The sequence below is a fragment of the Chanodichthys erythropterus genome, chromosome 3 (genome assembly GCF_024489055.1).
Source record: "Chanodichthys erythropterus isolate Z2021 chromosome 3, ASM2448905v1, whole genome shotgun sequence".
NCBI classification, from domain to species: domain Eukaryota; kingdom Metazoa; phylum Chordata; class Actinopteri; order Cypriniformes; family Xenocyprididae; genus Chanodichthys; species Chanodichthys erythropterus.
Window position 1 is genome coordinate 72,439,361 of NC_090223.1, and position 71,287 is coordinate 72,510,647.

At 38.0% G+C, this 71,287-nt stretch overlaps 2 protein-coding genes across 2 annotated transcripts; one reads left to right on the forward strand and one right to left on the reverse strand.

Annotated features, from left to right (window-relative positions):
- Positions 1-30,616: 30,616 nt before the first annotated feature.
- On the reverse strand, positions 30,617-36,457 carry LOC137005552 (zinc finger protein 271-like). The gene is made up of 3 exons (XM_067366453.1): positions 36,349-36,457; positions 33,047-33,166; positions 30,617-31,515 (listed from the first exon to the last, which is right to left on the reverse strand). The coding sequence occupies exons 1-3, from the start codon at positions 36,455-36,457 to the stop codon at positions 30,617-30,619; spliced, it is 1,128 nt and encodes a 375-aa protein (XP_067222554.1).
- Positions 36,456-38,702, forward strand: LOC137005568 (zinc finger protein 492-like). Its single transcript, XM_067366454.1, has 2 exons — positions 36,456-36,513; positions 37,855-38,702. Exons 1-2 carry the CDS (start codon positions 36,456-36,458, stop codon positions 38,700-38,702), a joined length of 906 nt encoding a protein of 301 aa, XP_067222555.1.
- Positions 38,703-71,287: the final 32,585 nt, after the last annotated feature.

The following is a 71,287-nucleotide window of genomic DNA, read 5'->3' on the forward strand; positions in this document are numbered from 1 at the left end:
AGTTGATGAAACTCTGTTAAGGTACCTGACGCTAATAGAATAGAAATAGTATTCAGTGCGTGATGAGTGCACATGCAACAGAAAGTGCTCCTCGTTGAACCTGTATTTTTCATGTTTTAACAGAAATAAATGTGTTGCCCCAAGAACAGACATCACATCTTTCTTAAAAGTGTAACACAAGGTTGCAATAAACGTCTTGAGTGCCTACAGTTTGAAAGAGAAAAAGGCAAACTAGCCTTTAAAGACTTAATTATCTGTGATATAATTATAGGCAAGTTTTTTTCCACAACTGGCTATTGTTTTGTGTTTTGCATTCTGCACCAAAATACACATTGTTACGGTTGCAAAATACAGTATTTTAAAGCTACAGTCCGCGATTTTTGCTCTTTGTTGCCATCTCTGTTTGAAACATGCGATTGCAGTCATATGCGGAACAGTTATCTGTACGTGCGTTGTGCCTCGGTACAGCTCGTCAGCGCGGATGAATCTAATGTTTGCTGTCAGTCACCGCACCGGTGTGGATACTGAACTTCAGAATCACAGATTCTACATCTTGAAAGTATGACCAATATAAGAATTTTCACTGGAAAATATCATCTGATCAAGTAAGTAACATGTCTGCCACTTTTGTTTTGACCAACTGAGGAAAAAAGCATTAGGCCTACAATAAATCACGCTGCTAAAGATGATTAAATCTAACGATCGCTTAGCTCGGATCACACCAAACCATGCACATTATTATTACTGTTATATTGTTCTTAAATTGTTAATGTTAACAACATCAGCATTGCGTGACTGTGTATTTAGTGTATATTAGCGTTACCTGTAGATTTCAATTTCTGTAGCCACTCCACAGTCTGAAGTCTTTTGCTTTTTGACTACGAGTGAATCTCCAGTTGTCACTGATGATTGTCATTTGGATCTTTCTGGATTACAATCCGCCATCAAAATGATAAGTTTAATTATTTCAGCTGCTGTGAGAACAGGCTATAAATGATCCGCTACAAGCATTGTCCTCGTGTGATAAAACCGACTAGCCTGGACTCCTTCCTTCTGTTTACGGGCGTGACGTAATGACGCACAGAGGAACTGCTGCATGCTTGAATTTCCCGCGGAAATCCTCCATGTCGCTCTTATTATAAAACATTATTACAAGCTTACTGTTGTGAATCGGGACAAGATAATTAGATAGTTTTGAACACTGGCTGGTTATATACTTGTTCAAAAGTTGATTTTGGATCATTTTTAACCAAAAAAGTTGCGGACTGCAGATTTAAATAATACCATACCTCAAATTTAACACCAATTTTCACATAATCAACCTTCTATAATATTCTTTCTTCTAGGAGCAACGCGAAAGATTTTTAGGTCAGTAAAGGCAACTGATGTGGAAGACCTTATTTCAATGATGCTGAAATTTGCCCCACACAGGCATTTAAAATGCTAAGCTATAATACTGATTTTGTTTTGAGATTATCAATGTTATGTCAATACTAAGAGTTAGTGGTACGCAGTTTTTTTTTTTTTTTTTTTCATTTGTAGGCTCTTTTTATTACTCAGTAGACCTACTCTGAATGTGCCATTTAATTTATATCTTGATACTAAAATTTTAAATATCGTATACAGGGGGGCATTTCTGCTTTTCCTGTAGAACATAACTCGCTGCTTAACTATCATAGTACGATGCATCGTTGAAGAAATCAACTAGCTAGTCACGACTGTTTCCCGAAACTGTATTGTTGCAAACCTGTTGTTCAACCACGTTGGTGAATGACGTCACGCAGGTGGTGAGAAATAACTTCTTTAAATGAATCCATTTGAATTCAAATGAATGCTAAAATTTCTGCTATAAATTATGGACATTTCATCAGAGGACTAATTCTCATTTTTCTGAGTTTACTTTATTTCCAGATTCAATCATAGGCTTGCTCTTATGTACCAGAGCACTACGCGCAAGCGCGCTCTTCAAAATCTAAAATATATAAATGACATTTGTGTATATTCGAAATAAAAGATATACATTGTACTTAATGTCAGCTTGCTTATTTTGCTCAAGATAATGATTATTAAGACAACATGTCATATAAACAAGCTTTTAACCACTCAAGTTTGAGATGCAGTTTGCAAATGTTTGATTGAACAGTGGTTTCAGGAAACACCAAGTCACTGAACTATGTTATGACAGAACATGCAATGTTAGTTGGCTAATGATGCTTTTGGGAAACGCACCCCTGTTCCGCATTATCACTTTCCCAACATTTGTGTCATTATTCTTAAAAGCTAATGTGAATTATGTTTGCAACAATAGTTGTATGTTTATTGGCCTCTGAGTCTGAGACTCCCGGCCTGAGATTGTGTCCCAGACAGCATTAAATAATTTGTGAATGTAAATATTCATGAAAAAATGACTACTGCAGTTCTGTGGATGTTTTGCCCAGGCAGGGTTATTATAGTTAACTAACTCTCAGCAGTCAATTAGAACTTGATTACCCATAAACTTTATCATTGTGAAAATACCCTGAGGTGACTTGAAAAACACATATAAATCAAATATTGTCGCAATCATGTGCATTAATCGAAACCAGACCCGTTGGGGAAAAAAACAGATCACAAGTACAAAATAGCCTTTGATCAATCATTCGAATAATTTTTAACAGCTTTTACTCTTTTTATTACAGATATGGTTTTTGAAAATATTATGTAACCACGATGCTAAAGTGTTGCAAGATTAGCAAACGTACACTTCACAAGTTTTAGTACATGCCGTGTAATCGCTTACTGTATACATGCCTACATGGTAAACAGTTTTGGCTTGCGAACTTACGTTTAACGTCATTAGCTACTGTTAAGTTGTAGATGTATGTTATTCTTACCTTTTCCTTGACCGGGAGCTCCAGTTGCCAAAGTGTTTCTGAGTCTGATATCGCAAAGATTGCCGCAGTCCTTCAGTTTGGCCTCGAGTAGCAGCTTGACCAGCCGAAGCATTGACTTGTGAGCTGCCAGGCCTGAAAAGTGCCCTCATCTCACTTTCAACCGTGCTGTATGTAGTACTACGTGCGGATGAGCCTGTACTTGGTCGCTCAAGGGACAAGGCCAAAGATGTAACCATTTCAGGAGATGATAAAATATTTATTTAAACCCCAATAGCTTGCTGAAGTGCTCCAGCGGCCACCTCATCTACCTCAGCCATGGCGATCAGAACCTGTCCCGGTAACCCTGATCGCGCCTAACCTGCCTTCCGTTTCCACTATACTCTCTCACACACATACATACATTCTTCTCTTACATACACATATTTTCTTCATACATACATACATTCTATATGTAACGGGATAAATATCATAGTTCAAGGGTTCTTTAAGTAAATCCTGCTCGCGATTTTAAGTAAATCGTGTTCGCGCTTCCTATTGGTTGCACTGGTGGCGCTATGGCCCACCGAGTTCGAACAATCTGCAGCAGAGCTAGAGAGAACTGCTGTGGGTGAGTCGTTTCTGCTGCAGCTCCGTATTAAAAGTTAAAAATATAAGTTTCATGTTTATTGTAAGACAATGTACGAAGGGGATTGCACATATTGAACGCTAGTTGACTTGTAGAGTGTGTTTTCTATTCATATTTTTGTATATTTGATAGTTTTATTTCCGTTTTTAATGAACTCAGTCTTTCCATGTGCATCATTCCATGTGCTCCCTAACTATTGAAATGTCTCATATAGATGGAGCTGAAGTTACTTAACTCACTTGTTTCTCTTTCTTCTACTGCTCTGTGCAGGTAATTGTTTTTGTATTTAAGAATTTACTATTTTGTAGAACATGTTTTATGGAAAAAATGTTATTTCTAGTCATTTTATTCTGATTAATATAAAGTGGATGATTATTATATCTTATATTTAATATATTATAATATTTCTGTCTATGCATATTACTATCTGATATTGAAAACTACTATACGATCACAAAGCATTAAATCTAAGAAGCCAAATTGTTTACTGTTATATTGGTAGCAGCAGAGCTAGAGAGAACTGCTGTGGATGGAGCTGAAGTTACTTAACTCACTTGTTTCTCTTTCTTCTACTGCTCTGTGCAGGACAAATAAATACTGTGATCATCCGCATTCTGAGTTGCGTGTTAATGAAGGGTGAGACAAGACGGGCCAGAGAAAAACCAAAGATGGTCATATATATATATATATATATATATATATATATATATATATATATATATATGTGAAAGAAGAATGTATGTGTGTGAGAGCACCAGAATGAATTTTGGCTTGTTTGGCTCTTCATACTTCAGGGAACGTAGAACTGTCCAAGTGAGAACTACTCCAATTCAACAGGTACTGGCAGTCGATCCTAAAGAAACAGCAAAACAACAAAAGATTTTAACCTTTAAATAAGAGTTAAGTGGCATTTCTTTTAAAAACATAAGAGAAACAAAGGCATATGATGTGAATCTACATGGCCTGCTCTACGAAGATCCTCAACATTGTCAGAACTTCCCAATTACTAACAGAATTGTTGCAAAGTTACACTGTAGCAGCGTATCCAGGAATTTTCTGGTTGTGGTAAACTTAGCTATGGTTAACTTATTCACGTTGCAACGAAGCAATTACCTTTCTACACTTAAAGTTTAGTATTCATATAGTGTTGTCTTAAATCATTTTATTACTAATGTTGCAAACTACCGGCAAATCTTAAACAGGCATAGCGGTCCAAACAGTGCAATGATGCTTTTAAGGGCACATGGCAGGGTGAAAAAGCTTTTTACACTCTCCTACTGCAAGCTCTTATTATGGAGAGTATAACCCTCGATAGGGCATAGGGATAATAGCGTATGAATGGATTAATGGCTCCGGGTGTGTGTTCACGGTGTGTGTGTGTGTGTGTGTGTGTGTTCACTGCTGTGTGTGTGCACTTGGATGGGTTAAATGCAGAGCACATATTCCGAGTATGGGTCACCGTACTTGGCCACACGTCACTTCACTTCAATAAATCTAGAATAACAGAAGTACAGAGACCGTTTTCACCATACCATAAAACAGTCCTTAAGAAACCTAGTGTGTTGCCAGTACCAATGTGAAAGTGACAAGTGTCCACCAGTGTATACAATGTATCCAAAGAAGTGCCATTCCACCTGGATTAAACAGTCAAATGATTATCATTGAAGAACACCATATGTAAGCTTGTAACACATAAGTTCATTATGAAACAAAAACATTTGAATAAATACCTTAAGGCTTGGAAAGATGTCCCCAAAGATTGTGGACATGAATGACCAAATGAATTTGTTTTTAAAGTTAGATGCTGCTCCATCACTGAAGATGTGCAATTTTTCCATGCTTGTTTTTTTTTTTCTTCAGGTCATCCACCACCTTGGACAGAAATGTTACAGCTGCTTTCTTTTCATGCTGCAGTGAATCACTGACAGTAGCACAGGATTGCACCTCTGCTTTGCTCCATGCAAAAGCAGTAAAAAGTGTGACTTGTCTGCTGGTCCAGTGGGCTGCCTGGATTTCATCTTGGTATGCAGTAGTGTCATTTTCTGCTAAATCAATCTGTAACACCGCTGAAGTCTCACTTGTGTCTTTTGTCTTCTGTTTGAGAACTGCACTTTGATTTCTTTTTATGAAGCAGTGTTTAAGAAATGTAGTGGCTGATGCCAGCAGCAATGCAAACACATCCCTCAATTCTCCTCTCTTCATCATCTTTACCTGAAACCCTCCTTCAGATTCCCATGAATGCCACATTGTTTGGATGTTCTTTTCTTCATCTGGGATGATGCTAATGATGTTCTGAAGGAGAATTGCATTACAGCAAGTTTTACATCCATTCAACGTACACTCCGGAGAGTCAGGACTGCAGACCAGAGCTCTGATAAATGCTGATACACTTTCAAAGGCATGTCGTGGTGTTTATAAACGTTCTCAAGCAGCATTTGTGTGTCCCCTTGGTATTTACAGAGGCAAACATTATAAGGTGTTTCTGCTTTTGTGAAGACCTCTCCTGGCTGCAGTGCTGCAAATTTTGATTTTCTTATTTTAATCTCTGGGTACTCTTCCTGAAAGACTCTATATGCCTCTAAAACAGACATAGATAAGTGCCTCTTTGATAGGTCTTCTTAACTCCATTAAGAAGATGGAGTTAAGAATACATATCAAAAGAGGCCTGCGGCCTCATGCCTACGGATGAATCACAGCCATGCTGATATTGTGATCACTGAGTGTGATATTGCTCCTATATTATATTATATTATATTATATATATATATATATATATAAAAATCTATCCATTTTTTATAGCTCAACATGGGTTTCATATGAATTTCTGCTTTGACAATTAACATTTTTCACATTTCAACAGAGTTCTTTGCACCAGGGGACTCTTAACGCAGCATTGCCTTCAGCTACAGGGTTGGGCACAGCACTGTAGCTGGTATTGTGGGAGAAGTGGCAAAGGCCATTTGGGACTCCCTGGTGGAGGACTTCTTGCCTGTTCCAACCACAGAAGATTGGCGGGAAATTGCAGCAGAGTTCTACCATCGCTGGAATTTTCCCATCTGCGTAGGATCTAATGATGGGAAGCATGTAGTTATCCAGACACCCAACAACTCTGGGTCTCTATTCTGTAACTACAAAGGGACATACTCTATTGTACTTTTAGCTGTTGTAGATGGCAACTACTGCTCCTGCATCATAGATGGTGGCAGTTATGGGAAGACCAGTGATGGTGGGACTTTGGCTAACAGTGCATTTGGCAATGCTCTTCGTCATGTCTCCCTTGGATTACCTGAGGACACACTGCTGCCAGGAGCAGAGCTTCTGGGGCCCAAGCCTCATGTCTTCATGGCAGATGAAGCTTTCCCTCTCCGTAGAGATTTGATGAGACCCTTCCCAGGTACCACCATTCCCAGTAGACACAGGGTGTTTAACTACAGACTTTTGTGGGCAAGACTGACAGTTGAGAACGCGTTTGGTATACTTGCAGCACAGTGGAGAATGTATCGGCGTGTAATTGGCGTCAGTCCTTCAAACGCGGAAACCTGTGTTAAGGCCACCTGTGTTCTACACAACTTCCTGCAGAGGACAATGAAGAGTGTTTGTGACCCGGTAACGCATGTTGGTTTTTGAAACGCTCTCCCTTTTGCCTCCACATTTTATCTGCTTGGCTTGTTGTGTGTGCCTGGCTAAATGCTGGGTCTGCCTGGCTGATTTGTTTCACCTTCCAGTTTGGTCTGCGCTTCTCATCAGTTGCCATCATGGGCTCCCCAACCCTTTCAGGCATGTTCCCACTGCTGGCTTTTGCCTCCATGAAAGGGTTAAGAAAGCCCATGATGGCACTGTTCTTCCACTGCTTGCCACCTGCTGCTGACCCACTTCTCTTTTGGTCTTTTAGTTTATTGCCCTCCCACCTGTACGTGTCACTGAGGTTTTTCCACTTTTTTTTACATTCCTCAGCTAAAAATACAAAACACAAACAGAAATACACAGCACACATTATCATTATGTATAATCATTGCTGTGGGTGTGCAGCATATCTATCGTATCATAGCTGTGAAATATAATTTTTACACACGTTAGTCTGTGTATACATACTCATTTGAAATAGAAATATTTAAATTAAATCATACTATACTAAATCATACTAATCAAACTATAAAATTGTTAAATAGCACCGTTTTTAGTGTTTTGCAAAACACTGTAAATTATAAGAATATATACACACTGTAATCTATTAGATAGGCCATTTTTCATGCAGTTTAGTGAATCAATGAAACTTACTCGATAAGCCCACAATCTCTGACACATTTTTCCATGCATAGTTTGTTTTAATGTGTCTCTTTATGCACACAGAGACATCATATAGTACAGGGAAATTACTGACCACTAAAATTAACTTCTCCATCTTGCCACAACACCACACTACAACAGACAAATTACATGCACTCCACACTTCACTCCTATTGATTGTCGCTCACGAAATTCGCTCCTGATTTGCATAAAGTTGAAATATCTGAACTTTTGTCGCGTGTCTCCCGTCGCTTGACACGCCTACATTCTTTCGCCAGCGGTCATGAATGGGATCCTGTTGCTTTGTCGCTGGCGGTGTGAACGGGGCTTAACATAGGTTGTTTGCACATGACGTCACGGAGTGGCACAGAATACGGTTGGAGGGCAGGATGTGATATTTCTATATAGGAATTGCTATCAGAAACTAAACATGCCTTTGTTTTGCGTTGTTTATGGATGCTCAAATCGGTCAAACTGTGAAATCACGAAGAGTTTTTATTGTGTAGCAAAGTTGTTGCTCATAGGGGGAAATTTTCAATAAATTGACTGAAAAACGTAGGAAAAGGTGGCTTGAAAACAGTGTGTGTGCAGTGATACCGTGCAGTTAATATAACTTACATAGGCTATGTTTATGTTTATATTTATATAAAGTTAGCTTTTCCTTACTTTGTAAAGTTAAAGTGTTTGTTTTTTGTTTTGTTTTGTTTTTTCTTTTTTTGAGTTCTTACCCCTGTAACTGAACAAAAATATTTTACATTAGTTGAGCTAAATACAAAGTCTTTGCAGGGTGGCAGGCTTATTGCTACGGTGTTGTTGTTCCCTTTGTTCTTCTGAACACAAAGAAAGATATTTGGAAGAATGTCAGTAACCAAACAGATCTCACCCCCTATTGACTCCCATAGCGAGATCTGTTTGGGTACTGACATTCTTCCAAATGTCTTTCTTTTCTTTTTTTTTTGTCTTCAAAATTTGGGCTGCCATTCACAACCATTATAAACCTTGGAGAACTAAGGATATTTTTAAATATATGTCTGATTGTGTTCGTCAGAAAGAAGATGGTCATATACACCTAGGATGGCTTGACAGTGAGTAAATCATGGAATAATTTTCATTTTTGGGTGAACTATCCCTTTAAGGGTTTTTGAAAAATAACTTGCCATATGTGTGTGCAGCATTCACACACTCTGGTCTCTGCACACACCTTTTCATTTTATGGATGTGTGCGTGAATTTGTGACTCCAAATGGCCAAGCAATGAATTGAACAAAACTGAACAACTTTTCCTTTACCAGCTTTTTTACTTAGTTTTACTAAAGAATGAATAGTGCTTCTTAAATATATATATTTATTTTGCAACTTATTTTGCAATCAGTATATACTCCAGGATACCTCAACATGCTAAAATATAGGCAACAAAAATGTTTTGATGACATAGTTTTAATGCATCTCTTCCATGCTTTTACAAACATCATCAGTGAGCCGATGCTGTCCGAATGTTGCCGGAGCATCATCGGCTGTAGAGCATGCATTGAAGAATGGGCATTAACATCAGACCAATGCTTAAAGTGCAGGTCTGAGTTCTCTTTGCTAAACATCATCAGGGTCTGTCAACTGTTCTAGATGTTGTGAAAGGGTTAGTTTGAAATGTTGTACAATGCCTCTCTGAAGAAGCATTTTTTACTTATAGACATGGTGTTCAAGGTTGTGAAATTGCACACAAATGTAAAATCCTTACCTACTTTTTTTTCTTCTTCTTCTGCTGATATGGAGCATGTAAAATTGTTCCTGTAAAAGTGTTCCCGAGTGTGAAATTGCACACAAATGTAAAATCTTTAACTACACAAATTTGTTTTTGTTCTGCAGTGGAGTTTGTAAAATTTCCCGTAAAAAAAAAAAAAAAAAAGTATCATCCTAACTTATAGATACTGTTGTTGTACTAGAATTGGTAAGGTGTTTGTTTTCTAGGGAAGAAGTTCCAGGTTGTGAAATCCCACACATTCACAGAGCTGTGCATACATTCCAGGGAAAAGAATTAATGAGCGTTAATATTTTAAGATGTTTTATTTGTCTTCCTTCATTGGTAAGAAAAAAAATTGTATTTAACATTGTTCAATGAATGCGTTTTAATAAATGTTGTTCAAACAAGTATATGCTTGATAAACTTTAATGTGCTCAAATTACAGCTACTGGTTGTACAAATCTTAACAAAAAATAGAAATGTTCATTAAGAAGACTTAATTCACTAAATTTGGTTCACAAAATGAGACCCACAATCATATTTAAAAATATAATCAGTTTAAATTCCACTATCTTCACGAAGAGTGAATGGAGATACACTGGCGTGCTTTAAGGATTTGAATATCTGTGAGTAATGTTAATAAGGCACATAACTGCTTCCTGAAAATGTCTGTAATTGTTGTTAATTACACTGTTGTAGAGGACAGACAGGTCAGGAAACTGATCAATAAAGGATTGCTCTGCATATGCACAGTCCTCTTGTGTTAAGAAAGGGTAGATGCCAAATGTTGTTGGTGTGGTCAGAGAGGATCCCATCTCTTGTAAGTACAAGGATGACAGTCGTTTACCTGGTGATGCAGTGTGCTTTGTGGCTTTCCATGACATGTAGTGCCACTTACTGTCTGCAGTTAACACATGTTTGCTGTCACAGTGTCATCCTTTAATGCAAATCACACAGACAATATATGAGGTACAACAGACATAATACACACAATGATGTAACTGATATAGCTTACCTTTGATTGTCCCCATTTAGGGGGAGGTCGCATTGCAGGGGGACAATGTACGCAACCGCTTTATTAAAGGGATAATTCACCCAAAAATGAAAATTTTATGTTTATCTGCTTACCCCCAGTGCATCCAAGATGTAGGTGACTTTTTTTCTTCAGTCGAACGCAAATTATGATTTTTAACTGCAACTGCTGCCGTCTGTCAGTCAAATAATAGGAGTGGATGGGAACTTCTACTATAACAGTAAATAAAACTTGCTTAGACAAATCCAAATTAAACCCTGCGGCTCGTGACCACACATTGATGTCTTAAGACACGAAACGATCGTTTTGTGCGAGAAACCGAACAGTATTTATATAATTTTTACCTCTAATACACCACTATGTCCAACTTCGTTCAGCATCCTGTTAGTGAGGTCAAAAAACGCGTTCTGATGACGGAAGTGATGTCTCGCCCATATACTTCAATGAGCATGAGACATCACTTCCATTGTCAGAGCGCGATCAGACCTCACTAACCGAGTGCTGAACGCAGTTGGACATAGTGGTGTATTAGAGGTAAAAATTATATAAATACTGTTCGGTTTCTCACACAAAACGATCGTTTCGTGTCTTAAGACATCAATGTGTCGTCACGAGCCGCAGGGTTTAATTTGGATTTGTCTGTGGAAGTTTTTTCAACTCTTATTGTTCCCAATCACTCCTATTATTTGACTGACAGACGCCAGCGGTTGCAGTTAAAAATCATAATTTGCATTCGACTGAAGAAAAAAAGTCACCTACATCTTGGATGCCCTGGGGGTAAGCAGATAAACATAAAATTTTCATTTTTGGGTGAACTATCCCTTTAAGGCTGCTTCTTTCCCTTAGATATTTAATAGTATATCCTTCTGTCAGCATAGATATGTCAATGAGCTGTCTGCTCCTGCCGCAGCACATAAGTTTGAAAACTTATGCATGTTTTATTAGAGGAAAAGCCTCCTCAATTACCATAATAAATTGTTGTGATGTGCACTGTACATCACCAAATTTTACCCTTTTTTTTTCCAAGTCCGTTTGTCTGGAAACACATAGTTTCTTCAACATTGGGAATAACCTGTGTGTTAACAAGAGCACAGCAAAAAAAAAAGTGCTCCCATGGCTGGGCGGCTTCAATTTTTGTTTTTGAACATTTATTGTATGGCTGAAACAGGCTGCTCGAAGAGGCTGTGACCTTGTTAGGTCGGTTAGCTGATAACTGACATAGGGAGGGAAATGGGAGTTGAACAGTTGGAGGCACAGCTGTTGGTGCAGTCAGACCAGTAGTCAGTCCAGTAGTCAGACCAGTAGTCGGTCCAGTCATTCCCATCTGTTCAGTAGTTGCTTGTGTATTTGGTAGGTTAGGTATGCTTGAGGGTCAATCTTGCACTACTGTGTGGTCTCTTAGGAGTCGACCCAGCTCCATCATAAGTGCTGATGCCCTGTAACAGTGGAAAAACATAATTATTGACCTACACAGTCTAGATAAATGTAAAGTCTGGCCTATTGAGGTGATACTCTGTCAACCTCTCCCCAAAGTGAGACTTAATTCTGTACATTCAATTTTGGTTAAATCTGTAGATCACCAAAAAGCTTGGCAGCTCTACTTTGCAGACAGTATAGCTTACATATTAAGGCAGATAATATTAAATCACCATATGTTAATGGTTTTATTATATTTTGTCATAATCTATCATTAACCAAAAGTTAAAATAACTTTTTCTCCTAAAATTACATTAAGTTACGTTAAGTTACATTAACCAGTCTAGTCATAAGTAGCTCAAATTTAATGTAATAAAGTTGATTGCTATGGATAATACCATCAGATATTTAAGTCAATATCGCAATTGTACAATTTGTCATGTTTCAAATACTTTTAAATCACACATACACACACTGAAATATATATATATATATATTATCAGTGATGGGAATAACGGCGTTACTTTTTTCAGTAACGAGTAATCAAACAAATTACTTTTTCTCCCGTTACAACGCCGTTACCGTTACTGGCAAAAAAAATGCCGCGTTACTATAATTAAGATCACTGAAGCGGTTTTCATCCGAGTAAGCTCTCTCTCATAGGACCTGCAAAGTTTTTTTCTCTGGTATGTGCTGCGGTTAGTCATACACAAATAAAATTTTAAACTAATTAACGATGCTCTCTCTGTGTGTGTGTGTGTGTGTGGGTGTGGGTGTGTGTGTGTGTGTGTGTGTGTGTGTGTGTCTGTCTGTGAGCAAGCGAGCTGAGCGCGAGCTCAAACCAGAATACCCTTTGTGACATGCTGGATCGAAAATATGGGAAATAAGTTGTTCTAGTCGACTAGTAGTTATTCATTTAAGCCATTAGTTGACTAATCACATTTATATTAATTTAATTTCTTAAATAGGCTACTGGAGAGAATAAACTAATTCTTTTCGTTTTTAGATATTTCAAGCTTTCTGTAGATATATTTCTCATGTCTGCGAGGCAAGCAGCCTATACGCTGAGTTTCGGTTCATTTAGCCTATAAGTCGCGCTCCAGTTCACGTGCCAGTGATCGTGCCTGCGCATCCATGATTATAGTGCCTGCTATATTTGCTTCTTATTTATAAAATCCAGGCAATTGATGAAACATTGATTAAAATTAAGATACAATTTTTACAAAACGAAATTCACTTTAAAGAAAGGCTTTCTACAAAACATAACTTAATGAAGTGGTCAAAATCGTGTCTGACCCACTCCATGACTCTCGATATATTGCACATCTTATGATGCATCTTACTCATGCTGTTCACTTTTCATAATCAAGTAAATGAATTTAAAACATATCATAGGACTATTTAAACATAAATATGAAACTACATTTTCTTTAATGGCTACAAATTTAATGGCTATTGTACAGTACAGAGAAATTTCATAAGCAAGAGCGGATCATGAGTCACGAGTCGGATCAAGAATAATTTATTCTTATACTTATATTTAATATTGGGGGCATTCAAGTTATTTGACATATTTAATTTTTTTTTTTAAAGTAATGCAATAGTTACTTTCCCTGGTAATTAGTTACTTTTATAATGATGTAAGTCAGTAACTAACTCCGTTACTATTTGTGAGAAGTAACTAGTAACTATAACTAATTACTTTTTTAAAGTAACGTGCCCAACACTTATATATTTATATATATATATATATATATATATATATATATATATATATATATATATATATATATATATATATAAATATATATGTATACACAGGTGCTGGTCATATAATTAGAATATCGTGAAAAAGTTCATTTTTTCATTGTAAATTATTTAAAAAAATGAAACTTCCATTTATACTAGATTCCCTACATGTAAAGTAAAACATTTCAAAAGTTTTTTTTTTTTTTTTTTTTTTAATTTGTTGATTAGAGCGTACAGCTCATGAAAGTCCAAAATCCAGTATCTCAAAATATTAGAATATTTACATTTGAGTTTCATTAAATGACCATCCCTAAAGTATAAATTCCAGGTATCTCTTGTTCTTTGAAACCACACTAATGGGGAAGACTGCTGACTTGGCAATGGTCCAGGAGACAATCATTGACACCCTCCACAAAGAGAGTAAGTCACAGATGGTCATTACTGAATGTGGTGGCTGTTTACAGAGTGATGTATCAAAGCATATTACATGCAAAGTTGACTGGAAGGAAGAAATTGGGTAGGCAAAGGTGCACAAGCAACAGGGATGACCACAAGCTTGAGAATACTGTCAAGTAAAGCCGATTCAAACACTTGGGAGAGCTTCACAATGAGTAGAATGAAGCCGGAGTCAGCGCATCAAGAGTCACCACACTCAGGCATCTTCAGGAAAAGGACTACCAAGCCACTTCTGAAACAGAAACAACGTCAGAAGCATCTTACCTGGGCTAAGGAGAAAAAGAACTGGACGGTGAACAGTGGTCGAAAGTCCTCTTTTCAGATAAAAGTAAATTTTGCATTTCATATTGAAATCATGGTCCCAGAGTCTGAAGGAAGACTGGAGAGGCACAGAATCCAAGCTGCTTGAAGTCTAGTGGGAAGTTTCTGAAGTTAGTAATGATTTGGGGGGCCGTGATGTCTGCTGGTGTTGGTCCATTGTGTTTTATCAAGTGCAAAGTCAATGCAGCCATCTTCCAGGAGATTTTGGAGCACTTTATGCTTCCATCTGCTGACAAGCTTTATGGAGATGTTGATTTCCTTTTCCAGCAGGACTTTAGCACCTGCCCACAGTGCAAAAACCACTTCCAAGTGGTTTGCTGACCATGATATTACTGTGTTTTATTGGCCAGCCAACATGCCTGACTCCTGAATCTATGGGATATTTTCAAGAGAAAGATGAGAAACAGTCGATCCAACAATATACAGATGATCTGAAGGCTCAATAGTGCCTCAGCAGTGCCACAGGCTGATCACTTCCATGCCACACTTCACTGATGCTGTAATTTGTGCTAGGAGCAAGTCATTTGCTGTAATATGTGCTGCCGACCAAGTATTGAGTGCACAAATGAACATACTTTAAAGAACTTGAACTTTTCTGTTTTGAAAATCCATTTTTTGATTGATCTTAGGAAATATTCTAATATTTTGAGATACTGGATTTTGGACTTTCATGAGCTGTACGCTCTAATCATCAAAATTAAAAAAAAAATTTGCACTTTTGAAATGTTTTACTGTACATGTAGGGAATCTAGAATATATGAAAGTTTCATTTTTAAAAATAATTTACAATAAAAAAAATGAACTTTTTCACGATATTCTAATTATATGACCAGCACCTGTATATATATGATTCTTTCGATAATGAAACAATATATAAAGGAGTCATTGAAAAATCTTTATTTTCTTCTGAAGCATTATCCATAACATTACAGCATTCTCTGGAAAGATTCAAGATTCAACGAAAAATGCGTTTTCAGACATTTGCCACAACCTAGTGGCTAAATAATATAAAATTATATTTATAAACAAATACAAATACATAATAGCGAAAATAGCAGAAGTAATAATATTTAATAAAGTCGTTATTTTAAGCGTCACTTTCAAAAGGTGATTACTATCTGGTTTGCTACCGTAAACATCAGTTTTTATATTGAATAATCTTTTATCCAGTAATTATCTCTGATTTTTTATTTTATTTTACATAGCCTACCATATATAACATTTTTCAATTATTTATAGACCATACAGTTTATTTATTATTGAAAATAAATTTACAATGACTTAAGAATGGAATAGCACCTTTTAAGTTGCCTAGTAGAGTGTCAGAGACCTCCAATATTTTAGCTATGGGATGAATAAAAAAACACGAATATCCATTTTGTTTTGTTTTTTGGCGTATCTCTGCAGACTAAAGCGGGAACAGAACCGTTGAATGCTTGAATGTGATTGGCTGACGAACGTTATAAGGTGTGCAATTATTTTCAGGCAAACGGACGGAGAATGTAGTTATATTTGTTTAGCTCTAGCAGAACCATGGCCCCTCCAACCAAAATTCCTGCCAAACGTATGCCTAAACGTAGGCATATCTTGAAAGAGATATTACCAAAGAAATATGTTGCATAAAAGTCATATAAAACAAATTTTTTGCCCTGTTTGAGCAAAGTGGGTAATATCTGTCCTGTAACGACTACAAAGCTATTTTATTTGAATTAAAGTTTTTTTTTGCCCCAGCAATCTGTAAATGAAACTGAAAAAAATATTAGCCTATTTTTATCCAGAATCGTGAGCATCACGTAACTTACACACAGAAAGCTGCCTTGGTAAAAGTATTAAATCAATTTAACATCTTTTAAGAACGATAGAAAACACTCAATCACAAATAATAGAAACAGAGATTATTAAAGGATTTTATATAGCCTACAATAAAGTTAAGATTATGTACTTAAAATTTTATAACGAGGAAATGTAAACTTGATTATGATACCACTGTAATAAAATAGTTTGCATACATTTCAATATAGACTGCAATAAAGCAGGACAAAAAATGTAAGGCTGTTATTCACCTGTATGTGCTTGAAGACTTCGAAAAAGACAGCGTTTCTGTCAGGACCACTATCGTCAAATATGATAGATAATGCATAGAGTTTGTATTGGCGGTATGGTTCTGTTCTGGGCAAGAACTCCCTGCGCCTCCATGCAGCCTAGCATGAATAAGAGCAGGGAGAGCAGCAATAAACCCCCTAGGGTAAACAGAACAGGACCAACATATGCAGATATCATTGAATGTCATAATTTAACAAACACATATTTCGAGAATTAGTCTGATTAGGGAAATAATAAGACCATCCTGACTGAAGAGAGGAGGAGCTGGGGATGGAGGAGGGTAATTTGCTCCTGAGAATGCAATAGCTGCTGATAATACTGAGGAGCTTATATATAGATGCTGTGATAGGCATCGTATTCCTATAGATAGACGCAAGTCACCTGGGAGTCAGCTGATGCAAGCTTGACTGACGTGACCTGCCAGAACTGACGCTAACGCTAGATTTTAATCATCAGACGATCTCTTCTCGATGAACTGTAAAGCCGCAAGATGTGTGATATAACAATAGATGGCGGTAATGCACGATTTTAGTTCATGATCTAGACCAGTGGTTCTCAACCTTTTTTGGGCCAACGCCCCCCAAACACCATTAGCCTACATCATGAATCCATTTTCCAAACCGTGTTTTTGTCTTATCCTGAATCACTATGACACACCTATAATAAGAGTTTGTATTGTATATTTATATTGGGACTATTAGACTGTTTCAAGTCAGCACCGCTGCGGAGTACAGAACAAGACGCCTGCAATTTTGATTATTTACCGCTAGAGCTCCAAAAGTTACGGACCGCAGCTTTCATAATTAAAAAGCATGTCACTGAAAGCCAAATAGGCTAACAGATTTGATTTGACTGAACAGTGGCAGGCAGCCGGGACAAGCTGGAACCAGAACCTCCGAAATCTGATCCGGCACCTCATTTGGGGGATCCCCCTCTCATATAACACCAAAAGTGGTCCATGCCGGGTTTTGTGTTTTCCAACACATAAGCAACATATAAAGCAGTGGCTGTCAAACCTTTTAAAGAACGACCTAAAGAACGAAAACAATCATCCTCTTAAAATGAGCAAAAATGTATTTGGCAGGACCAGTTTCAGCGATGGTCACGAACGGCACAGATAGGATATTACTGAGTATGTAAAATGAGCAGTGTAATTTTTTATATGTTTGGCTGACGGTATTTTATTTTGATAATGAACAGGCTGTGATGTCAAGTTTGCAATGAATATGTTGAGTGCGCACGCGAGGCGCCGGCGCGATCACTTCAACTGTTTCCTTATACCAGCAGAAACAAAAATACTCCGTAATTTACAGATATGAATAAGACATTATTCGATACTGAGAAGTTTACTTTTATGCACTCACACTAAAAACAGAACATTATGCTGTTGCAAAATAAAGAAAAATGATGCGCTTTTTGCCATCTCAGTTTCCTTTCCTTGAACTTGTTTGTGGAGCGCCGTGCCTCACAAAAATGAATCAAACTCAGCAGTATATAGGCTATTGGCCACAGTTTTTTCTTTCGCTTTGTTAATCAATTAAGTCAAATATATTTTGTTTGTTTATTCATTTTAGACTATGCTTTTATGAAAATGCCAACCCATTTTTAAGTCTCGTGACACAGGGTTTGAAAACCTGTGATATAAAGAATAGCCTACATATAAATTATATAATTACATTTAAACTTCGATGATGATGTTTTCTGAAACTTAAGCGTGCAAGTTGCATGTTTTGCATTATGAAGGGAACTTGTGACTACAGATATTTGTGTTGTTGGATATCGTTTTATTGAAATGCTGTGAGGAGACGCAGAAGAACTGATGAAATTCAAGCCACCACCGGATTCTTGTCAGCGCGAAACACATTTTTGTGCACGTGAATTCATGTCAGCGCTTGAGCGCTGGTCTATGACTGGAAAAATAATCGTTGCAAAAGAAACGATACATAGCCTAGCTTACATGTTGCGTTAAACTGGCAGATTTTAGAATGTTGTAGGCAATTATTTTGCAAGTAATTACACGTTTAATCTTGTCTTGCCTGGATCTTTGGTGTAAACTCGTGAACGCCCCCCAAGAACACCTGAACGCCCCCCTTTTAAAAATCTTTCTTCCAACGCCCCCCGTTGTTCTCTGAACGCCCCCGTTGAGAAACACTAATCTAGACGCTGTGCTGCTTCAATGCATCGCAGAACGCAAAACGGAATGTAGCTTGTAGCTTTTGGTCACGCTACACCGCTACTTGCTGGTAAAAGTAGTTAACTACTGGAAAAGCTACATTGTTTTAAAAGTAGCTGAACAACTGACAAGCTACTGAAAAATGTAGTTAAAATAGTAGCGTCGCTACATGTAGTTAACTACTCCCCAACACTGGTAAAATATGGATCAGTGCCCAGTTTATTTGGATCAGCTTGCTCCTCTGTAAGTATGATTAATAATTGATGTTTATATTTTCTAGCGATCGTTCAAAATTTGTATGTTATATTGTGTAAGTACTCTGTCTCCTGCTAACCAGCTAACTCACGTTTCTGTAGTTCTGCTTTTCAGATGTGGGTCCAATATTGTCTAAAAATGTGTCGATTAGCTTCTCTCTGTAAAGTCTGTACACATCTGGCCTAGAGGTTTTCAGCTTCGCTTGGCATTCTAATACAGTTCCCACTGGTGCACCTACATAAAGTATAACAGTGATGCTGCTATTACATTCTGTAAATAACTCTTACCATATAGAGACGTCATACTCCAGTCGTGATTGCGAATCTGAGGTGAAATTAAATGTATATTATGAGAAAACGGAAGTGTTTTTTGACCTAGCATGCATGTAAACATGTTGTAGGAGACTCCCAAAATAATAGGAACATTTAAATGCCATAATATGGGCACTTTAATATTCACAAATTTGTGACATCACACACCACTACCTGAACCTCGTTGTAATCTCTGGTGGTCAAAAAGGGCCATAGGACAATAAGCTGTATTTTTATATTTCAGATGATTCTTGCACACCACCGTATGTAAGGGCCATTTTCATGAAGCTTGACATGATTAAACTGTCTCTCAATAGCATTCAATCAATTCTAACACAAAACATAAGAACCGCTAAGCAGGCCACTACAGACGCCTCAAGAATTGGAAGAAGCTTCGGAAAAAATGAAGGAGGCATCACACAGAAGGAAAGGTGTATGTGAAAATAGGTCATTGCTGTGTATTCCCAGCTAACTTTTTGTTTTTCTAAGAATGTTTTCCAAACATTCTGTTTCTGTTATGGAAATGTAAAAAATTTTCTTTACGTTAGAGGAATGTTTTTGAAAGGTTGGTATGAAGTTCCTGACATTTTCTTCAAAACATTTGAACACCTACTGTTAAGAAGCTAAATCAGTGAAGAAAAAAGACAAAAATAACAGCAACTACAATTGACTTCCAGCCACAGCCTTAGATAAAATCAACTGAAGATGAAGGACATGAAATCTCTCGAGATTTCAGCAGACAATTAAACAACTCCACAAACAATTATCAATAAGTCTGACTTTATTTCTGTCATTCATGTATAGAAGATCTCATGAAAATGAACAGGGGTTTAGATGTTTATGCTTGGTTGAAAATGTTCATTTGAGGTCACCCTCATGGTGGTCATTGTTTGCTTTTGTTGTGCTCTTGTTTATTGGCTTTTGTTTATGTATTTTTTAGCAATTGCAGGTGTTTTCTGACAACATTTCTGCTTTGATAAAGCAGATCAACATGTTCGCTTTAATAACAACTGTGTAGTTGTATTTCTGTTGGTAAATTACTTATGGAATTTAAGCCTTAATGAAGTTTTATTCAACAAAATTCGGGAGACGCACGTTCAGATAATCAACCAATCAGTGCAAGAGGAAGCCGGTATATAAAGCCGTCTCTCACTTCTATCCCACGACAGGTTTCACATAAGGCTGTAACGATTCATTCATTTTCTCGATGCATCGATTACAAATCCTGCCGATGCATATGCATCGATCTTGAAACATGGATTTTGAATCGTGAATCGTTTGTTTATGTCGATTTTCGATTATAAATAAAAAAAATCGAATGAATCGCGATTTTATAAAGATGCATAATGTTAAAAAAATAAATATAAAATAAATTAGTGGCGACTGCGTAGTCAAGTGCGCCCTCACTACAGTGGCACGGAGGATTACGTCACTACTCTCAAATTCAAATTGTTGTCATTCGCATAAATGCAACACCATGGAGAGCAACGAAGACGAAATTTGCAGACAGTGTAAATGTGATTTGAAGTATTTTGGAAATACAACTAACTAGTGATGGCGAAATGAAGCTTTGTGAAGCACCAAGGCTTTCCTCTTAAGTGTATCATAAAAAGGTTCATTACTTGAAGCTTTTCAACACAGTGCACACTAACGACATCTTGTGGTCAAAAGGTGGAAAAAACTGCCTTTGCGTCCCAAACGACGCAGCTATTTTTGGAGTTTCATGTAATAAATCAGTTTGTGCTATGAAAAGCGTATAAAACAATGTAAATTATTATTATACATTAAAAAAAAGTCTTCACGTGTCATTTCACTTACACAATTTGAATAAATGAGTCTGAATAAAATTTGGGGGGACAAATAGGCAAGCTTTGGCATATATTATAAAAATAAATGATTGTCATAGAATGAAGTATGAACTGGGAATAAATACAAACTGAACACATGTAAATATTTATTCGTATTATGGCATATTTTTTGCTAAAAAGCAAATGACACTTCACATCTGCGCAAGGGTTCATGTTATGTGAATCAGAATACGAAGCAGTCATGTGGTTGTGTGCGAAAATGAAGCTCCGGACGTCACCGATCACGTGGTTATAGCAAAACGAATCAAGCTCCGATACAGTGCTTCAATGTGAGATGTTTCATTTTATTGATACAAGCTTCGAAGCCTCGGTGTCAAACGTCACATCCAGTGCCCAAGGAAGTCGACCGGAAGTTGAAGTCGGCCGCGTGCCGCCATCTTGTAGCAGAACTTCACTTGCGTTAGCATCCCATTGACTCCCATTCATTTTGGCGTCACTTTGACAGCGAATAACTTTACATCTGAGGCGTTTAAAGACTCCATTTGTCCATTATTTATTTCTAAAGATACACAACAATGTATAAAGGACTCCATTACCTTCTATGTTATATTATGGCCCCGTAGAAACAGTTTTTGTAAAAATAGGCTAACGATTGCGTCATAACCACTCGACTCTCTGTCGCACAGTAGAGAAATTACCGTACAGACAGGAGGAGAAGCTCGCAGGCAATAGTATGCATTAACTTAATATGGCGTACTGGCATTGCATTTTAAAATACTATACAAACTAATTAATCAGAATACTTACTCCTGCTCACTCACGCCAAAGAACTCCCCGCTCAAGCTCGCCGTCTCTGCAAGATTAACGACGGCAGTTTGCACGCACAGCTATTAGAAGATTTACATCTGTCAGACAGGTTGCTGACGTCATCAAGCTTAGTTTGAGTCTGCGCGTCAGAAACGGAAGTGCTAAAAATCGCTAAAAATGGGCTTCACTTGTCTCAATTGAGTTCCAATGGGGTCGCTGTGTCCATTTCTTTTACTGTCTATGGTCACATCACTACAACTAACCTCAGTAACCATCTGCGCAGACGCCATGCCATTAATACAGAAATACCTGCAGCTGCATCTACGGTAGGGTCAGACTTGAGAAATACTAACGTTAACCTATTTGGTGCAATGAGTCTTTTAGAAAACTCCCATCGTGCAAAAGCAATAACGGCATCGATCGCAAGATTCATTTGTAAAGATATGCGGCCTTATTGTGTGGTGGAGAACACTGGTTTCCGAGAAATGATAAACACTTTAGAACCAAGATACAAAATACCCAGCCATCAGTTTTTCAGTGAAAAATATATCCCGGAATTGTATCAGTCTACGAAAGAGGAGCTGCAGCTCGAGCTTTCTCAGGCTACCCGTGTTGCCCTCACCACTGATTCTTGGACGTCCTGTTCAACAGAGTCATATGTGACAATTACCGCACATCTAATTTCCACGAACTGGCAAATGCAGAGCTTCGTTCTTCAAACAAGGATTCTAAATGAAGCCCACACAGGCAAAAACATCGGAGAACTACTGCTGCGCGAGGCCTGCTCCAAGTGGACAATTGCAGACAAAAATCCTGCTCTAGTAACTGATAACGCCCGCAATATGATTGTTGCGGGTAAAGCTGCTGGATTTACCCCCCACATCACTTGCTTTGCACACACCCTTAACCTGGTGTTTTAGAAGGCCATGAAAGTCAACAGTGCAGAGCAATTGTTGGGCAAAGTAAGACGTATTGTCTCTTTTTTCCACCGAAGTTCCACTGCTACATGCACTTTAAAAGAGAAACAGCAAATTCACGGCTTGCCATTACACAAACTTAAACAGGACGTTTGCACTAGGTGGAACAGTTCCGTGGAAATGCTTGAGCGTTTCTTGGAAAAACAAACCGCGATCTTGGCAACACTTATGTCAAAGAATTTGCGGAGTGGAACAGAAATACACACTCTCTCAGAAGTGGACATCAGTTAATGCAGAGGACATTGTGAAAGTGATGGCACCCATTAAGATTGCTACTACTATGATGTGTGAAGAACAACAAACAACCGTATCAGTGATTGCGCCTCTCCAGGCTAAACTACTGAAACATCTCGAGCCTTGCGAGGATGACACAGACATGACTCGAGAAATGAAATCAGTGATGACGGAGGAATTTTCATGTCGGTATACAAACTGCTTAAAGGTAAGATGTCTCTCTAATTGTCAATAGCAATAGTATTACAGATGCACTACAAAATTTGATGATTTATTATTTATCCTCATCGTTGCTTATATTAAAACTTTTAATAAAACAACATTGTTCATAGTTTTAATTTTCACTTGGTAACAACTAATAGTATTTTATTTAATTTATTTGCTAGCATCTATGTTGGACCCCCGCTTCAAAGGGCTACCCTTTCTAGGAAATGAAGAAAGAGAATTGGTCTTCATTAAACTTGTTGCTGAGGCCTCAGACAGTGTATGTTTGCAGCTTCCCTTATTTTCATTACCCAAATGCTGGCTAATTAATACAATCACTTGTTAAGGATTAAAGTATTGTAGTATGATGATCCTATAGTACTTGGCTTGTTTTTAGTCATAATTATAAATACAGCAGGCCTATAATTTAAGACTTGATTGGTGCTAGTATTTTTATTTCATTTTGTTACAGATCCAAGTGGAACAGCAGAAGGATGCAGTTGAAGAGAAACCTCCAGACACAGCTGAAGGTAATTATTTTAATAACTAAAAATTATTAACAAGTTTTAAACTAAAAATCTGTTTAAATTTAAATTCTAGGCAATACTGTTGCATAAAGGTTTGGGATGCATTTGTAATTCAATATATATTTAAGGACAAGAAATGAAATGTAAACAAACAAACTTTAACATCATGCATTTCCTTCAATCTAATTAATTTTCTTTTTCAGATGAGATGCGTCCTGCTAAAAAACTGAAAGCCATGGATTTGCTCTTTGGCAACACCTTTCAGCAGATGCCAGAGACCTCTCCACTATCAAGGTCCGCTACTGAGGTCAGCAGAAATTAGGTACTCAAATACAGATCAATGGCTCCTCTGCCACTGGCTGAAAGTGCACTGGACTGGTGGAAGTCCCATGAGACAGAACTACCAATCCTAGCAAATCTGGCAAGAAGTTATCTTTGCATTCCTGCCACCAGTGTGGCCTCAGAAAGATTTTTCAGCACTGCAGGAGACATAGTGTCATCTCAGAAAAGTAGTTTACGGCCAGATTGTGTTGATCAGTTAATATTTTTGAAAAAAAAAACTCAAGTAAGGTTGAAAAACACATGTCATAGCCATTTGTTTGTTCAAATCTCTCTTACTATACTCACTACCATGATTTAATTTAACTCTGTGTGGTATTACTGCCAGTTGCACTTTGTTGTTTTTCTGCACTTTGCTGTATTTCCTAAATGTTCAGGAAATGTATGCAATGTTTATAATAAAACACTTATGGTTGATTTAAATATGTGGAAGTATTATTTTTCTTGCTTAAAATACATTAAGGCCAGCAGAGTCCTAAGAAGTCAAGCTATTGAACTGAAGTTATAAATCAAGTTGCTGCAAATGTTTTGAATTGAATGGTCATGGATTTCCCAAAAATTGATTTATTTGCTTAGATGCCTGAAATATACAGAATCGAATCGGGAATCGAATCGAATCGAATTTCACTGTTAATCGAATCGAATCGAATTTCACTGTTAATCGAATCGAATCGAATTTCACTGTTAATTGAATCGAATCTTTCTGAATTTGCAAAAATTGTTCTTGAATCGAATCGAAACCTGTGAATCGTGAATCAAATTGATTCGCTGTCTACCCAAAGATTCACAGCCCTAGTGCAGTCTGAACTCGGCATTATACTGAACACATGCGTTCTTTCTCGAGTGTATAAGTTCACTTAAGACATAACCGACTATGCTTGCTAAGATACTCGCCAAAATGGCCATGTTGACATAATAGTGTCCATTCAAACGGTTCAAACACAAGTCTTGAAAGAGACCTCAATATTTGCGCGCTGTACATGCGCTTCGGACGAGTGTACAAATCTTCTCACAGCGTGCACTTAAGTTATCTTTTTATTTAGTTGTCATTAGTGGTTTATAGATCATCTAGAAAGTGTAAGTAAATGATTAATGAACTGTCTAAATGTCCATTTATACATAAAGTTTATTAATCACTGAGTTACACTTTCTAAATGATCTTATGAACTACTGACAACTCCTAAATAAGTGGTCTGTTAATAATATAATACTTATATAATAATATAATACTACTTTAAATTGACCAGTTTCTAATGCTTAAAGGGATAGTTCACCAAAAAATGAAAATGTAATGTTTATCTGCTTACCCCAGGCGCAACCAAGATGTAGGTGACTGTTTCAAATGATGATTTTTAACTGCAACCGCTCCCGTCTGTCAGTCAAATAATGCGAGTGAATGAAAACTCGAACAATAAGAGTCGAAAACACTTCCATAGACAAATCCAAATTAAACCCTGTGGCTCATGACGACACATTTATTTTTTTACAATGGCGTTAATAATAATTGCATTTAGAAAAAAAAAAACAATGCACATTTTAATGATAAATAAAAGGAAACAATCACCTTTACATACCTGGAATTCTTCCACTTGCCTCTGCTCTGCCATGCTTGATCTGTTCTGTTGCAATCTGCGTCTCCTGCCGATGATGTGTTTCGCAGGGGCGTGCCCCCGTTTCTTGACTCCACCCCCACGTCAAACCAGTGCCATAAAGAGAACCGCGCAGAAAAGTGCAGCGCAGAGGAAAACCGGTCCAGCACGTTGAGAATGGTTGTGTATCCGTTCGAGATGGGCAGGTCCGTAACGAAGTCCACGGCGGTGTGGGACCAGGGACGTTGTGGAACTGGTAGAGCTTGCAGCAAGCCAGCGGGGAGTTGGTTTGAGGATTTATTTCGTTGGCAGACTTGACAAACTGAGTTGTATCCTTGGGAAGAGATGGCCACCAGAACTGATTCTGAATGAGTTGCGTGGTAGCTGTGATGCCCAGATGACCAGACGAAGGGGAATTGCGCACCATCTCCAGGATGCGGTTGCGGAAGTCTATGGGCACAAAGGTTCTCTCTGGGGGACAGTCAGGAGGTGCCTGCTCCAGTTCCGTCATAATATCCCACTGTATGGGTGCAACAACAAGAGAGGCAGGTATGATGGTATCAAGGCTCTGAATTTGGTTCTCACCTTCAAATTGCCGTGACAGGGCATCTGCTTTGTTGTTTTTGGATCCAGGATGATACGTGACAGTGAACTGAAATCGAGAGAAGAACAGGGACCAGCGAGCTTGACATGGGTGGAGTCTCTTGGCAGTTCGTAAGTATTCTAAGTTTTTGTGGTCAGTTAAGACAACGAAAGGATGTGTAGCCCCCTCCAGCCAATGGCGCCACTCCTTGAAGGCAGTTTGGTGGAGAATGGGAGCCGAGGTGATGCGTTCTTTAAGGTCCTGGAAGGCATTAATGGCAGGTGAAGAACACTTGAGTCGATTTTGCCCCTTCTTCACCATGCTAGTAAGTGGACAGGCTATGGTACTGAAATTTCAGATGAAGCGGCAGTAGAAGTTGGAGAACCCCAGAAACCTTTGTAGTTCCTTGAGTGTATTGGGATGGGGCCAGTTCAAGATGGTGGTTACCTTCTTCTCGTCCATGGCGACGTGGATGTTTTATGGAACTCACATTTTTCTGCTTTGGCGTAGAGTTGGTACTGGATTAACCTCTGGAGAACCTGTCTGACCTGGGTTATACATTCCTCCATGTTATCTGAATAGATCAAGATATCATCAATACGATCACAAATTTGTTCAGCATGTCTCTGAATATGTCATTAATAAAGGCTTGAAATACAGATGGGCTATTGACCAGGCCGAAGGGCATAACCAGATATTCATAGTGCCCAGTAGCCGTAGAGAACGCAGTTTTCCACTCATCACCCTCTCTGATGCGGATCAAGTTGTATGCACTGCGAAGTTCGAGCTTTATAAAGTACTTGGCTGTGCAAAGTTGTTCCAGTGCAGCAGGGACCAGTTGCAGTGGGTAACGAAACTTGACTGTGATCTCATTTAGTCCCTGATAGTCGATGCAAGGGCGGAGACCCCCATCCTTCTTCCCCACAAAGAAGAAACCAGCAGACGCCTGTGAGGTAGATGGTCGTATAAAGCCTTTAGCTAGTTCATCCTCAATGTACTTCTTCATGGATTCAGACTCAAGTTGAGATAACGGAAATATGCGACCCTTGGGTGGTGATGTTCCTGGAATAAGATCAATAGCACAGTCGTGCGGACGATGAGGAGGTAACTGGAACGCACGTACCTTGCAAATTGGTCCAGACTCTTCCCCTCATCTCGGCAGGCTAATTCAGTCTGTAACTCAAGAGACAGTCCCCTTCTGATCTTACCGGCATCAGTACTTAACAAGGCAGGTTGTTGATTAATGAAGAGGAAACACTGGAGGATGAATCCCTTACATCTTGCTGGATCGCCGTCAAACTTTTCAGGCAGAGAGAGGCGGGGATTAGTCGGCGGCTACCTCCCTGCCATTTGTGCAATGGAGGCGGGCGGTGGAGACGCTGCGGGAGTGGTGAGCTGCAAGCCCTGGAGCGCTTTCACCAGTTCCTCCATGAGATTAGTGAAACGGTTGAGCTGGTTCTGGTGAGTGGCCAGCTGACTGCCCTGGGCAGACATGGTGGCACACAGGTGACAGAAAGCAGCTGGATCTGGGTTTGGCGAAGTCTTCTGTAATGAATCATCACTCAGGCTGAGATCCATTTGCATGCTTTTATTATAAACAGAGTGGTCGTACAGGCTGGGTCAAACAGGGGTGACTGAGGCAGACAGAATCGTAGTCAAATAACAGGCAGAAGGTCAGGACAGGCAGATATCACTCACAGAACAGTAACCAGGCAGGGATCAAAGGGCTGGCAGCAAGGATCAAGAAACAGGGTCAGAGGTAGTCAGCAACAGGCAATCAAACAGGAAAATAATGCTCAGAAATATTCACCTAGGCAAAACAAGACTTTGCGATGTACAGAGGTGTAAGGCAGTCTTTTATAGTCCGGGTTACAGCTGCCGGTGCAATCAGTCCAAGGTATGGGCTTGTGGGAAATGTAGTGCAAGTGTGAAGTGTGTGTGTGTTAGTATTCGGGTGATGGCTCCCTCCGATGGTCAGAGGAGGGAACCACGGAGTTCGTCTCTGTGACAATAACACATTATCAATTTATATTTCCAATCCATTAAAGGATTATTAGGCTGCATAGATTAGGTCAGCCAGAACTGGGAACACTTCCTCTAACACCAGATGTACTCCTTACATCAGAAGAAGAATGGCATTTACGCTAATATATAATAAGTCTCTCTGTTTATCCCGAGGTTTAACAAAGTCAACCAGATCCGGGCCGTTTTCAGGTGAGATCGAGGACCTGCACCTGGACACAACCACAATGCAGCCCTGAACTATCAGCAGAGATTGAGTTAACTAGATCATCCTTTGTGAAGGCCTCATCGACACGACAGCCAGTGGCACAGTTCCTCAACAAACCGTCCATACCGGTGTGATGAATACGATCCTCAACTGGGTGGAACTGGATTAAATACTTTAAATGTTGCGATTAAATGTATCGGACTTATGATAGTTACCTGAATCGTAACAAAGCACTTTTTGCCAGAGAAGAACTGGCCCCCCGACTAAGCCTGGTTTCTCCCAAGGTTTTTTTCTCAATTTTATCACCTGTTTGTCACCTGTTGGGAGTTTGGATTCTTTGCCGCTGACGCCTTTGGCTTGCTTAGTTGGGGACACTTGACATTTGATATTCTGGCCACTCCAGTTATCTCTGTATGTATATTTTAGACAACAATAAAATTAAAATATTAATACATGCATGTGGTTCAGGCAACACAGTCAATGATTATCTTCATTACATGTATATTTACAACCAAACAAACTATAAAACACCAGAATGGTATAAACCAGAACTATAAAACTTCTTTTTATTTACATTTTAAAAATATGAACATATGTGGTTCCGTCAATATGTGCATATAGTTTGCAATCATAAAACACAAATCTGTCTCATTTTGTTAAATGTCAGTTTTAATGATCAATAACAGCCATTATAAAAATATAAGCAAAAAATACATTTACAGGTATAAGAAGCTACTATAAAAATTAAAGCAAACAGTTCAGTCAAACGTTCAAAGTCAATGGTCTAATAGACTACAACGGTAAAGTTAAATCGTCTAAATATATAAATATATAAAACTTTACCCTCAGCCAAAACGATTTTCCAGGGAACAAATTATAGATTAATGAGACCAAAGATTGCCTGTTACATGTACAAAAGATGAATTATATCTCATGTTTAACCACTATAGAGTCATCACGTGCAGTCGTGCCCATGCATCTTTCAAAGTATACTAAACCACGGATGCACGTGGATCACCGATTTTGACGTGCAATAATAAAAAAAAAATCTATACCATTACCAGACATCATGTCATCAATGGGAAATTCTCTGGGCAGGATTGGAAAAGAAAAATATTGCATCCACCATTGCAACATAGTTCAGAATATACACCAAGAGAACAGGAATTAAAAAACGATGGGGAAAGCATGCCTCTGAGTTTATTTGTCTTGTTTTTGAATTGCTTTTTACTCTCTTCTTTGACAACTGCACATTGTGCTCAGTACTGTGCGTATTGCCACCTAGTGGGCTCTTCAGTCTTGCTTGCGCATGCGCTGTTGCATGTGCACAATCTGCGCGGTCTCAAAATTTGGGCTGCATGCAGACAAGGTGTGCGGCTGGCCACGAGCCTGCCGCATGACGAAAATTATGAACATCAAATTCACAAACGCGGAGGGCCGAAGTATACCTGGGGCTTCAGTGATCACAAAAATTCAGCTGCAGGTTGCCACTGTTCAAAGAGCAAAGCTAGTCCACAGTCTAGTAAACGTTTCTTTGTTGTGCCAACTGAAAACACATGATAAACATCATGTGACTGGAGAGTACTGAATATTGAACAGTTCACGCATGTGGATTTGGATTAAACAGGTAATCGCTTTGATGCCATGCCTGAACACCTTTTATCCCTTCACAGTGGCATATAGCGGATGGGCACGCAGGGCTGTTAAATTATTGTTATTAATTTAATAATAAAAGTAGCATAATAATATTACAATTCATTTAACCGACGCACTGTGAGAATAATAAAAGAGTAGTTAGATGGTATACTCCTCATTTAAAAAAATAACTTGTTTAACCTTATAACACTCTTATCAGTCCCGCCAGCGGACCACTGGGTTGTTAAAGGGTAAACTTGTTTGCTTAAAATTTTTGTGAATAATTTGCTGATGCAGGTACAAAAAGACGTTTTGTAACTGCAAAAAAACTCTTTCCACACTGATCACATGTGCGGCTTCTCTCTGCTGTGGATCCTCTCATGTGATTTCAGATATGATGAATCACTGAATCTCTTGTCACAGTGTGAACACTTGTAAGGTTTTTCTCCAGTGTGAATCCTCTCATGTGTTTTCAGTGTTCCTGACCGATTGAATCTCTTGTCACAGTGTGAACACTTATAAGGTTTTTCTCCAGTGTGAATCCTCTCATGTGTTTTCAGTGTTCCTGACCGATTGAATCTCTTGTCACAGTGTGAACACTTATAAGGTTTTTCTCCAGTGTGAATTCTGTGGTGCTTTTTTAAATCGCTCCATGTAGTAAAAGTCTTCTCACACTCAAAGCACATGTACTCTCTCACACCAGTATGAATTTTCTCATGTTCTTGTAAACTATACAGCTGTGAAAAACTCTTTCCACACACAGAACATGAATGTGGTTTCTCCTTTGTATGAACTCTCAGGTGTCTCTTCAGGGCTGATGACCCTAGAAATGTTTTGTCACATTGATCACATGTGAACGGTCTCTCTCCAGTGTGGATCCTCATGTGTGCTTTAAGGTTTGCTGATTGACTGAAACTCTCCCCACATTGATCACATGTGAACGGCTTCTCTCCTGTATGAACTTTCATATGACTCTTAAGATGTCCTTTTTGTGAGAAAATTGTCCCGCACTGATCACATGTGAACGGCTTCTCTCCAGTGTGAACTCTCATGTGAACATCAAGACTTTGTTTGGTTGTGAAACTCTTTCCACACTGAGTGCAGGTTGTAGATTTCTTGGCTCTTTTCTTTAGAAGTGTCTTTTTAGTCTTTGAGCGACTCAAAGGTTTTTCTCCAGGTTTGTCATGATGTTTCTGCTCCACTTCACTCAGTTCTTCACTCTCCTCCTTCACTTCCATCAGGTCTGAAATGAAAGAAAAAAAAGTCATTTCATTTTCAGTAAATCAAAATAATTTAAAGAGAGAAATATGAAGTCAAAGGTCATAAAATTGAGACTTCATGTGATAGACAACTGCTACAAAACATTACGATCATTTTGATGCATTTGCATAAATTAGTTGCATATGTCCCTGAAACTTTAACGTTAATCTTCCGATCGTAAAGGACCAGCTGTCGTTCCAGCGACAGAATCCAGTGGTCTGGTGAAGGTATAATGTGTGTACGTCTTTTCAGCGCTCCTGTGAAGTTCACTGAATTTTAGAATTTAGTCTCAATTTTACTTTAGCTGCTCGTTTAATCTGACTCCAATTTCAAATGTTTTTACATCAAGATTTACTGAATTAAGACAATCAGCACTGAATGGACGTCTTCTGGATACAGAATTTCCCAAATAGCTGCTCTGCCACCTTCCCTTAAATAATTCTTAATCATTTATAGATAATATTAAGAAAATAAATAAAACATTGCTCTGAAATATTTTGAGTAATATATTTGATCAATGACAAAATGATATTAACAGCCATATTTTGACATCAACTTTTAGGTTGATATTTAATTTATTTTCCTAAAAACAGTGTAATTATTAAGGGCCGTTCACAGCAGACTTCTCCTTCCACTGACTTCCTTTCATACACATGTGAATGTGGGACACCAGAAACACAAGATCAAGTGAATTTTGCAGTAAAGTGGAATAGATTGTATATTTTCAAATTTTGGAGTGATTATTATTCGTTATTTATGTTTTTAAAAAAATATCACGTCATATCTCGACCGTTGCCGTGTCTGTAGAAAGTTCACATGCTCAAAGTCTAGACTGACTGATCTTTAAATGTGTTATTATCAGTGTCCTACATGATTCACTCAACCCTGTTACTTCTGACATGATTTTCCTCCTTTTAAAACCAGAGGATTTCTTAAAACTGACACCAGGAAGTGACATCATCTGGGCTCTTTTCTACAGCATGATGGGAGGACAAGACAATAATCTCAATCCATTGTCTCAGTTTTTACACAAATGAATGACTGCATTCATCAACCCTGTTACCAAAGTTACTGTAAGAAGAGATTTTGCTCAAGTTTCACTCACAACCCTGTCAGCCATTCTGGAAAGTTCATTTACTTCATACATTTTGGTTTTACTGTTTATTACTAAAAATAACAGTGTTGAAAACTGTATTGAAAATGCCTAAATTCTGGTAACACTCCTGGAAATTGTGAAGCAGATACTGAAATAAATGTAAAATACGTAAATATTTAGTTTGATCTGATGTTGACAATCAATATGAAAGTTTCTCAAACTTCCCTTTACTGATCTAGAAAAGAACATTATGTATAATTTCATAGTTTAACTGCATGTCTAAATATACAGAAGTGTCTGAATCTTTCTAACGTGAATGTTGTCGTTAAAAGTTCAGTATGTATTTGATAGTTTATCTAAATGTGCAAGAACATGAATGTTGTTCAGCATCATGAATGAATGAAGAATAAACACCAACCTCTTTGTTCTTCAGTATCTTCAGTGTGTTTCATTCTGCAGGGTTCTGGATCACTCGTGTTCTCACTGTCCTCTTTAATAAACTCAGTCTTTACTGGTTTCAGCTCTTCCTGATGCTCATCTGATGGGAATATATTTATTGATGAACTGCAGTGGGAGGAGCTTCACTGATGATGTGCGTGCTGTGGGAGGAGCTTCACTGATGATGTGACTGCTGTGGGAGGAGCTTCACTGGTAGTGACCTGTAGTGGGCGGAGCTTCACTGACTGAATTACTGATTGGTTGGAGGAGCTGATCTGCCCAAATCAAAAATAAATCAGTTACTGTGTTTGTTTTTACAGGGTTAAAGAACAGAAATCAAATTTTACTGTCTGCATCAAATTAAATGTACAAAAGCGAATTTAAATAGAAAACCCATTAAATGCAAGTGTCTATTTTAATGTTTCAAAATACTTTTGTGAAAACCAAATGTTGTAATGTCCCATTATCATTTAGTGTAACAGATATTTTTATGTAAAAATGAAACAACATTAATTTTGACCTGTTCTTAATAAAGAATATAAAAGAGTAAGATATCATACTAAATTTCATTATATTTTAAATTATTAAAAAACTTCTTGGTGACAAATGAGTGAAAGCTAGTGGTTTGAAGGAAAGTGACAAAGAATAAAGATTTAAAATGAAAATTAAGGAGTATTTTGGGCTTCAATGTGATCCTTCAATACAGTGTTTGAATGTTGTCAAATGATTCTTGTTCTAAATACTGACAAGTTTCTTTCTTTCTTTCTATCTTTTTGCTATATTAACCCCTTTTGTATTTCACTCTTAAACTAATTGCATTAATCATTTATATCCGTCTATCGTAAAGCAACTGATGCTAATTCAGAACTTTTTGTTTCTAATTCTAACTTTATTCTGTTTCTTCATTAAAATAATGACATATGTCAAGAAAAGTAGTAAAGAACTGTAAGAAAAACATTTATGGCATGAAGACAGAAATAAACATATCTGTAACCAAGAAATCCCCTCAGTCTCTGTCAACAGTGAACAATGAAATGAGCTTTAAGTGTCAATTTACAGCAGATCTGAAGACATCAGCATAATAAATGAGGTGAAAACAGGAACTATTGACATGAAATAAAGAGTGTTTTCAGCAGTTTCTCTGTTAATATTGATGATCCTCAGACTATCAACACTCATTCAACAAGACATTCAGATCATCTCACTTTATTCTGAGTGTTTGCTGATAGAAACACATTATTGGAGTCAGGATATATGAGAAAATCCTATAATCTGCTTTAATGAAAGACAATACTGTTATTTCTCACAATATGACACCAATAATACAAAAACAAACACTAATGACACTCATCTTCATCAACTACTACTAAATAACTATGAAACATTGTATGATTTTATGATAACATTCATTATAATAATTAGAATTTGAAGTAATTCTGAACAAAGCTCATATTAATCTGCAGATTATACAACTTAAATATTACAAAACACACACAAATGTCATATATATTGTCAGTCGCTGTGTCTTTTAATCATTCAGCTTTAACCCTGTGATTATTCAGGTAGGGTCAGGATAGTCAGATCTGCCTCAATCATAAAGTTCTCACCCGCCGCAGCTGAAGATCTTCAGGAATGATGGAGAAGACTCTCTTGAGCTTCTGCCTTGAGGCTCAGTTTAAGTAAAGCTCTCTGTCATTGGTTGTTGATACATCACATGATCATCCAGACTGGATGCTGACAGTGGCGGGAAGTTTAACTTTACAGAGAGTAGCTCATGATGGCAGCTGTTGTTAGTCCAGCTTGTGAAAGAAAAAGATAAAAGTTTTCAGAAATATAAACCAGGGGTGCGTTTCCCAAAAGCATTGTTGGTGAACTATGGTCGTAAATCCCATTCAACTCTAATGGTAACGACGGAACTTGCGTCCATAGTTCGCTTTGGGAAATGCACCCCAGAATGGGAGTCTGTGGAGTAAAAGTCTTCCACAGATGCTGAACTGCATTAAGTGTAGAAGATAAATGATCGAGGGACCCGTAACAACATCTCCAATATTGCTGGATAAAGCTAATTTCACTCCTGCAATCAATGTACTTATTATTAGAAAACCAAACTTTCAGTTCATATATGTTATATTGATGTTGTATTTAGCAGCAGTGGTTGATGAAGATGAGTGTCATTAGTGTTTGTTTTTGTATTATTGGTGTTTTATCCGTGTCATGTTGTGAGAAATAACAGTATTGTCTTTCAATAGAGCAGTGTATAGGACTTCAATAATGTGTTTCTATCAGCAAACAATAAAGTGAGATGATCTGAATGTCTTGTTGAATGAGTGTTGATAGTCTGAGGATCATCAATATTAACAGAGAAACTGCTGAAAACACTCTTTATTTCATGTCAATAGTTCCTGTTTTCACCTCATTTATTATGCTGATGTCTTCAGATCTGCTGTAAATTGACACTTAAAGCTCATTTCATTGCTGTCAACAGACTGAGGGGATTTGTTGACTACAGATATGTACAATTATTTTTGTCTTTGTGCTTTTAACTGTTTTTCTTACAGTTCTTTACTACTTTTCTAGATATCTGTCAATATTTTAATGGAGAAACAGAATAAAGTTCTGAATTAGCATCAGTTGCTTTACGATAGACCGATATAAATTCTGAATGCATTTAGTTTAGGTGTGAAATACAAAAAGGGGTTAATATAGCAAAAAAAAAAAAAAAACTTGTCAGGCATATTTAGAACAAGAATCATTTTCTGACATTCAAACACTTTATTGAAGGATCACAGTGAAGTCTAAAATACTCTTTAATTGTCATATTAAAAATGTATACTTTATAAATCTTTATACAACTTTCCTTCAAACCACTAGCTTTCACCCATTTGTCAACAAGAAGATTTTAATCATTCAAAATATAATGAAATTTAGTATGATCTCTTATTCTTTTATATATCTTATTAAATACAAAAATAACTGATTCCTTTTTGCATTAAATACATAAGTTGCACTAAATGATGTACATTAAAACATTGTTTTTTCACTAAAGTAATCTTAATCATTAAACAGACACATTTCATTTAGTGGGTTTTCTATGTAAAATCACTTTTGTCCATTTCATTTGATGCAGACACTACAGTTTGATTTCTGGACTTTAACCCTATAAAAACAAACACAGTAACTGTTTTATTTTTTATTTAGGCAGATCATCTCCTCCAACCAATCTGTAGTTCAGTCAGTGAAGCTCCGCCCACTACAGGTCACTATCAGCAAAGCTTCTCCCACAGCAGTTCTCCAATAAATGCTGGAATATTCCCATCAGAAGGGCATTGGAGCACCAGGAAGAGATGAAACCAGTAAAGACTGAGTTTATTAAAGAGGACAGCGAGAACATGAGTGATCCAGAACCCTGCAGAATGAAACACACTGAAGATACTGAAGAACAAAGAGGTTGGTGTTTATTCTTCATTCATTCATGATGCTGAACAACATTCATGTTAGAAAGATTCAAGCACTTCTGCACATTTAGAGAAACAGTTAAAGTTAATTTTTAATACTCAGTTTGAGAAACTTCATATTGATTTTCAACATCAGATCAAACTAAATATTTTACATTTGTTTCATATCTGGTTCACAATTTGCTGGACTGTTTCCAGAATTTAGGCATTTTCAATCCAGTTTACAACATTGCTAATTTTAGGAATAAACTGTAAACACCAAAATGTTTGAAGTAAATGAACTTTCCAGAATGGCTGACAGGGTTGTGAGTGAAACTTGAGTAAAATCACTTCTTACAGTAACTTTGGTAACAGGGTTGATGAATGCAGTCGTTCATTTGTGTAAAAACTGAGACAATGGATTGAGATCATTTTCTAGAAAGAGCCCAGATGATGTCACTTCCTGGGTGTCACAGTTTTAAGAAATCCTCTGGTTTTGAAAGGAGGAAAATCATGTCAGAAGTAACAGGGTTGAGTGAATCATGTAGGACACTGATAATAACACATTTAAAGATGCAGTCAGTCTAGATTTTGAGCATGAGAACTTTCTACAGAAACGGTAACCATCAATATATGACATGAAACATACATAAGAATACAAAGAAGGTATGCACTCTAAAAGAGACTTTAATAGAAGCTCACAGGAGATAAATCAACAAACGTTTCGGCTCTTCGCCCTCGTCAGTGTCAAAAACATACATAACAAATAATAATCACTCCAAAATCTGAAAATATACAATCTACTCCAATTTACAAATCTAGTGTAAACGGCCCTTCATAATTAAACACTTTTAGGAAAATAAATTAAATACTATAGGAATATGCTCTAATGCTTTTAATATAAAAATTATGTAAGACTTGATTTTCCTGCTAAAACAAAAGCTGAGATCAAACACTGCAATAAAACAATAAAACACCCCCTGGAGAGAATGGGGTCAATTTTGATCTCATGTGTACTTTAAGTGAAGATGGCAGATCAGCCATTGCAGCATGTCCCACAGTCAGTTATACATTTATTATGCTTAAATTGCTCAAAGCATAAAACTATGTTATGTATTTCTTATTTTTAAATTGTCTTCTAAATGTCTAATTGTGTAATTGGCATGATACTTGTTACTTAAAATAAAATGTTATACTTGATTCATTCTGGACTGTGCATCAAAATGATCGTAATGTTTTGTAGCAGTTGTCTATGACCGCACGTCTCAATTTTATGACCTTTCACTTCATATTTCTCTCTTTAAATTATTTTGATGTACTGAAAATTAAATGACTTTTTTTTCTCTCATTTCAGACCTGATGGAAGAAAGCGAGGAGGGCGAAGAACTAAAGACATTTCTAAAGAAAAGAGCCAAGAAATCTTTCACCTGCACTCAGTGTGGAGAGAGTTTCTCAACCAAACAACATCTTGAGGTTCACATGAGAGTTCATACAGGAGAGAAGCCGTTCACATGTGATCAGTGTGGAAAGAGTTTCTCAACCAAACAACATCTTAAGGAACACATGATGATCCACACTGGAGAGAAGCCGTTCACATGTGATCAGTGTGGGAAGAGTTTCAGTCAATCATCAAGCCTTAAAGAACACATGAGAGTTCACACTGGAGAGAGACCGTTCACATGTGATCAATGTGACAAAACATTTCTTGGGGAATCAGCCTTAAAGAGACACCTGACCGTTCATACAAAGGAGAAGCCATATTCATGTTCTGTGTGTGGAAAGAGTTTTTCACTGCTGCAATATTTACATGCGCATGAGAAAATACACACTGGTGTGAGAGAGTACATGTGCTTTGAGTGTGAGAAAACTTTTACTACAGCAAACCATTTAAAACTACATGAGAGGATCCACTCTGGAGAAAAACCTTACAAGTGTTCACACTGTGACAAGAGATTCAGTGATTCATCAACTCTGAAAACACATGAGAGGATCCACACTGGAGAGAAACCTTACAAGTGTTCACACTGTGACAAGAGATTCAGTCGGTCAGAACATCTGAAAACACACAAGGGGATCCACAGCAGAGAGAAGCCGCACACATGTGATCAGTGTGGAAAGAGTTTCACTATTAAAAATCAGCTGAAGATACACATGAAGATCCATGCAGTGGAGAAACCACATCACCACAGTCTGAAATCATGATAAGTAGTTCATCTTTGTGCTGAGAAACAACGTCTCTTCTAAGACAGACACCAAATTTCTCCTCTACACCTATAGATGGCGCTGTTGCACTGTCTGCTGTTGAATTATCCAGGTTGTGGATGAGGAGAGACCCCTGATGTGATTGTGAGGCACTTACGGTGTACAGTAGTACATAGTAAAGTGCTATATAAATGCCTCATTCATTCATTCATTCATAGTTGGCCGTTTCTCAATATGCTTCCTTGTCTGTGTTCTTGTGAAACGTCATCAGTTGTTCTCCAAATACTGTTCCAGTTCAAAGTTCACATCTAGCCAAGTACAGTTCAAATCTCCGCACTAACCAGCAAGCATCAATAGCAGAGGAGAAAACCCATGTAATTTAAACATACTACTGTTATTATGTTATGATATGTAGTTTTAAGAGTTTTCAGGCAAGAGTGTACTGGTTTAAAGCTCAAATTTGTGGTTTATTGATAAAAGTAGAGCCTATTTGGAGTTGTGAGATCTTGACAATCACCTGGTGCTCAGCGCTCATGTACCCACTGAGAACATCCTTACCTCGGCTAGTCCTTCTGATGTTTGCCGCTGACTCTGATGTCTCTGTAGTGGTTGAACATAATATAATTCATCTTTTGTATATCTAACGGGTGATCTTTGGTCTCATAAATCTATAATTTGTTGAACTAAAAGTGAAATATCATAACTTTATATACTTAGGAGTTATAGTTTACTGTTGTAGCCTACTAGAGCGCTGACTTTGTATGTTTGACTGAATCATTTGTTTTATTTTTTATTTTTGCTTCTTATACTTTTTGCTTATACTTTTATAATAGCTATTTGGTAATTATTGACCATTAAAACTGACATTTAACAAAAAGAGTCAGGGTTGTGTTTTATATTTGCACTGCAGACTATATGCATATTGTTATGATCACCATCTGTTCCTGTCAGTTCCCGGACTACATCTCCCATCATCCTCTCTGCCACTCACCTGCACACACTTCACACTAATCACTAATCACCACACCCAGCTGCAGCTCATTACCAGGACTATAAAAGACTCTTACACACATCACCTCACTGCTAGGTCTTGTTTTCCCTGTGTGACATTTCCAAGTGTTATTATTCTGTTTCCCTGTCTGTTCCGGTTCCTGTTGCTGATCCCTGTCTGGTTCTACAGTTCTGTGATTGTTAGCTGCCTGCCTTTTGACCACTGCCTGTTCTCTGACTACGATTCTGCCTGTCTCTGATGTTCCTGTTCGCCCCGTTTGACCATGCCTGTACGACCACGCTCAACATTTAATAAAGCTTTGCATGTGGATCTTACTCTGAGTCCCGCCTACGTTACACATATATTGCCTGAACCACATATGTTTAATATTTTTAAAATGTAAACGAATAGAGGAAGAACTGTATAGTTCGTTTGATTATAAATATACATGCAGTGAAGATTGTAACACTCTGCCTAAATAAGGCAGGCTACACAAATAAAGTTTGTTCTTTTCCCTCCTAAAACTGTTTGAATGAGTGCCGTTATAACAGATAACCACAAATACTAAGAATAAATGCCAACCCAGAGTGTATTATACAAGAAGACACAGAAAAGCAATATAGACAAAAATGTATATGTGTGTAAGTTTGTCCTTTTAAGTCCTGTGTGTGTGTGTGTGTGTGTGTGTGTGTGTTACGGTTCGACCTCACCAGTGAGGCATTTTGAATCTGGAAGCACATTGAGGAACAGCGCTGTCCTGTGAAGAAGTCCAAAGCAAAATAATCCCACCAGGTTGGTTTGTCCTCAAGGATAGAAAACAGAGTCACAGATGTCATGTATGTTGATTGGTTAAAAATCCTGATGATGCCACGGGGATTCCTTGGCATGTTGCGGCAGATCTCTCATGGGACAAAACAGGAACACAAGACAGAAATTATACACAGACAGCTGAACAGCTGTCCCCTCAAAATAACAAAAGAGAGTAAACCCCTAAGTGAAAATGTCCAAATTGGGCTCAATTAGCCATTTTCTCTCCCCAGTGTCATTTGACTTGTTAGTGTTACAAGGTCTCAGCTGTGAGTGGGGAGCAGGTGTGTTAAATTCGGTGTTATTGCTTTCACTTTCTCATACTGGTCACTGGAAGTTCAACATGGCACCTCATGGCAAAGAACCCTCTGAGGATCTAAAAAAAGAATTGTTGCTCTACATAAAGATGGCATAGGCAATAAGAAGATTGCCAAGACCATGAAACTGAGCTGCAGCACAGTGGCCAAGACCATACAGTGGTTTAACAGGACAGGTTCCACTCTAAACAGGCCTCGCCATGGTCGACCAAAGAAGTTGAGTACACGTGCTCAGCGTCATATCCAGAGGCTGTGTTTGGGGAAATAGACATATGAGTGCTGCCTGCATTGCTGCAGAGGTTGAAGGGGTGGGGGTCAGCCTGTCAGTGCTCAGACCATATGCCGCACACTGCATCAAATTGGTCTGCATGGCTGTCGTCCCAGAAGGAAACCTCTTCTAAAGATGATGCACAAGAAAGCCCGAAAACAGTTTGCTGAAGACAAGCAGACTAAGGACATGGATTACTGGAACCATGTCCTGTGGTCTGATGAGACCAAGATAAGCTTATTTGGTTCAGATGGTGTCAAGCGTGTGTGGCGGCAACCAAGTGAGGAGTACAAAGACACCTGTGTCTTGCCTACAGTCAAGCATGGTGGTGGGAGTGTCATAGTCTGGGGCTGCATGAGTGCTGTTGGCACTGGGGAGCTACAGTTCAATGAGGGAACCATAAATGAGCAGAGCATGATCTCCTCTCTTCGGAGAATGGGCCGCAGGCCAGTATTCAAACATGATAATGACCCCAAAGACACATCCAAGACAATAAATACACAGATACTGTATATTTATCAGGTAGTAATTTAGGTTTACCCATACAGTCAGTCCTGTCCTTTCAGTATAGATTGGGATAGTGAAATAATTCAGCCGTCAAAATATGGGGATGAGTATGATGTCGATGACAGCTCAGATGAAGATTACTTGCCACCTTTATGTTTGTGGTATGTTCTTTTTTCTGTTTAGGAATTTAAAACAAAAAAGTGACATTTATTTCAATTTTGATACAGCAAATGCTAAAAAGTTTGTTTACAGTTTTTCCAGAGTGATTGGTTCACCCAGTTTTCCTTTCAACATTGATGAACTTCATGTGATTGGGCTTGGTGAAACTGTGCAAGACAAAACTGATTGTACCAAGTCTGATGATGAGCCCTTCACCGAGCTGGAAAATAATCTTTTATGAGGATGATCTTGTAGGAAAGCATGCCTCTATTGTCTATGATGACAATTTGAAACTGCTTGTAAATGTTCTTCAGTTTCCATTGAAGGTGTGTAATTTCAAAGATCACACCCTTAATATAAAATGTGATGCTTCTCCACCCTTCACAATGAAACATTACATCAAGAGGAACTGCTACAATCTTACAATGGGTAATATTCCTGGTTTTCTTGTAACTATTAATTCAGAGAGTACTTTAAAGGGGCTCTATGTAGGAATGACACCCAGTGGTTGAAATAGGTACTGCAGTCCAAATTCAAAATATTCTTTGCCCCGCCCCCTCATTCAGAGACACGGGTGGGCAAGGATACCCATCAAGAGGGAACGCAATTGACAATGAAAGCTGAGGAGACTTACACACTGTAAGCTGACAAGTTGATTTATCTGTGTTTTAAAATGCTGTTGTTCATAAAGATTATTAGATAGGTCAAGTAGAATCTGCGATTCTCTGACCCAGTTTGTTTGCTGGTTTCCATGGCTGCAATATGCAGCGTTCTCTGCCAACTGGCAACCTGTGATATCAAAATACTATTGGATAAACTGGCAGCACAAGGTTTCGCACAGACCAAAACAAAGACAGACATTCCGACACAGAACACACATTTCAAAGTAGAATATCTGGCTGTAGTATTGTTTTTCTGAGAAACAAGTAGGTGAACTTTGCATGTTTTCTAAATATCTGCAAACATATTGGGGTATTTTTATGCTTTATTAAAGTATAAATATTACATATAGCCCCTTTAATGAATTTAGGACAGATGTTTGACAGTTTCAGGTTTATAAAACACAGCCACCACCACTTCTGGTTAAAGCCTGTACCAGCCCCTGAATCTGTTCTAGTGTCTTCTCCAGTCCCTGAGTCAGCTCCAGTCCTTGAACTCAGCCTAGTGCACCACGTCAGGGCCTGAAACATTTCTCTCCTCCACAGGCTGGATTAATGGATATTATAGGCCAGGGAGGCTGATGGGGGGCGTATGGGAGGGGAGGCGGCCACACCCCCCTCACCCCTAGTTCCTACATCTATGGCCCAATGACGCTACGATGAGCATTTACTACTTTTAAAAAATGCGGGTCGGGTACAATATTTTCTTTTCTTTTTTTTTTTTTTGCGGTCCAAGTTGCAGGCGGGTTAGTTGAAAATGTCGGTCGGGTGCAGGTTGTTTATACATTGACCCGCGCATCACTGACCCCCATGTCATCCAAGATGTCCATGTCTTTCTTTCTTCAGTCGAAAAGAAATTAAAGTTTTTGATGAAAACATTCCAGGATGTTTTTCATATAGTAGACTTGAATGGGCACCAAACAGTTGAAGGTCAAAATTTCCTAGGTCAAAAAATTTTGCAAGGAACAAAATATGAGTTTCGCGGCCTTGCAAAGACAGGTTGTGGCCTTTCAAGTGGTCAAATATATCGACCAAATAGGACAGAGACGCAAGCCACATAGTGTCACCCAGATGCTTCGCCAGATCTGATTTGATTTCTGTCAAAAACCACTTCACCTCCTCTCGCAGCTCATACAACCACTGTAACACCTGCCCCCTGGAGAGCCAGCGAACTTCAGTGTGCAGAAGCAGCTGTTCGTGCCCTGACCCCATCTCCTGGCAGAGGACCCTAAACAAGCGGGAGTTTAGAGGACGTGATTTGATGAGATTTATCATTTTCACGGATTGGTTCAGTCAAAGAGAACCGGCATTTTAGCAGCTAGTGCGTCGCGATGCACCATGCAATGTGTCCATTTCACAAGTGGAGCTACTTGCTGAACGCGAGCAGCTACGCTCACGCCCCGTCATTGCCTGCGCACCATCTGTGCATAGGCCTGACCATCATCCCAAGCCAAACCATTTTCACAGATAAAAATATCAAGGACATTGAAAATGGCTTCTCCTGTAGTGTGCGACTGAAGAGGCCAGCAAAACAGGACATCCTCTTCAATCGCCTTGTCCCGCAGAAACCTGACATAGGTAAGGAGCTGTGCCTGCCCAGCAATATCAGTGGATTCGTCCAGCTGCAGTGCGTAGTAAGGACTCTTTTTTACGAACTCTATCAGTTGCTCTCTGATATCATTGGACATGTCTACAATTCTCCTAGCGACTGTGTCATTGGACAGGAGTATTGGCCCGAGTTTGGCTGCTGCACTATCGCCTATCATTATTCTTGCGCTGCTGGCAAAATGAGAGTCTCGGCGATTGTATGCGGTTTACCCAGTTTACCGATTCTTTTGGCCACTACATACAATGTCTCCAAACACTGTTTAGACACAGTGCTGTGCACTGAAATGGTTGCCTGTTGCTGATGGAGGCCATCAAGCTTTCTTTTAAAATATTCAGCCTGTTTATTTTTAATGCCAGCATGCTTTGTTTCGAGGTGCCTTTTTAATTTGCAGGGCTTCGTACTGTCGTTTGCCAGCACCTGGACACACGACACACTGAGGTCTCAGATCAGCTGTGACTGTAAACCCAAACTGCAGGTATGCTTCATCGTACCTTCAAAGCTTTTTTGCAGCTGGTGGTGCGTCGGTTGGCTTGTTGTCCTCACAAGAAATTTCTCCATTTTTGTTATGTGTTTTCAATAAAGTTTAGGCAACATTTAACTGTGTTGAGAAACGTATCAGGTGCTAATCAGTCTGGACTTAGGCACGATCTTTAATTAAATTAACAAAATAATCATTGTGCAGACAATTCAGATTTTATTTTAATACTTAATGATTGTAGTCCTCGTCAGTGTGTGTGTGTGTGTGTGTGTGTGTGTGTGTGTGTGTGTGTACTTGTCTACCTATCAAACAGGGGACATTGGTGTCGTAACACATTTACGAACAGGGGACCACCGAGCAAAGAGGGGACATTTTTCAGGTCCCCACTTTGTTATGCTTTAAATCATGTTAAAATCAAGTAAAAAACGCTCTGGTGAATTTTTTTCATTTTTGACAAAGTGGGGACCTACAGGTGTGTGAGTGTTTAAGCCCATACTCAGCAGCACCCCTGTAGGCAGGAGCAAGAACTGCAATGGCCCATAAACACACATCGTTCACACTCCTCTATTGTTTGAATGGCTTGCTGTCCTAGAGAGGGTCTGAGACTGAGCTGCTGTTTAAAAGGCTGCTTAAGGAACTGATTCTTGAGATACGGAACAAAACATTGTTTAGAGGGTAGTTGTTATTATTTAATACATTACTTTTTTATTTGCTGTATACTGTTTTATTGACATTATACACTTTATTATTGACTATATTATATACTACAAAAAAAATCCTTATATCTCTTATACACTACCGTTCAAAAGTTTGAAGTTTCTATTTGAAAATATTTTAAAATGTAATTTATTCTTGTGTTGGCAAAGCTGAATTTTCAGCATCATTACTCCAGTCTTCAGTGTCACATGATCCTTCAGAAATCATTCTAATATGATGATTTGGTGCTCAAGAAACACTTATTGTGTAAAATTGTACAAAATATTTGTGTACAATATTTTTTTTTCAGGATTCTTTGATGAATAGAAAGTTCAAAAGAACAGAGTTTATTTGAAATATAATCTTTTGTAACATTATAAATGACTTTACTGTCACTTTTGATCAATTTAATGCATTCTTGCTGAATAAAAGTATTCATTTCTTTAATTTCTTTTCAAAAAAATAAAAATAAAAATTCTTACTGACCCCAAACTTTTGAACGGTAGTGTATAATGTTACAAAAGCTTAGTATTTCAGATAAATGTTGTTCTTTTGAACTTTGTAATTATCAAGGAAACCTGAAAAAAAGTACACAACTGTTTTCAACATTGATAATAATAAGAAATGTTTCTTGAGCAGCAAATCAGCATATTAGAATGATTTCTGAAGGATCACGTGACACTGGAGTAATGATGCTGAAAATTCAGCTTTGCCATCACAGGAATTAATTACTTTGTCAAATATATTCAAATAGAAAACAGTTATTTTAAATTGTAAATTGTTTCACAATATTACTGTTTTTACTGTATTTTTAATTAAATAAATGCAGCCTTGGTGAGCAGATGAAACTTCTTTTAAAAACATTAAAAATCTTACCGATCCCAAAGTTTTGAATGGTAGTGTATATATAGTATATAACAAACTAAGTAGGCTTGCTGTCCTAGAAAAGGCTCTGAGACTGCGAGCTGCTGTTTAATAGGCTGCTTTCTTAAGGAACCTTTTATTTTATTTTTTATACTAGGCCAATTATAGAAATGTTTTGAATTATCTTAATTATTATTTCACTGTAATGCTAATACATTCCGAGACAATTACCATGCAAATTAACAAAATATTCAAATGTTTTTGTTTGTTTGTTTTTTAATATAGAAATCATTTATGCATCGTTCTACATCTGGATAATATTTGACCAATTTAGCCACTAACACATTTGCAAACTGGGACCTTGTAAAAGAAAAGGGGGAAAAAGCCTAAAACTTACTAGTTTCAAACTTTGCATTACATTAATATGAAATTTTATTTAAAATTGACATTTTAAACAGTATTTCAAAATATATACTCATCCAGTATAAAATTAAATACAACTGTCATCAACCAAAGTAAAAAACAAAACAAAAAACAAAGCAACTGAACAGGTGTCACACTATATCAGGTGAAGATTCAAAATTTGATATCGACTTGCTGCGTTGAAAATGTTCAGCTGATTTAATCAAATTATGCGAACTGAATGTCTTTTTTTACACAGGCACTTTAGTTGAACCAACTGAAAAATTTCAATAAAACAGTGAACCTAAAATTTTGAACTTTGACCTTGACATAGATGTCTTTTAAGTTTGTTTTAAGTGTCTGGGTTTGTATGGATAGCATTATTATTATATATTATATTTAGGGTTGTTCCGATTCCGATACTAGTATCGGAAATACCACCGATACCACACAAATTTCTGGCATCGGTATCGGCGAGTAATTAAACTCGCGTACCGATCCGATACCATTTTCTTAAACAATACCTAGTTGTGCCTGCTATCTTTGCTTAACGCAGCAAATCGGAAATCAATTCTTCTTCGCGGCTCAGAATGCAAACACAGGAAGTTGTGCTGTGTTGCCACAAGCAACCACTGTTTAGAGCAGCGGAGAAGTGAAAACGCGCTAGCAGTATGTCTGCTGTTTGGCAGTATTTCAGACCAGTAAAACGGCGACATGTCTCATATGCAATGCTACAATTTCGAATAGCACAAGTATTGGCAACTTTAACACAAATAACTTAATAAAGCATTTGAAGACGCGTCACCCCGCGCAACACGATGGTTACATAAAGGCTAATGCTGCGTTCACACCAGACGCGAATGAAGCGATAAGCGCGAGTGATTTACATGTTAAGTCAATGCAAAGACGCGAATTGACTCCCTGCGGCGCGATTCGCGTGAATGACGCGGTGCGAATTGAGCGATTCGGGCGTTTGACGCGCTTAAGATGGAGAAGGATGAGGCGTGCCAGCTTCATACAAAGAGAAAAGTTTTCAAAAGACAAATAAAGATAACCGACAAAATTGTAGGGTTTATTGTTCTGGATGACCAGCTGCTGTCAGTCGTCGAAAACGTGAGATTTTTATTTAACAAAATTGTTTCTGGACTTCAGGTTTTAAAGAGATTATTTTCTTATATAGCCTAATTATATTCCTAGATTTATTTGTTGCACTGTTTTTATAGTTATATTGTAAAACTAATATACCTTTTTCAGTTTACAGTGTTAGATTTGTGGCTGCATTTGAAGTTCTTTTTCACTTAAAATAAATAAATAATATAACTGACAAATGTATGTCAGATAATAAAAATACTCTAGTTCACTGTATGTTTTTGTTCTATTAAGGGATAAGTCTGAAGCACCATAAATAATTCTATCAATTCATACAGGCCTAGTAGTATATATATATACAGATACACACCCAGGTATCGGATCGGTACTCGGTATCGGCCGATACCCTGAGCTCAGGTATCGGAATCGGTATCGGGAATGGAAAAGGGGTATCGGAACATCTCTATCTTCATGTAGATGTCACACACTTCAACTGCTCACTAAATGAAATTTGCAGTTTTGGAAAAAGTCCCGTGTAACAGGTCACCAGGCATTTGTCAGAAACTGAACATGCAAAAGTGAACAACCTGATACAGCCTGTTTTCTCTCGAGAGATGAAAGCTTTGCTGTGTGAAATTCTAAACCAACGCCACTCTTCAACACTGTTTCATCAATCATTAGTGGTTTTCCTTTAGAAAACTACCTGCAACAAACAAAACAAAAAATTAATGAGGAAAAAAGTTCCCTGGAACAGGAGAAGTGCACAAGAGCACAAAACAACACAATGCCTTGATCAGTACTTCCTGAGATAAGGCAAGGCAAGTTTATTTATATAACACATTGGTAATTCAAAGTGCTTTACATAGAAAAGAAATTAAAACAATCATAAAATATTCACAATATATGCTTAAAAATATCATGCATGACTACCTTAATCACTAAATTTGGGGCTCCCCTGTCTGAATGCAAGAGTCAGAGTGCTTCGGTTTATGAGTCACAGTAGTAGCAACTCCCAGCGTCCTAGTTACCTACTACTCTTCAACAGGGAGGAGTTTTCCCAACACTTTCTGCCTCTGAATAAGTGTCCCTCCGACCCCACAATGGAGTGTATTTATCAAACCCCAGAACACGGCTAAGAATTCACTTAAGAGTAAAAAAAATTCTTGGCTCAAAGCTAAGCTTAAAAGTTAGTTATGAAGCATCTAGTCGTAATTAGGGGTAGGACTAATCTTCCCTGTGTCCCAATTCAGCGGCTGCATCCTTCGAAGTCAGCATTTGAAGGCTGCATACATCATCGAGGCAGTCTCATTTAAGAAAAGTAACAGATTGCAAAGTAAGAAAGGAATTATAGTATTTTTCACCTCACAATAGTCTACTTTATAACGGTTACTTTTCTTAAATAAGACATCCTTGATGACGTATGCAGCCTTCAAATGCCCCATCCGAAATGAGACCCAGCTAAGATTCACGACACTTTGCTGTGCCACAAACGGGATTTTGGATGACTGATATTGTATCCCAGATTGTATGATATAATCAGCCACCATGGATTCCAAGAAAACCGAACTGGCGCAAGGAAGAACAATTCGGCCAAACATTAATCAGCGCTGACAAAGATGATGCCTGCTCTGTCCAAACGATACCGTTTGATTAACTGCTCGTCGTCAAACATTTCAAAAATATTTCTTCTCCCCTGAAAGATATGCGCACATCTCTGCCTCATCAGTGCCATCAGTGCCCTACTGGAAAGTTCCTAACCAATTTAGAGACGTCTCGAACTGTCTTAAATAACAGGGAGAGTAAGAGTGATTCTTAACTTTATTTATACTCTAGAACGAAATAAGAACATAGAAAAACCTCACCTGTCGCAGTGAAGTAGTTGAACGTTCCCGGGATCTTCTTCTTTAGAATTTAAATTGTGGTTGAAACACTGTTGGTACATACCGCCACCTAACGGAATAATTGCATGGCTCCACATTAAATTGCCTGGGACAAGTAGTTTTGAAGGGGCAAGAAAGAGATTTTTACTTGCCCGACTGGACAAGTTGTCTGATTATAACGTAAATAACAAATAAATAATAATAATAATAATTAGGGAATCATCATCTTCAATCATTCTGATTCTGATTTTATTTTCATGTATTGTCGACTGATAGTGGATATATTTGTCTAGGCCTACTGACGGTTCGCGGTTACTCTTGAGGAGAAATCGAAACAAATGTGTACAACACAGACAAAGAAACTCAAATATCATAGTTATGTCCACATAAATGTGGAGTTTTATATTTATAACATATGAGATAGTTAAGCAACACACGACCAAGAGTGCAATTTTGAATACCTTCACGAATGAAAATGTGACACTGATTTCACACAACAGTTCAATAAACAAGTAGTTAAAATTAAGTCACTTACATTTTAGTTGCAATATTATAACTAGTTTTGTTCTGCTTCAGCAGCGAAAATAGCTCCAAAGATCACTGGAGAACCTTAACGCATCTCATAGCAACAGTCAACCGTGTTTTCATCACTGAGTGATTTGGCGTTTTTGAACAAATTGATTGCCGTTTGAACGAATCGTTTGAATGAGTGACTCAATGACTCACTCATTAAGACCGACACTTGCCGCCACCTAATGGTGGTTTAGTTTCTTGTTTAAAAGTGTCATTCTTTCCTACATTTCTTATTTGTATATTCAAAGATTTTTTTAAAACAATCTCATAATTTTAATGCAGTTGTATTTTTTGGTAACAGTCCTAGAGTGTCTTAATATTCTGATATAATGTTTAGTTGTAATATCTTTATGAAAGTAATTTTCATTTTTAGTTGCACAATACCAAAGTTAATGTTCATTTAACCCAATTTGGTAATAATAATAATAATAAATAATAATTTACTGAGGCACAATGGCACTGTTATAATCTTTCGGCAATTCGGCAAGTAATAGGATGGTCAGAGTTCTCGTCTCAAAGTGTAACGTGCATGTTAACAGGTGCATTATAAACCCATATATCAGATATTAAATATGGCCTGAAAAAAAAAAAAAAAAAAATCTAAAGAGAATACTGGAAAAATATGAAATTTGACATGGCAAATATAGAAACCCTGATTATTTGCAGTGGAAATTATTTTAAGTGGGAATGCAAAACGTTGCAAACTGAAACATGACTAAAACATGAAATAAAATAATTTAAATACAACTGAAATAAAAGAACAATTTATAAAAAAAAAAAAAAATTATTTGGTTTAACTAGGAAAAATAATTGGTACTGAAATATTAAAAAGTTAATCTTATAAAGTTTAAATTTACAAAGCTGAAATAGTTAATGTTCTAAGTAAATGCAACTTAACAACAATGTAAAAAAAAATCTTTCAAAAAGTTGAGTTGAGTGAACAAAATAATATTTTTGCAGTATAATATTATGTAGAATTACATGTTTTACAGATGGCTTACTTGAAAACATGGCGAGAAAGAAAACGAGAACTGGATGAATTTCTGCAAGATTCAGATAGTGATGACTTTCCACTGGGCATGCCAAATGTTTCTGACAGTGACAATGAGCCAGAGACTTCAAATAGTTCAGACAGTTTCGAATTCAACAATGATGACAACCATAGTTCTACAGAGTCAGAAAAAGAACAGAGTGATGAACAAGTGAATGTAAACTTAGAAGATGACTTGAGAAAGTGGGCCACGACAAACAGAGAGACTCACAGATCTGTGAATCAGTTACTGTCAATATTAAGAAAGCAAGGGCACCTGTTGCCTATGGATGCCAGAACACTTCTTGCTACACCACAAGACAAAACATCTGTGGCTAAATGTGGTGGGCAGTACAAGTACTTTGGCTTAGAAAAGGGGATCTGCCCATTTTTAAGCCAGACAGAGAGTAATGAGGTACACCTCAGTGTTAACATTGATGGCATCCCTCTTTTCAAAAGTACCGGCATCCAATTCTGGCCAATATTGGCAAAGTTTGGTACTTTTGACCCATTTATCATTGCTATATTTTGCGGACAGCAGAAGCCAAGTCCCCTTGATGAGTTTCTATCTGACTTCTTGAATGAGTACAAGCATCTGAAGAACAATGGACTTAGTTATCAAGACCAGACTTACACTGTCAAAATTAAAGCTCTGATCTGTGATGCGCCAGCAAGAGCAAACCTGAAATGTATAAAGAATCACAATTCTTACGAGAGCTGTGAAAGATGTTTAATCAGAGGCAATTATGTTGAGGGAAGAATTGTGTTCAATGAAAAGGAATGCCCCTCTCGATCAGACGAAGCGTTCAGTAGAGCAGAGTACAGCAACCATCAAACCAGTGTCAGTCCCTTAATTGCCGCAGGAATACCTTGTGTAAGTGCCTTTGTACTAGATTACATGCATTTGGTCATCTTGGGAGTAGTCAGGCGCCTCTTGACATTCTTGATTCGTGGCCCAAAACTCTGTCGGCTATCTGCAAGGCAAAAAGAAGAGATCACTCAAAAATTAAGTGCGCTGAGAGGAAAGATGCCAAGCGAATTTGCACGGCAACCCCGGGGTTTGCACGAACTGGACAGATGGAAGGCCACGGAACTACGCCAGTTTTTGTTGTACACAGGACCTGTGGTGCTGAAGAGTGTGTTGTCTCCTGAGACTGAGTCAGTAATGCTGGAGCCAGATGACAGGACCAGGAATGCTTACCTCCAGTTCGCTCAAGAACTGATGAAACACTTCGTCATGTCCAGTGCTGACCTGTATGGAAACTGTTTCCCCGTGTACAATGTACATGGACTGATCCATCTTCATGAAGATGTCACACACTTCAACTGCTCACTAAATGAGATTAGTTGTTTTCTTTTTGAGAATTTCCTTCAACAAATCAAAAAATCAGTGAGGAATGGAAAAAGTCCCGTTGAACAAGTCACTAGGCGTATGTCAGAAACTGAACATGCAAAAGTGAACAAGAGCAAAACACAACCTGACACACAGCCTGTGTTTGCCTCTGTGAAAGACAAAGACTGTTGTTTTCTCTTGAGAGATGAAAGCTTTGCTTTCATTAGAGAAAAAAATGCAGACGGAACTTTTGATTGTGAAATTCTGAACCAGCGCCACACATCAACACTGTTTAATCAACCATGCAGTTCCCGTCTTCTGAATATAGTGTGCACAGAAAATGGGCAGGGCAGGATGAAAAGAAGACTACTTCTTCAAAAAGATCTCCTCCGCAAGGTGGCCTGCCTTCCACGAGAATCTGGAGGTTATGTCCTCATACCCCTACGCCATGGCATGGAGCACAAATCATGAAGGTTGAATTTAGTCAAATCAATATATTAATTAAGTGTAGAAGAGTATGTAATCATGAGTAATCAAGAGTAATCATGGCAGAGCCCACAGTATCATGGGAAGAGATCATGTATATTCCCTGTTGAAGTCGAGCGTACGGTATCATGGGAAGAGATCATGTATCTTCCCTGTTGAAGTCGAGCACAAAGTATCATGGAAAGAGATCATGTTTGGAATTACTGGATCGAAGCAAAAGGCAGCACTCAGGGAACTGGCTGAGGAGGCAGGCAGAGAAAGAGAGATTCTGGTTATGGCTCAGAAGGAAAGACCCCAGGTGGGGAAACTAAGGATCATTGGGCTAGCCATAGGGAGCGGTAGGGAGATGCCCCTTCCGCTGCCCCACCACCCATAGATGTTCTGAGATTAATGTGGTAAAACATCTGTGATGGGTGGCTCCCAGCTGATGAACTTGTGGCTGGCCCACTGGCACTGGTGGAGGTGCGACACGCAGAAATGCCCTGCAGGTATTAAGGACCTGTGCTTCTATCTAGAAGAGTACACTGTTAATGATTTTAATAATGTTAGGTGTTCCTGTAGCTGAACTAGTAGAATAAGGTGCTACCAATGTCACAGGTTTAATTCTTAGTGACCACATTCTGATAAAAATCTATACTTTCTCCTGTTATACAAGTTGATATGGATATGGACTTATGCTAAATAAAAAAATAACATGCATCTTAAAGCAACATGCATTTACTGTCTTTTTCAGGACATGTATGCCAGGGCTGTGTGGGTGGAGAATGGAAGGGAGACGGAGGGTACAGTTCCTAATAATTGGATAAATATACATAACAAAACAGTTAGATGGCCAAACACTAAAGCAAAAGAAGCTTACAAGATGAAAAGGGACCCCCAGGAAGACTGGCTGATGTTCCGACTAATTAAGATAAAAATGACATCAAGTAAGTTTAAAGAATGGTTTGAAACAGTGTTTATTACATTATTAGTATGTTTAATACAGTTGTTACAATGTTTATTACACAATTGTATGTGACTCCTAGGCAACATTCGTGACTGTGAAAACTATAACCTGACCAGCCAAGCTGAGGAGGAGGAGGAGGAGGAAGAGGTAGTGTTTGGGGGCAAGAGGAAAAGAGCAAAAAAAACTTTTGATGACTATGTTGTTGGTATGTTTCACACTGAATAAACAAATTTCAAACATTGAAATCTACTAATTGAACACCATTTTTAAACATTCATGCTTTAAAACAAATGTTGATTTGATTTGAAAAGATTCTGATGAGTTGGAGGAGGAGAGCATTATGGGTAACTATTTCATACGATGGCAATATTTCATTATTCATTAATTATGTTGGAGATGGATATTTCTTACTTTTGACTTAAATTGCATCTTTGTAGGAAACAAGCTGCCCCCCTTTCCCATTGCACCAACAAAATTAAAGCCAGTTATGAATGAATTAGCTGAAAATTCAACTTGTGAGTATTGATGACATAATTTGTTCAATACAAAAATGATTTATTATACATAACCTAAAAGCCATTACGCGTTTATTTTTTCATGTTTCAGACACTGAAATTCCAGCCTTGCCCAGTCCAGTTAAATTTGCTGGTGGGTCTGGGGGCGGAATGTCCACATCCAGTGAGTATTTATTAATCATATTAAATCAGCCACTGTTTTGTTTAAGAAACAATCATGCTAAATAAGAATGTTCTTCGTGTGCTTTTCAGACTCTCAACATGTAAAACACAAGAAAGCTGGAAGTCCTAAATCCAATGCTGGCTCCAGGCACAGTGTCACACCAGGGCATAGCGACAGCTCCAGGCACAGCACCACATCAGGGCACAGTAATGGTGCAAGGCACAGCAACCGGTCAGATCCAGTCACAGTGTTATATGATAAGATTAGATAAAATAAATAGCACTTTATTTATAGTGTTGTCGAGTAGAGTTGTCAAAATTACCAGTACTTCAGTATCAAGTTGATACTTATATTTAATTTGTGTTTGTGGGTATGATTGCTCTGTGAAGACAAATAAGACACAAAACAGTGCCAAAATAAATACGGAACAGAATGTGAACAGACAAACAGTAAACATGTATTATAGCAATAAACAAACATGTTTAAGTGACAAAAATGAATATAACTAAAATAACAGGTCCAATGATGGCTCCATGGACTACAGTGTCAGGTCCAGGCACAGCACTGGATCCAGGAATGACAGCGTCAGGTCCAGGGATGATAGTTTCAGGTCCAGACACAGCACTGGATCCAGAAATGACAGCGTCAGGTCCAGGGATGATAGTGTCAGGTACAGACACAGCACTGGATCCAGGAATGACAGCGTCAGGTCCAGGGATGATAGTTTCAGGTCCAGACACAGCACTGGATCCAGGAATGACAGCGTCAGGTCCAGGGATGATAGTGTCAGGTACAGGCACAGCACTGGATCCAGGAATGACAGCGTCAGGTCCAGACACAGCACTGGATCCAGGAATGACAGCGTCAGGTCCAGGGATGATAGTGTCAGGTACAGGCACAGCACTGGATCCAGGAATGACAGCGTCAGGTCCAGACACAGCACTGGATCCAGGAATGACAGCGTCAGGTCCAGGGATGATAGTGTCAGGTACAGGCACAGCACTGGATCCAGGAACGACAGCATCAGGTCCAGGGATGACTGCATCAGTTCCAGGCACAGCATCAGTCCAAGGCATGGTGAGCATGAGGCCACAAAGATCAACAAGTTGCAAGTTGCATCAGTGCACCACTAATTTTACAAAAAAAAAAATGTATCAAGTACAATTATGATCTTTAACCTAGATCTGTTAAAGCTTTCCTGAAAAGACTTGTTTTCTAATACAGGTACTGGAGATGCAGGGTCTCAGCGGTCAACAGATATATTCCCAATGCCAACAGCAAGTAAGTGTTAAAGTTTTTCAAGCAATATCAAACTGCAAAAATGTGTTTTGGGCATTATATCATGGTGTGGCAGTTGCACTTAATGGCACAGATTGTAGGCTATACAGACTTTACTAATTTAAATTGAGCAGTATGCTATAGCTTTTTATATGTGTCATGGTCACGAGTTCAGTCACTGCATCTGCACTGCATCTCCCATCTTTCCTTCTGCTCTCCTGTTCACTGTCAGCAATCACTCAGTCACAATAATCACCAGTTAAAAGGACTAGCCACACACACACTTTGTCTAGTCTTGTCATATGCTTAGACTGTATATTTGTGGATTATCCCTTATCTGATGGATACTTAACCCCTTTGAAAGTGTTCATCCCTCAAAGATAAGATAAGAAAGGAAAGTTATTCTTAAATTATTTCAGTGATAATTGACCGTCTCCATTCCACTCATCTGTTTTGCTATATTGCTATGTTGATTCCATTATCCTTTGTGTAAAAAAAGCTTTGGAACTTACCAGTCTCTCCAGTCTATGTTCGCTGACAATATGTCTGGTTGACTATATTTTATTTTGATAATGAACAGTCTGTGATGTCCAGTTAGCAATGCTAGAACTGATATTTTGTGTCTGTGCGAGATCATTATCTCAGGGAAGTGAGGTTCTGCCCCCACCCCCCAAACCATGCAGCCCTAATAAATGTGTTTGTTTTTTATTTCAGAATTTCAGAAAAAAGTCTTGAATAAATTAATTGAGATTCACATGGAGGTCAGACGCCTTGGCAGAAGTGAGCCTGCCTTTTCACCTACTCATATTAAGAGGTTGAAGTCCATGGAAGATTTCCAGAGAGAGGAGCTACTCCTCAATGACAGAAAAGCTTTTGATAACCTGGTAGGATTTACAAAAGAGAGTCTGAAAGTAATGATTGGTATTACAAAGTATACAGTACACTTGTTCCCCATGATTTTGGTTTAGTTATACCATGGTCTGTGTAAATATTCAATCATCATTAGCTTGAAGGTGTGCATTAAAACCGTTTCAGTCAGGTATAGTTTCAGTAATTGAAGTGAACACTTTTCTAAATTAATGAGCTTCCTTCATTGAAGCATACACTTACAGTCATTCGCACAAAGAAAAAATGCATTGCTTGCTGAAGAAATTCAGTTTTCTCCCCATACTCCTCTGAGAAACATATGTGTCGGGGCTCTTTCACAAATTAATGTATATAAAATTATATTGTTGTGAAAAGTTGCTGTGGATTATCATTTGTTAAATGCACTGTTCGTTTCACCATGCTCAGGCATAATGAATATATATGAGTATACAGTTATTATTAGTATAGCAATAAAGTACACTATTTGCTATTCCTAGGGTATATTTCAGTGAAAAAAAAGTTTTTTATGGACTTCGTATGGACTTTCAACAGGTGCTGCAACTTGCTCGAATTGGAGGAAAGGATGTAAAGGATTGTGTCCACAAAGTCCTTGACCGGTATGTTTCAACATATTAGTAGCACACTGATCAGGAAATCTGAGGCTTCTGATACTTATTTTTAAAAGGTCATAGAACCCCCCTTTTTGTATTTGTCTTTTAGCTTGTCCTTTGCCAGAATTTTAAATGTTAAAGGGATACTCCACCCAAAAATTAAAATTCTCTCATTATTGATTTACCATCATGTATATTCCTTTCTTCTGTGGAACACAGTTTAATAATAATAATAAAAGAAATCCATCTCTTTGAGTCGTATGAGTAATAATCTTTGAGTTACTTGAGTTCCACAGAAGAAAGCCATATAACAATTTGCTGTATTCCAGCTTTATTTAAATTGAAAATGCCTGTTTCAACACCCTGGGCTTATAAGTTTATTTTCAAACACTCAATGTTCTAGTGTAGGTGGTTCATGGGACACAACACATAGGCTACTGAAAATCAGGGTTGTGGACCTAATAAATAAATAAAGCTAATAAATGTACTGTATCTATCAAGACCAGTGAGAGACTGGTAATTTAATAAAAAAATATTTTCTTACTTTTTTTGTTTCCAGTACAAATATCAAACAAATTCTTAAATCAAGTGAAGATGCATGTACTAGACAAGTAAATTACATAAGATATTATGTCCAATTTCACCCCCTCCCCCCATAATATGCTTTTCTGAGTAAGAAGAACATTTATTGCAGTGTATTCATCATCAGCATCAATCATTGTGACGCATGCATACATTTTTGGGTCTAACAAACTACATAATAGGAAGAGCCAGGATATTATTTAATATAGCTCTGATTGTATTCTTCTGAAAGAAGAAAGTCATATACACCTAGGATGGCTTGATGGTGAGGAAATTATGATATAATTTTTATTTTTGGGTGAACTATTCCTATAGGCCCATGGTCAGTGATCAATTCAAAGCTTGACCTAAGATTGTAATTGAAATGTCTTCAGGCTCTTCAGTAATTTTCTCATGACCCAGTTCAACATGAAGGGAAAAGGGAAAAAAGACAAGATGGCTCTGGAGACCACATGCACTTACAGAGCAATTCAAGGTAAAAACAGGCTGTGACAAAATGTGTAAAAGGTCAGATGTTTCAACATAGGTAATTTGTGGGTGGGGCAGGTGGGACGAGTTTTTTTTTTTTTTTTTTTTTGCCAGGGTCGATATTGTCCCCACCTCTTTTTGAAACATCTTGCGACACGGATTAAATATTAGGCGATCTGAGGCTGGGATGGTTTTTGAAATCATGTTGAGTGCTCATTGCCCGCTGTGTTTTCTCCTGGCACTCATGCACACTGCGCATTCTTCCCTTTCAGATGCAAAATTTATGGGAGGAGAGTACTTAAATGAATCATGCAACAGTATTTACTAATGTTTGTGCTCGTCAATTTACTGGTATTTGCGCATTATTTATGGACCAAAAAAGCATGTCTTAATCCATTTTGCGAATGGCAGAGGAAGACAAACATATCATTTCCCAAGCCATGTTGGCCTGTATACAGTGCTCAGTGTAAATGAGTACACCCGCTTTGAAAAGTAACATTTTAAACAATATCGCAATGAATGAACACAAGAACAATTTCCAAAAGTTTTATACGACATCTGTTTAACTTATAACATGAAAGTAAAGTTAATAATATAACTTAGAGAACAACATTTTCAGCTTTACTCAAATTAGGGTGATGCAAAGGTGAGTACACCCCACTGTAAGTCTCTGGAGCAAAGCTAAATTTTAGACTACAAATATCTAATTTAGCAAGAATTCAAGCACAGGTGAGTGTACTTATTCATTACACAGGTGTCCACCAGACAGTTGACTATAAAAGGGTGTTAAAACCCCTTCCCATTTCATGCTGTCAGCAATGGCACCACATGGAAGAGAAATGTCACAAGACCTGAAAGAAAATAATTTCTTTACACCAGAAAGGTTAAGGCTCCAAGAAGATCAGCAAAGCTTTACTTATCAGTCAGAATACTGTAACAAAAGAAAACAAAAATGTACAAAAATTTTAAAAAGATGGAACTGCAACCATCTCATAGAGACGTCCAGGTCGTCCATGGAAGTTAACACCTCGACAGGAGCATCTTCTGATGAGAACTAACCCTAACTGGGGTGACTATTTCCAGTGACATAATACTGCGTACACTGCAGAGAAATGGCATGCATGGGTGGCATCCATGAAAGAAGCCTCTCCTGAAGCCCATGCACAAAAAAAGCCCACCTAGAGTTTGCCAGGGCCCATGCTGACAAAGACTACTCTATACTCTGGAGAGATGAGACCAAGATAAATGTTTTTGGAACCGATAGCTTCAAAACTGTATGGTGCTGCAAAGGTGAGGAACACAGTGGGGCTGCATGAGTGCTGCTGGTGTCGGGGAGCTGCATTTTATAGATGACATCATGATTTCACAGACGTACTGCTCTATACTGAAAGAGAAGATACTATCATCACTCTGAGCCTTTTCTTCGTCGTGCACTTTTCCAGCATGACAATGATCCTAAACACACATCTAAGGCACCTGTTGGATTTCTGAAGAAGAACAGGGTGAAAGTGATTCAATGGCTCCTGATCTGAACCCAATCGAACACCTATGGGGAATATTGAAGAGACAAGTTGAGCATCACTCTCCATCCAGCATCCATTCTCTAAAAGAGGTCATTCTTGAAGAATGGAAAAAGATAGATGTTGCAAAATGTCACCAACTTGTTCATCATGCCTAGAAGACTTTAAAAATCATGGAGGCCATACAAAGTACTAGATGCAGTAGTTTTTGTTGTGGGGTGTACTCATTTTTGCATCACCCTAATTTGAGTAAAACTGAAAAATGTGTAATCTAAGTTATATTATTAACCTTACTTTCATGTTATAAGTTAAACAGATGTTATATTAAACTTAGTCTTGTCAACATTTTGGAAATGGTTTTTGTGTTCATTGAGATATTGTTTAAAATGTTACTTTTCAAGTACTGTACGCATTTACACTGAGCAGTGAGAGATATATATATATATATATATATATAGATATATATATATATATATATATATACACACACATACACACACACACACACACACACACACACACTACCAGTCAAAAGTTTGGAAACATTAGTGTTTTTTAATGAAGTCTCTTATGCTCATTAAGGTTGGATTTATTTCATAATAAATGCAGAAAAAACAATAATATTGTGAAATATTATTACAATTTAAAAGTATGGTTTTCTATTTTAATATACCTTAAAATATGATTTATTTCTGTGATGATTTTCAGCATCATTTCTCCAGTCTTCAGTGTCACATGATCCTTCAGAAATCATTGTAAAATGTTGATGATCAATGTTGGAAACAGTTGTGCTGCTTAATATTATTTTATAACCTGTGATTGTCTACTGTGTAGACTCCCTGACAGTACTCTCTCCTCCAGGGGCGGCTCCTGACGCCCTCCACCGGGGTCGACCACGGCCTCTGGGTGCGGGACGGTCCGGATGGGCTTGGTGAAATTCGGCCAGGGGAGCAGGATCTATCACATCATCACGATGGATCCAAGACCTTTCCTCGGGGCCGTATCCTTCCCAGTCGATTAAATACTCAAGACGGCTGCCCCGTCGCCGAGAATCCAGGATATTATCTACTCTGCAGATTAGGGGTTCTTCGATGACCTCAGGAGGAGGAGGTACTGGCGGTTTGTCCGGTGCTGTGGAAGAGGGAGACACGGGTTTAAGGAGTGATACGTGAAATGATGGGTGAATACAGTACCTTGGGGGGAGTTGGAGACGGTAGGTGACTTCATTAATCTGCCTCTCGATGGTGGAGGGACCTATGTAGCAGGGACTCAGATTCCGGCAGGGCTGGTGGAGACGCAGATCCCGTGTTGAGAGCCAGACTTGATCGCCCAGATGATAGATGGGGGTAGAAGATCTACGGGCATCTGCGAAGTGTTTATGTCTCCGCACAGCATGCTGCAAATGTACTTGGGCTGAGTCCCACACGCTCTCGCTCACTCGAAACCAGTGGTCAATAGCTCAAACATCCGAGGGTTCCTCCGTCCAGGGAAATAACGGTGGTTGTTACCCGAGTACGCACTGAAATGGGGTAAGGTCTGTAGAGGTCTGCTTGAGAGAATTCTGTGCATACTCGGCCCACAGGAGGAAACGGTTCCAGCTATTCTGATTGTTGTGACAGTAGGCCCGGAGATACCTCCCTATTTCCTGCATCTTCCGCTCAGTCTGGCCATTCGTCTGGGGTTGATCTGGAAGAGAGATTGACTGAGACATTGAGGAGTTTGAAGATGGCAGTCCAAACACGGGAAGTGAACTGTGGCCCACGGTCGGAGACGATTTCCTCTGGAATGCCAAAGTTGAGAAACAACTGATGGAAGAGAGCTTATGCAGTTTCCATAGTGGTAGGTAAGCCTTTCAGAGGAATTAACTTGCAGGCCTTGGAGAATCTGTCCACAGTTACAAGGATACATGTAAATTCATCTGAGTTCGGTAAGTCAGTGACAAAATCGACTCCGACGTGGGACCATGGGCGATGTGGGAGAGGTAGAGGAACCAGCTTGCCAGTGGGTAAGTGACATGGAGTTTTGGAAATGGCACAGACTGAGCATCCTCGGACGTGAAGGGAGACATCTTGGGTCATACTGGGCCACCAGTAAAGAGCCTGAAGGAGCGAGAGAGTTTGCTGGCTGCCTGAGTGTCCAGAGCCCGGGGAAGCATGTAGTGAGCCCAGAAGTTCTTTCCATAAGGTGGTCGGTAGGCAAATTTTACCTTCTGGGCCTCCCTGCGGAGCGGGTTCCAAAACTGTGGCAGCGCGTATCTGGTCATCCAAATCCCACTGAATGGGACTAACGAGTATGGCTGGAGGGAGAATGGGCTCAGGTACAGATTTGTTCAAGGACCTGTTTCACGTGGTGGCGATGTTCGGCCAAGTTCCGGGAGTATATTAAGATATCATCTATGTAGACAATAACGAAACGATGGAGGAACTCCCGGAATACCTCGTTCATGAATCCTTGGAAGATGGACGGTGAGTTGGACAGGCCATACGGCATGACCTGATATTCATAGTGGTCGGAAGGGGTGATGAATGCCGTCTTCCACTCGTCCCCCTCCCGGATACGAACGAGGTTGTAAGCACTCAGCAGATCCAATTTCGAGAATATGCGACGGAGTTCCTCGAAAGCAGCTGGGACCAGTGGAAGAGGATAGGGGAGTTTGATTGCTGAGGTTTCGATAATCTATGCAGGGTCGTAAGCCTCCGTCCTTCTTCCCCATGAAGAAGAAGCTCGACGCCGCAGGAGATGTTGATGGTCGGATGAACTGTTGTTGGAGAGACTAAGTTGGTGGCTGCCTGTTTACTGAATACATCCTGGAACGCCAAATAGTCAGATGGGATCTCTGGGGTATTCTGAGTTTCCAGGTTCTCCACACAGGTGGAATGTACGTGAATGGTAGACCGATAGCACTCCTGTGGAGAGACCAAAAACGTCCTGGAAATGAGAGGAAAAGTCATCAAACGAATCAACAAGGTTAGAGTGGGAATCCCAGATGGCTTGAGCCCAGAGCAATGCTCTTCCAGAGAGGAGAGAGATAAGAAACGCCACTTTGGATCGTTCACTGGCAAACTTATGAGAATGCATTTCAATATACAGGGAAACTTGGAATAGAAAACCACTACATTCAACCGCCTAACCCGAATAGTTGGAAGGAAGGGCCATGGGACTGGCAGAGGCAGATTATTGGTGTGGATCTGGAGATAAAGCCGCACGAAGGGCGCTGACCAACCCTTCGAAGGGATTTTCAGCGACGGGAGCTGAGCGCTCCATCTCCAGATGAAGTTGGTAATGTCGGGTCTTCTGTCAGCAGGTATACACGGGACACAAAGGTAAGTGAAGGTAATATGGCTGGTTTATTGTAAACAACTGGAGATCAACACAAACGAAGGAGAATCCAGGTAAGCAAACGTATTGATGGAAAGTCATTGATAAAGTCTTATCTGTATACTGAAGTCTTCCTCTATTCCAGGGCATGGAGCAGAGCTGAAGAGGTTGATGTTGATTGTTAGCAAAGGCAAAAGGGAATCCAAGGATCAGGTAGGGAACAACCAGGTAAGGTTGAGACCTGACAGTGAGTGAAGGGGAGAAGTGCTGCTTTATAGTGCTAGTAAGTGATTGATGACAGGTGCAGGTGATTAGAAGTCAGGTGATTGGGATCTGATGATTGTGGTGGGTGGAGATGGTGGTGGCTGTGTAGACTCCCTGACAGTGATAGTTTTTCAGGATTCTTTGATGAATAAAAAGATATTTATATCAGCATTTATTTAAAATAGAAATCTTTTGTAACAATATACACTACCGTTCAAAAGTTTGGGGTCAGTATTTTTTTTTTTTTTGAAAGAAGTTAATACTTTTAAAAAAGTGATAGTTAAGATTTATATTGTTAGAAAAGATTTATATTTTGAATAAATGCTGTTCTTTTTAACCTTTTATTCATCAATGAATCCTGAAAAAAAGTATCACAGGTTCCAACAAAATATTAAGCAACACAACTGTTTTCAACATTGATAATAACTGAGTATCAAATCATCATATTAAAATGATTGCTGAAGGATCATGTGACACTGAAGACTGGAGTAATGATATTGAAAATGTAGCTTTGCATCACAGAAATAAATTACATTTTATTTTATTATGAAATAAATGCAGCCTTAATGAGCATAAGAGACTTCGTTCAAAAACAGTAAAAATAGTAATGTTTCCAAACTTTTGATTTATAGTAGTGTGGATATATATATATATATAGGCCAGGCGCCAGGGTGGCCTAACTGGGGGGGGCATTTTAATCCCATGGGACAGCTTGGCCACCCCTTTGGCCAGCCCGCTCACAATTGCCGTTTCTGTCTACTTTTTTGTTGACAAGAATTGCGTTTATTTAAACGCAGAACCGTCTCTTTAAGACCACAAAAAACGGGAGACTTCTCAGACGCGCACTCCACCTTCGCCTCAGCGCCAGGCGCAAGTCAAACACGCGCGGAAACGATACTGGTGAGCTTCAGCAGAACAACAGTGAATGGCGAACATTATATACATCTATAGCTTACGTAAATGTTTCTCAACTGGTGGGTTGCTAGACCGCGCACTTTTCAATCACGCGCAAATATGGCGCGCTTACTCACTATAAATGCAACGTCGTAGTTCTGTCGTCTATTAAGTCATGCAATAACCAAAAAAGGCGATTAAAGCTGCGTTAAAACTGCATGCATGTAGGCCTATATATGCGTCACATGTCTCTGGACTAAAATATTCTGCTATGTGAGATCACAATATAAGGCACAAGCTTATATGTAATTTTTCGAATGCATAAATAAACGTGAGAACTGTGCATTTGTACTAGAAGATGCTAATTTTGCGTTAATTTATAAAGTACAAATAAAAATGTATCAGATTTAAATGCATTATTAATTTTACATTCTGGCATTTATGTGCTGTTGACTTCCACATCAGCAAATGGGAATTCAAAAGAGAACTTTTTTTTTTCTTTCTTTGTTTAATTGTAAGTATGATAGAACTGTTGCAATTATTTATTTTGACAATATAAAAAGTTAAAAATTCAGTGTTTACTTTTTTGGTTACTTTTTGAAACAGACAAACTCAGAATTGTTGAAGAGTTCATTGATTATACATACAATTCAATAAAGGTTGAATAATCTTTGAAGTACAGTATGCAGGTATCTGCATGTCTCATCAATGGAGATGCAACAATGAAGAACAAGCTATTGGGGGTTCTGAGAACCAGAACTGACTAAACAAGTTGAAATTTAGCTATAGTATCAGCCCCTTTATTAATATGCCTGCAAGTGAGGAATGATTAAAAAAAAAAAGAAGAAACTCAGCATTCCATGATCTCAATTACAATTAAGTAGGCTAAAAACTAACTGTATTCAGTTGTGTTGTAGGCACAGTCCAGTAGCTACATTATAATCAGACTATTTTTTTATGTTTAAATAATGAAGATTTCTGTGCCACCCCAGACTGGTTGCTGGCCCCTGCCTGGCCACCCCTATAAAAAAAATCCTGGCTCCGCCACTGCCATGGGGGCACCACTGCATAGCTATTTTAGTTATGAAAAATATAATATATAAACCTTAAGCCAAAACGAATTAATTTAAAGCTAAACTGAAACAGAAACCGGCGTTATAACCTACCTCTCTAATTTGGCACAAATCCAAATGTTTCCATATTCACAATGTGTTTGGAGGCTAAACTATATTTATTATTTAAACGCTTTTATTGTATACAGACATCTTAAAATGAGCAGTGTACCTTTTATATATTTGGTTGAATGTCTGTTATTTTGACAATTAACAGGCTTCGCAAAAAACTAATGCTGTGTGTGCGCGTGAGGCGCCGGCGAGTTCACTTGAATTTTCTTATAAAAGCGGAAACAACTAAAAACTTAAAAGACATTAATGGTCACATATGTAACACCATTCGAATATTTGAATGGTTAAATAGGCCTATTATTTTTGTACACTAACAATAAAAACATAACTTTTCTTTTAATATAAACAAAGAATTTTCTGCCGTCTCGTTTTCTTTTTTCAAAAATGAACAGAAACTCATATAGTCTAGTCTATTGTCGCATTTAATATGTTAATTATTTAAGGGAAATAAATTTCGTGCATAGACATAGGTTATTCCTTTTATATGACTTAATCCTATTTTTTTCTCTGTTCACAGAAGCGCTGCAGGTGCGTGATGATGATGAACCCTCATGTTCTGTTGTGTATTCTGCTATTTGATCATGTAGGCTAAAACTAAACCCCTGGGATTATTTTAATGATTCACATGCACTTATCAATTCTAATTTCGTTTAATTCTAATTTAATATAGGCTAATCTTGTCGGTTAATGAAAAGATAATGATCGCGTTGAAAGGCAACATTTCTAATTTTCGTTTAATTTAAGTTTTTTTCAACTAAATACACTTTCTTATGTTTCTTATATTATTATTATTATTTTATTATATTTTATAAGATTCACGAATTATTTAATTCCGTCTGGGACACAACTGCAGGCCGGGAGTCTCAGACATCAAGGCCAAAAAACCTACAGATATTGTTTAAAACCTAATTTACATTACTTAAAAGAATAATGTTGGAAAAGTGATAATAATGTGCCTCTTTTGCCCACTTTCATGTATCAGTTTTATTTTGATAAATGACAATATGCTATAGCATTAATGTTACATGAATAGTTTTTAGTAAAAGCACGATTTTGTGAGCATTAGCGGAATTGAATGAGTCAGAATAAATTTGAAACGCATGGATTAACTGTTGTCATCAGAGCTACATATATAATTCTAAATAAAGTTACCAAACAGTCTGCACTGCGTAAATTATAAATTAAATATAGCTAAATCATTATTATTAAAGCTACAAAAGTTCTTTAGTCAATTTTCCCTGTTACCTTTGTTCTTTGATTAACTCGGTTTTCTCTGTTAACTTAAAGGTAACAGAGAAAACTGATTCTGGCGCGCGTCTTCTGTGCATTGTTAGGACATTCACAGACAGCGCGTACTTTATAGTATATAATTACAAGCACCATGGTGTATGACAAGAGGCTGCTTTTGCATATTTATAATTTTTGTCTTTTCACTCTTACAGCTGCAGTAATGAAATGGAGTAAGGATGCAACTGAGGAGATGATAAAAAAACATGCTTCGGAGCATCTCAAGCATGCACCAACAAGGAAGGGAGGAGGAGGACCCACACAATAAATATATATAAAAAAAAGGACATTATGGATTGTTTTTTTTTTTTTTTTTATGTTATTCAAGATGTTTTAAAGGTAATTTTTTTCATTGTTTACAATCATAAATGGACTGTACATTGAAATAAATTAGTTATAATGCAACGTGTGACTGTTTATTTGGCCCAGAAACAGTATAACTTATACCTAAAAGTCTGCAGTTGACATTTTAAGACGTTGAAAATACATCCACAATGACCACATTTGAACTAAAATGTAAACTTCTAGAGACATCCTATGGACGTCGATATTGGACGTCCAAAAGACGTCATAAAAACTTTCATTCTGGCTCCTCAAGGGACGTCTGTTCGACGTCCGACAAAGACGTCCAAACGACGTCGAAAAAAGACGTCATAAAAACTTTCATTCTGGCTCTTCTGGGGACGTCTTTTCAACGTCCGACAAAGACGTCGAAATGACGTCTTTTGGACGTCCCTTTGCTCAGTGGGTATAAATCGCTGTTCGTCCCATATTTATTAAATTGTATGCCCAGATATAATCGCCTAAATGCAGCTGCTCGCGTACTTCCTATGTAAATAGGTCAATACATTATTTTTTAATCATAAGGTAGTAAGCAAACAGCTTCTACTTAACCACAAAATCTGCTGGCGATCTATTGCTGGTGATATTCGCGATCAGCTGAATCTGTTATACATCCTGCCGAACAGATCTATGATGCTGTAGCTTCGTTTGATATGCGAATACAACGCGAAAAGCCTCTTCCTTTAATAAAGTTCAGTAAAACTCGTCTCTGAATAAAAAGCAAATCTCATTGCTAGCTCCTTAGTAAATCACTCTTGAATATAAAAACAGACTGCTCACTGACACGTGAAATAAAACTCACGTAGTGTTACATCATATTAAACTGATAAAGCAGACCACACGAAAACGATAGTGATAGAGCATAAAAAAGACCGTTTCACTTATCTTGATTAATTGCAAGCAGCGTGCAGTGGAAGCAGCCAGCAGGCAGAGAGACGGAAGCTGCGTTTAAGTAATGCGCCTTATTCTAGAGTTGCCAATGGAGTCCATAGAAATTGGATCAGCTGATATGGGTGGGGCTGGAAATTGAGAATCAGCTGATAGCGGAGCTTGACTACGAGGCCTGCCTGAAATAACACTGATGCTTCATTTTTGCTGTTACAACCAGGGTTCTAAATGAACTTTTTTGATCACCAGCCAATGTGGCTGGTAACTTTCTAAAGTTACCAGCCAATCAGAATTTCCACTAGCCAATTTTTTTTCCGGTGAAAATAAGAGAAATTATGAGTGCCACTGAATGCATTTGATCATTTTATTAACATTGTTGGCATGAAAAACACATATAAAGTACAATGCATAGAACAAAGTATGCACAGAAAGTACAAACATTCCATCTATCTATCATTTGAATCACATCATGGTCCTTTACTGCCTTAACTTTAAAATTATTAGTTCCCACCACGAAATTGCTCGTTTTGTTTTTTTCTTTCGCGTACATGCAAAGGTGACCAGATTTCTGAAATGGAAACCTGGGACATTTCCTATTTGAGTGGTCAAAATATCATAATATTTGTTGTTAACTATTAATAAAAAAACGGGGACAATACATTTTTTTTAATGTTTTTGTTTTTTAATTGTTCACTGTAAACCCTAATAAGTTGAGACTACTCAAATGATTTGAGGAAAGTGATTCCCTCAGTTCAATTGAGTAATAGGGTTATTGACAACTCAGTTTAATTGAGTTGACCTAATGTGGTCTTTTCATTGAAATAACTTAAATGTTTAAGTACAGATAACTTAAAAGGTAAATATGGGTTCCCTATATCGTTACATTAATAATTATTATTATTTATTATTAGGATTTTTGGTCTGGTTTTAATACAATTCACCAAAAAACTATTACACTATTAACCAGGCCTAACTAAAAAAAGTATTACACTATTTTGTAAAATCACATTACAAAATTAAAACAACATAAATAACATTTATTTTAACATTTATTATTGAATTTGATATTTTTATTTTCATGAGCTGTTTATTGGCTACTGTACAGAAATTACAACTTTTTAAACGTTTAACTATTATTTTGCAGTTTAGACTCTAAGTTGCAAGTGTATTATTATTTTATTATAATTGTTTCATTTATTCATATCTGAGTGTACCTTCACCTCGTGATACAGTTAAGACGTGTGTGGAAGTTGCTGCTTTGTGACTGAGGACGTTTAAATTGTTGAGGCCCTGTTATAAAACACATAACCGTATTACTTTAATTTAACATGAATAGTTAGTATGTTACTACCTTAAAAGTTGAAACCAGTAACGATGTTTCTTTTGATAACTGATGATAATGGCACTCTGCTCTGGTCTTCTTCACGAAGTGGTGGCGGCGCGCGGGCGACCAAGTGTAGCAGTGACAGTGTAGCTGCACAGCCCCCTCTGTTGGTGAATATAATCACTACACCATTGCTCTGATAATAACCAACAGGCTGCTGTGTGTTGGTCGGGCTTTTTTTCAATGTATTAGCGTGTTATTTTGAACGAGCTATAAAATGGAAACATTTCCGAGAACAGCTCCAGGGGACGGAGCACCAAAAACCGAGACTGTCCCCAGAAAACGGGGACGTCTGGTGACCCTAGTACATGCGGCAATCCTGACAAAACATGACGACATTTTCGTGATCAAACACAAGCCATTCACGACCCGTCAGCCATTTGGCATTCAATTTTCTTTTCTTCGTTTCTCTGTCGATATCCTCATCCCCTCCCCAGAAATCTGTCCCAACCACTGCCGCATTTAGTTTAATCTTAACTTTTTCCTTTTTAATGTGACATCATCATTTAGTGTAACAGATATATTTAATGCAAAAAGGAATCAGTTATTCTGACCCGTATTTAATAAAATATATAAAAGAATAAGAGATCATACTAAATTTATATTTTAAATGATTAAAAACTTCTTGTTGACAAATGAGTGAAAGCTAGTGGTTTGAAGGATAGTGATATAAAGATTTATAAAGATTTAATATGACAATTAAAGAGTATTTTGGGCTGCACTGTGATCCTTCAATACAGTGTTTGAATGTCAGAAAATGATTCTTGTTCTAAATATGTCTGAAATTTTTTTTCTTTTTCAAGTAATTATTTTTGTGCTATAATAACCACTTTTTGTATTTCACCCATAAACTAAGCACATTAAGAATTAAATCGGTCTATCATAAAGCATCTGATGCTAATTCAGAACTTTATTCTGTTCTCCATTAAAATATTGACAGATATCTAGAAAAGTAGTAAAGAACTGTAAGAAAAACAGTTAAAAGCACAAAGACAAAAATAATTGTTCATATTTGAGGTCCACAAATCCCCTGAGTCTGTTGGCAGCAATGAAATGAGCTTTAAGTGTCAATTTACAGCAGATCTGAAGACATCAGCATAATAAATGAGGTGAAAACAGGAACTATTGACATGAAATAAAGAGTGTTTTCAGCAGTTTCTCTGTTAATATTGATGATCCTCAGACTATCAACACTCATTCATCAAGACATTCACATCATTAGCAGATCATCTCACTTTATTCTGAGTCTCACTGCACTACTGAAAGACAATACTGTTATTTTTCACAACATGACTTGGATAAAACACCAATAATACAAAAACAAACACTAATGATGCTCATCTTCATCAACCTCTGCTGCTAAATGACTACAGCATTATAATATATATGAACTGAAAGTGTGATTTTCTAATAATAAGTACATTGATTGCAGTAGTGAAATTAGATCAGAAGAGACAATGATCACAAAACCTTTCGAAATAAAGAGCAGCACAAAGTAGGGTTATCGTCATAATACAGAATAAACACATATTTGAGATAACAAAGCATTGATCTGTATTAAATCCAGTATAATCACCAGTATAGGCTACATGTAGATTAGAGAGGATGAATTAAAGTGTGAACTAAATGTAAATGAGGTGTGTGTGTGTGTGTGTGTGTGTGTGTGTGCACATAAGCACTCTCACGTGAGCCTCACAGGAGGCGGTTTTAACAATAAAAATACTTATTTTATTGGCACGAAGCATTTAAAACTTAAATCATATTAAACTCTATAATCTAGCTTTATCCAGCAATATCCCCCAATCATTTATCCTTCTACACTTAATGCAGTTCAGCATCTGAGGAAGCCTTTTACTCCACAGACTCCCATTCTGGTTTATATTTCTGAAAACTTTTTTTCTTTTTCTTTCACAAGCTGGACTAATA

Coding starts and splice junctions, on each gene's coding strand:
- LOC137005568 (XM_067366454.1), top strand. CDS start 36,456: ATGAGTGATCCAGAACCCTGCAGAATGAAACACACTGAAGATACTGAA. Junction 36,514..37,854: donor AGATACTGAAGAACAAAGAG/GTTGGTGTTTAT, acceptor CTCTCATTTCAG/ACCTGATGGAAGAAAGCGAG.
- LOC137005552 (XM_067366453.1), bottom strand. CDS start 36,457: ATGTTCTCGCTGTCCTCTTTAATAAACTCAGTCTTTACTGGTTTCATC. Junction 33,167..36,348: donor GCATTTATTGGAGAACTGCT/GTGGGAGAAGCT, acceptor TATTCCCATCAG/ATGAGCATCAGGAAGAGCTG. Junction 31,516..33,046: donor AGATACTGAAGAACAAAGAG/GTTGGTGTTTAT, acceptor CTTTCATTTCAG/ACCTGATGGAAGTGAAGGAG.